This window comes from Ostrea edulis, chromosome 7 (assembly GCF_947568905.1).
Source record: "Ostrea edulis chromosome 7, xbOstEdul1.1, whole genome shotgun sequence".
In the NCBI taxonomy this organism is placed as follows: Eukaryota; Metazoa; Mollusca; class Bivalvia; order Ostreida; family Ostreidae; genus Ostrea; species Ostrea edulis.
The window spans coordinates 8,570,756-8,642,844 of NC_079170.1; the positions used below are offsets into that span (position 1 = coordinate 8,570,756).

The 72,089-nt window shown below is 35.7% G+C and overlaps 3 protein-coding genes across 4 annotated transcripts in view; 1 reads left to right on the forward strand and 2 right to left on the reverse strand.

Moving 5' to 3' along the window:
- The window catches only part of LOC125655043 (prestin-like), a 28,994-nt gene extending 12,519 nt beyond the window's left edge, over nucleotides 1–16,475 (reverse strand). The window contains exons 1-9 of the mRNA XM_048885190.2: nucleotides 15,945–16,475; nucleotides 11,404–11,514; nucleotides 10,813–11,102; nucleotides 10,104–10,268; nucleotides 8,997–9,158; nucleotides 7,872–7,954; nucleotides 7,586–7,733; nucleotides 6,910–7,023; nucleotides 4,338–4,415 (exon numbers count right to left, since the gene is read on the reverse strand). Coding sequence (XP_048741147.2) covers nucleotides 4,338–4,415; nucleotides 6,910–7,023; nucleotides 7,586–7,733; nucleotides 7,872–7,954; nucleotides 8,997–9,158; nucleotides 10,104–10,268; nucleotides 10,813–11,102; nucleotides 11,404–11,514; nucleotides 15,945–16,251 — 1,458 coding nt within the window. The 5' untranslated portion in view covers nucleotides 16,252–16,475. The remainder of the gene's footprint in view (nucleotides 1–4,337; nucleotides 4,416–6,909; nucleotides 7,024–7,585; nucleotides 7,734–7,871; nucleotides 7,955–8,996; nucleotides 9,159–10,103; nucleotides 10,269–10,812; nucleotides 11,103–11,403; nucleotides 11,515–15,944) is intronic.
- A 6,447-nt stretch (nucleotides 16,476–22,922) lies between these two features.
- LOC125655050 (short-chain collagen C4-like) lies at nucleotides 22,923–39,977 on the reverse strand. The gene is made up of 3 exons (XM_048885205.2): nucleotides 39,697–39,977; nucleotides 28,540–28,608; nucleotides 22,923–23,461 (listed from the first exon to the last, which is right to left on the reverse strand). Exons 1-3 carry the CDS (start codon nucleotides 39,938–39,940, stop codon nucleotides 22,968–22,970), a joined length of 807 nt encoding a protein of 268 aa, XP_048741162.1. The 5' UTR covers nucleotides 39,941–39,977; the 3' UTR covers nucleotides 22,923–22,967.
- Nucleotides 39,978–43,387: 3,410 nt separating this feature from the next.
- LOC125655051 (uncharacterized) lies at nucleotides 43,388–53,493 on the forward strand. 2 transcript variants are annotated; one of them, XR_008796597.1, is made up of 13 exons: nucleotides 43,388–43,814; nucleotides 43,921–43,956; nucleotides 44,514–44,593; nucleotides 44,710–44,781; nucleotides 44,901–45,006; nucleotides 48,241–48,335; nucleotides 48,801–48,869; nucleotides 48,962–49,049; nucleotides 49,476–49,502; nucleotides 50,798–50,898; nucleotides 51,652–51,742; nucleotides 51,960–52,092; nucleotides 53,214–53,342. XR_008796597.1 is itself a non-coding variant. In XM_056143208.1 (12 exons), the coding sequence occupies exons 1-12, from the start codon at nucleotides 43,595–43,597 to the stop codon at nucleotides 53,417–53,419; spliced, it is 1,191 nt and encodes a 396-aa protein (XP_055999183.1). In that variant the 5' UTR covers nucleotides 43,395–43,594; the 3' UTR covers nucleotides 53,420–53,493. The 2 variants fall into 2 exon arrangements, 1 of the variants encoding a protein (XP_055999183.1); XM_056143208.1 differs by lacking the exon at nucleotides 51,960–52,092 and having other exon boundaries at nucleotides 43,395–43,814; nucleotides 53,214–53,493.
- Nucleotides 53,494–72,089: the final 18,596 nt, after the last annotated feature.

The window sequence follows — 72,089 nt, forward strand, 5'->3', positions numbered from 1 at the left end:
CTATCAGGTTAAGTTAAAATTCAGCAGCCAATCCATTTGGATATATATGCTTTTGTTATCAACATGTTAAAAAGGTGAGCAGTTGACTGATAGCTGCCGTATATAACCATATATAACATGTACGTCACTATATACAAAAAGCCAACCGTAAACGCATATACGGTTACCGGTGCAACATAGATTGTCTGTTCAGATTAGATTAATATAAGAATTTACGTAGTTTGCCATGGAAAACTGGTTCGTAGAGAGATGATAGTATTAAAATTAGGCATAGGTCATATGGCGTTGACCAATGCTAGTAGAAAATCTGTTCCAAGTTTAGAATATAGTATACATTGTACATTAACATCTTCTCTGTTATCTGTAGAACACACAGTACACACTCTATCAGCTAATGATTCTGCCTCATATAATGTCTCGTTTCTATCTTAAGTGGTAGAATATCACACCTAATTTGTGTAACATTCCACACAATTTATTGGGTGATACTTTTCAGTACTAAAATTTGTTTTCATATTTTTTTTTCACAAACGTAACTTGTGAAGCTGTTATAAGTACACATCAATGTTTTCAAATTCACCACTGTCATACCGCAGAATTCACCACTGTCATACCGCAGAATTCACCACTGTCATACCGCAGAATTTACCACTGTCATACCGCAGAATTCACCACTGTCATACCGCAGAATTTACAGATTCAAATAATGACGTAGAGCCTCGTTCTCACTACAAGAATATATATATTCTGAGAGTTGTCTTATTAGTTTCCCACTGCTGTGGATACAACTGGCCCAATGAAAACAATTGTGTAATTATGTTTACAAGACACTGGTTTGTACATTAAACATTTAATAAGATATAACCAAAACTCGTGTCAGATGTCCTTTAAGAGTCATATTGCACTTTGTCATGTCCCTTTAAAAGAAAACAAGTTTATCTGCATAATGTGTCATATACGATAAAACAAGGTTTCTCTGAAGGCTAATTCATATGGAAGAAAGGATACGTTTTTCAGCATGATAAAGAATGTATAACAAATTTGAGTACTTTATGTGGACAGAATGGTGTCTTAGCAATATAACAAATCCATGGTTACATCACGAGCGCGCAACCCGAGTTTGATCCTAACCATTGGCAGTGGCTGTAAGAGGGTAATTTGGTAGTCCATTCGGACACGTGAGTTTCCTCCGATTCTCCGGCTTCCTCCCACATCAATTATCCCTTTGGCGCAAATATCCGAGCCGACGAGAAAAATAGAATTTGTTTTGTTTGTTAATCGTCGTAAAGATATAGATGAAGTTTGATTTCTCACAAGTTTATTTACTCAAATTTAACTGTAATGATCAAGACTACGGTATACAAAATACATATCTGGACATTATCTTATGTTTGTGGTAAAATCTGTTGCTTTTTAAACTGAATATAAACGTCACTGAACTGCTTCATGGTGTCAAAACGTCTTACACAATTATTCACAATTATTCTAAAGCATAACTTTGTGTTCCCTCTAGAATAAAGTATAGGAAATTAATAAATCGGTAGAAATATTCATATGACAAGTTTCGTTTGAATGCTACGGAGAAAATGGAAATACGTTACAAAGCGGGATGTCAGTTAAGCATCCTCTGGCTTAAATCAATAAGATATCCACATCGTAACGACCTAATCAATTTTTAAAAGCTTTGTTATGAAATTACACATCTGAAACAAGGCTTAATGTCGAGATTTAACGATGTTGTTGAGAAAATATTGATCCCAGTCAATAGTGTACACGATTTTCCAAAATCGTTTGGATGAAAGTTGTTAATTTGATACTGTTTTTACAAAAAGTGGTTGTACAGAAAAAAATATCCGGAGATGTGAATTAACAGATAAAAAACTTAACGCTTTATTTCTCTCTATATTCAACGTTTTGCATATTCTGCATTGATAGAACGTCGTGGAAACAAGCGTTTTATTGCCATGAATGAAATCCCATTGTCGTACATATAAAGGTATTTATTTTCTATCACATTGTCAGCCTTGCTTACTTATGATAAATTTCTAACGGTCTTCTACATATTCCATTGACGTTGGTAAAAGCCTCGTAACTTGTGCAATTTTTGTTCCCATCTATATGCTCACGTAAATCATGGATTATTTTAATTACTTGACATAAAGTAAGGGTCCCATTGGAAGTAACTTATTATCTTAGTTTTAATGGGTTATCGCTGCACAATGCTCTTACCATATATTAATACCATTCCAATACTTATTGTAAATGTAAGTTATACCACATGTCTGTAGCTTGCGATATATGAACATGTTTCACTATAATCGATTATATTGTTAGAGTAATAATTGTTTAGTTATAATGTGTTATCAAGTGTTGGTTTTATTCTGTTATAATGAATCAAATTAAATGAAATACACATCACAAAGCGTCTGTGAATCTCGTGCAATTTTGTTGCCGTGATTCTGTAGTTGAAATTGGTTGTGGACCAAGGTGGACCATATGTATTGTAATATTAGATTTAAGAAAAAATACTATATTAAAACCTTATGCGGATTGGTTTGGAATCGTATTGCTGTCATATGGTACGGAAGGAAGATGGTACGGTGGCTTTGACACGATGGTGCAATGCTACAACAGCGATGACACGGCGCTAGGTACATCTGTGTATTAACGCATGTGCGAACAACTAAATGGACATGTGTTTATGAGAGGAAAAGAGATTTGATGTAAACATTTAGTTTGTTTTCAAAGTTGTGCATTCACAAATTACTACGCCCATCTGGAAATGACATAGAATGTAGTCCAAGAATAATCAAAAGTAAGAAAGGTTGTAAACATACGATAAAACTTGTAAAATAAGAGTAAAAAAAGCTACAAGTTACGATACTTTTACCAACGTCAATGGAATATGTAGAAGACCGAACATATAGAAATTTATCATCAGTAAGCAATATAAGAAAATTCAGCAGGACAATGTAATAGAAAATAAATACCGTTATATGTACGACAATGAGGTCTCATTCATGGCTATAAAACTCTTGTCTCTTATTTTACAAGTGTTATCGTATGTTTACAACCTTTCTTACTTTTGATTCCATGGTTACATCAAATCTCTACCACGTGAATGGCATCCATACGCATACGACGAAGTAGTTCCAAATTGAGGACCAGAAAACAGCGATTTTAAACAATCTACAGTTAACTAATGCACCAAAAGCATCTCATAATATGATTAAATATTTACTTCAAATCATAAATGATACATATTAGAAACTTTTAAAAGATTTCTGTAAAATGCTGTTGACAGAGGTGTAGTGCTCGTAGCGCACGGAATTCTGGGTAGAAAATGACAGAAATACAGAAAAAATCCATTATTTAAAGTTATATACATATACATGTATGTGATTTTATATGTATTACCTATATATACATGTAGTAGTTTGTGTCTCGACAGTAAAATTAAGTATAGTCATTATTGTAGGTCGAATTTCAATTTTAGAGGTACCTATATAAGAATATCAACATTCTCAGATAAACTTTAAAATCACAACTGTACTTTATGTCAAAAACACCGTAAATATAATTACACGATAAGCATATCTGCTGAAATGGTTTGCCTTTCATCAGAATATATTCCCTTTAAAGAGTAAATTTAGTAGGCTATAAAATCTATGATAGCCATGCTTCTGTCTGTTCACTATTGCATATCTACACAGTAAATACACATACAATAGTGGACAATGGCGATGGTAGCATCGTGTCATCACCATCACACCTTGTGTCATCGTGTCATTGCGGCGATGGTATGATGGAGCATATGACAGCAATAGGATTCCATAGTTTTGATCGGTGGCGGATGCAGTTCCATCTTTTGATCGGTGGCAGGTGCGGCCCCAGTTTTGAAACTTTTATAGCTCATTTTCCACGTGTTTTTTGTGATTATTTAATCGGTATCGTATCTGAATTCCCTATCCATTGGGTTGCACACTCTAGGAGTAACATGTTTAGTATATTGCATGATATTGTTTTTAAAAAACTAATTCATTGATGTTTTCTCTGTAAATTAATGGTAAATATTATGTTATGTGTATTTGCGAAGGTTTTTGGAAAATTTACAGTGTCTGTATTAACCGTTTCTCTATTATTGCAATTTTGAGTCTGATTGTTTAGATATTGCTAAAAACACACAGTCCTGAAAAATTGATAATCTATGAAATTAAAAGACTAAGCGACTAATGGAGTAAAATGCCTTACTATAACTCTACAAAATCTGTAATACAATCGATAGTATTTAATGATTAGGTCTAAATGTTGATCATATTCATGCAAAGGATACTTACATTAGGCAGACTGGAAAACATGGGACCAAGATACGCGATGACAATGAACACAAGCACTGAGGAAACGAGACCAACTACCTGCAAATTAGAAAAAATCAGCATTTAACGATACCGACTACCTGCAAATTAGAACAAAAACTCCACATTTAACGAGACCAGCTACCTGCAAATTAGAAAAAATCCGCATTTAACGAGACCAACTACCTGCAAATTAGAAAAAAATCCGCATTTAACGAGACCAACTACCTGCAAATTAGAAAAAAATCCGCATTTAACGATACCAACTACCTGCAAATTAGAACAAAAACTCCACATTTAACGAGACTAACTACCTCCAAATTAGAACAAAACTCAACATTTAACGAGACCAACTACCTGCAAATTAGAACAAAAAACTTCACATTTTACTTCACAAGTTTCTCATGGTACTAGGAACGTCAGAATGATTGATCGTTGATCATAGGATTTCAATGACTGAACCAAAAGTCATATGCAAAAATGATGATCACAAACGGTTCAACAGCGAAATAAAAAAACACACCATATTATCTAACGATAACTTGGACATGTATATTCACTATTGATGCAGAGAACAATATAACGAAAAAGCCAAGACAAAAGTTCAACTTATGAAATCGAGATTAGACACGAGGCTACCGAAACTATGGAAATTCTAACAAAATATGCAAGAGGAAGTCTGAGTAAAAGGAATACCAATCTAACAGTCTAACCAAAATCAGATCTTTGATCGGCTCCGAAAATATATCGCGATATGTCATATAAATGGAATACCAACATGGAAATTGGTACAGATGATCGGAGACTTAACCAATAAAGACATTATTTGTCGAAATGCGCATCTGGTGCATCAAAATTGGTACCGTATAAGTTTTACATTATAAACATTTCATTTAGTTTTCTGGTGTTTTTTTTTTTTTTTTTACGCCCCATCGAAATTTGTTGACTCATTTTGAGACCTCACCAATCGTAGGTGAAGGGTCACAAATTTAAACCCATGCATGGTTACTGTATATGTCATGTACCGTAGCAGTGAGGGTTCTTTATCGTACCATGTCTTTTGTGACACAAGAACTCGGTTGTTCAAGTTTCTTTCGAAGGAAACTCTGGCTCTAAATTCTGAGCGTTTGACGAAGGAGCAATCACGGTCTAGTTTTGTGTCTCAGGTTTGACGGGGTCAAGAGTTAGATTCGAATCCACGACCTCACCGTTACGAAGTCAACGCTGTAATGAGCGAATCACCGTGATCGGTTTCTCAAAAGGTAAATTCAGTTCGAACACTCCCAAATGAAAAGAAGAGACCGTAGCTACAGTGGAAGCAAACCTATACTATTTGCAGTGTCGGGGAAAACAGGTAGGAGTTACCAAATCAGAGAGTCTATAAACTCCATCCATTTGATAATCCACAAAAAGGTACGCACTGCCATTACCATTAAAGAAAAAAATACCGTAAAGATATTCACTCCCATCCAACTCCATGAAATGCACTGCTACTTATAAAACAAATGAAGTTACAATCGTGATTTACAGTTACACTTAACAAAAGCTTGAAGATTAGAAGCTCCCATGACACTAAACGGCTTCAGTAGAACTGGTTCCACTGGGCACTTGAAACTTACAAATATTGCACTGTCCTTGACTACGAAGAACAGTGAATCAAAGGAAAAATAGCAATGAAGGATAAAACTTCAACAATCGTAAAGTGAAGGGCAGATGAACGAAAAAAACCCAACAACAACACTTGATCCAGATCCTGGAGATATATGTCCCTTTTAGAAACCTACCTGAATATATATGATCGAGAATCATCACCCAGGGCCACCACTTCATGCCCAATACGACAATTGAAATGAATCACCTCTATTTGACCGTGCATGCTATTGTAATATTAAGACATTTATCTTAGCTCAGAGGACACTAAGAATTGAAAAATTGCCCACAGTAACAAGTTTGCAGTATATGTACGTGAATATCATGGACATACATTTGGTAAATTTCCACATTTCAGAACTTTGGCGGAAGCAGTTCTACAATACGGGGACTTGGAAAGTTAACTTCCCGTGTCCATGCGTATATTGACAAAGACTACATGATAAAGCAGTCATGTGAAGTTTCCGCAAATGTTTGCCTTGTGTCGATTAAAAGCTATATTTTGTGAAGGTGGAAATAGTTAAATTAAGACCTAATACGTAAATGTATGTAAATAAAAATATAAATCAAACTTACATGGAATCGAGCAACAAGAAATGAACAAAGTGTTATCTATATTTTTTGGCACGCTGTTTTTTGGCTATTTCGGATTTCAAACATTTTGGTTGAGCATCACTGAAGAGACATTATTTGTCGAAATGCGCATCTGGTGCATCAAAATTGGTAACGTATAAGTTTTACACTATAGACTATTGGATGCTAATATTAATAACACTATCTGATAGTGCCTTCTTATTCAACATTTAAAAAATGCAACAAAGATCGAGGAACATTCTGATACATAATGCTAGATTGTTTTTCAAATGGATATGTTGTAGATTTATTAATTTTATGGCATTGCAACCTGTGTTTTCCCTCCGGAATTATCTTGTACCAGACTTCTGGAGAGGGAGGCAGAGCAACAGAAGGAGGAAAACAAGGCTCCGATCACGTTACACATTCCATTTGCCACCAGTTCCTGGAAAAGACATTATAAACTAACGCAGTCAACATTTGTAGGGATTAGAATACAGGTTAGTCTGTCGAAATACAATAAAGTCAACCGTCAGAACAAGGTTTTATCTGCTAAAAAATTCCTGTTTATAGTCTACTGAGAATTATCAGCATTTCCAAGTAACATACAAAGTGATTATGTATTAAAAACACACTGGTCTAAACAGCATTTAAAAATTGACGAAATACGCAGTTTGTGGGAATTGATTTTCTTCTTCAAAATAATGTTGGTCTTGCAATAAATACGGTTTTAAAGTCAAGATAAGTCGCACAGCAGCTTCTAGAATAATATCTCTCTTGTGAATAATTTACACTGTATTCCACTGAATTGATTTCTATCAAAACAAATGTCACAACAAAAATGGTCGAAGGGAAAGCCCTACTGTTTTTCAACTAGAATGTTAAAAAAGAAACACAAATGATACTGATTCATACATTTCAATGAAATTTATCAAAATTTGGCTACAAAACAGTCATTCGTTTATTATTCAAACTGATGAGGAAGAAGTTTAAGTAAGTGTTGTTACTTGATTTGCGTTGACTTCCTCTTTGTCCTTCTCTGCTAATATTTTCGCCATGGCGTATGACGTAGCAAAAGCGACGAAACTTACAGCAATGGCGTCACCAATTACGTCACCTATGAAACTCAAATGAGACACTGTTGGTGCTGGTACTCTATCAAAATGAAAAATAAGGCTGGGAATCAGAAGACCGGATACTGAATTTACCATGAGTAGATTGAAGTAGGAAATGGATTATGAAGTGAAAAACTCTTTTCATGGTTGGTGGCTGAATGTTTTGTCGTGAACTTACCCGACAGGAATATACCCCACGACCTCTACATCGAATTTCTCATTTATCCTCGTGTAATGGGAAATCACAGTACCAGCAATAACCTAGAAACAGGAGCATCAGAATAAAAAAAAAAAAAAGAACCAATAAGCACTGCAGAAAACACAGATATAAGGCTCATGGCGGGTGTGACCGGTCGACAGGGGATGCTTACTCCTCCTAGACACCTGATCCCACCTCTGGTGTGTCCAGGGGTCCGTGTTTGTCCAACTCTTAATTTTGTATTGCTTATAGGATTTATGGGATTGTTCACTGTTAGTTATCTTCGCCTTTCATATGCTGTGTAGATTTACTCCTAACAAAAGAATTATGTACAACTTAGCATTTTAACAAATACCATCAACTAAGTTTCCTCATGTTAAGACGAAAATGGTTAGGCACCATACTTGAAAAGTGTCTTGTAATGTTTTTCAACGCTGTTAATATAGGATATGTATATATAACGTTTATTATTATTATTTTTTTTTTATTATTTACTGTTGCAGCTTAGGAGTGCACAACCTAGATTCGGAAAGTTTTTCTTCAACGGACAGTTGTCAAGCTCATAACTCCTATAAAGAATACAACGGGCACTGGACATACAGAGGTGGGATCAGGTGTCTAGGAGGAGTAAGCATCGCCTGTCGACAGGTCACACCCGCTGTGAGCCCCGTATCTCGATCGTGTAAACGGAGAAATCTGTAGTCAAAATCAATGTGTAAAGAACGACTTAACAATCTGTGTGAAACACGTTAGACAGCATTTGGCCCAATGATAGGCTGTATTGGTAAATTAGATCGTTAATACGACCATAGCATTTGCGAAATTCTGACTTTAAACGAGACTGTTGAAATCTTTGTAACATTAATTTATTTGTCAGTGGCCGGTCTCAATTTAAGAAATATTCATACGCAGGACATGATCTAGAGTGTCGAATCAGTTGAAAGACAAAACACCATATGCAGGTGATGACTTTCCACAAATAACTATTAGAATTGCAACAGGTAAGTTTTAGTGAATACTTATCACAAAGTATTAGGACTGGGATAGTTAAGTTGTATTGAATACTTACTATGATTTACTATCAGAATTGCGATAGGCACTTACCACAAATAGTTCTACTGGAATTGGGACAGGTAATCTCTTCATGCACGTTGGGTTATTGTTAATCCCCTCCTTGATGAGAATGAGAACAAAAATAGTGGTCACCGATCCCACCGCTGCTACTGGATTTACTTGATTCAGGACGGTGAAAAAATCACGGTAAAACTGGAGAAAATGATAAAAAAAAACCACTCAATAAGTGTCAAGATATATTTATTTATCTCATTCTCATATATTAAAATTGATTTATTGATTGATTGATTGGGGTTTAAAGCCGTATTGGCAATATTTCAGACATTTTACGGCGGTTAACTATATGAAATTTGTTCGGTATTGATGAGTTTTCGAGTTTCCCTGACGGCTCCTAGTGATCCTACTCTTTTTCGAAAAGCAAAGAACAGTAAGTCGCCATTTGCAGCAAAATGTAAAAAGCATAGAATCGTTCTTGTTTAAGAGAAAGAATGTCTGTCGAACCACCTGCATATGCTTCTTGAATGCCTAAGGTCTGTTTTGTAATCCACGTTAGAAATGGTCTGGTGTTTTTCTACTATCATTCCACAGTAGAGATGATTATAACACAGTTTTAAGACTGGGAAATTAACATCTGTCACACACACAGGAGAGATTGACAGTTAATGCAATTTGGTGAACAGCTTAGGTGACTGATGTTCGGAATGTAGGTGAACAGCTTAGGTGACTGATGTTCGGAATGTAGGTGAACAGCTTAGGTGACTGATGTTCAGGATGTAGGTAAACAGCTTAGGTGACTGATGTTCAGGATTTAGGTGAACAGCTTAGGTGACTGATGTTCAGGATGTAAGTGAACAGCTTAGGTGACAGATGTTCAGGATGTAGGTGAACAGCTTAGGTGACTGATGTTTGGGATGGTAAACAGCTAATGCAATCATAGCTTTCGAAGGTGTAGAAGTTTTTATGTTGCCGATTTCTTTGAACAGTTAAAAAAAACTGCAATGTTTTCGAAGAGCTTGTAAAGACAGCTGATAACTTATGATTCTGGTAGGTCATTTTGACTTGGGTTCTCATGGTAAGTTATTCTGGGGATGGAATACCGAGTAACATTTTATGTAAAATGAAAACTATTTTACTAACATAGATCATCTTGAACGCTCCATGGTAGGAGTACACCTGCACTCCAAACAGATACTTCACTTGGCTCGTGAAGACATGTATGGCGGCTCCGGTGGTGAATCCGCTAATTAACGGATCGGACATGAAAGATGCCAGTCCGCCAAAACGAAAACTTCCCAAGAAGAGCTGTAAAATTATTGAAGTCATTTGGATTAATTATTCATACCTTCACACGTAAGGATTTGAAAAAAATTGGAAATGAGATATCGGAAATTAAATTGTCCCATATCTTGGCAGAGTGTTGTGAAACATGATTATTGCAATATTAGTCTGAGGAATAGGGTATGATAAAGGTGGCGATTGTTATGATAATGATCAATGGCAGAAAAAGTGTCAGTTTTATATCAAATATTTTTCACCATTCATAAAAATTTATTTTTATGTCCCTTGCTAGTATCTGTCTGCAATCTGATTTTATTTTCTATGATCAGAATTATTTGAAAATTACTGGAAGAACATATGCCCACGTACTATTTGTTAGTCAGTTATACTACACACTTTATAGCTGAGATATAATTTTTTTTATATATAAAAAGACATGAAAAGATGAAGATAACGAACAGAGATCAATCTCATAACTCCCACAAAGAATGCACTATTAAGGGTACAGCATTTACATAGATTTTCAAATGATTAAGATAACATCCACTTTCTTTAGAGTATTTGTTACCTGGATAAATCCCGCCATGAACGACACGGACATAGCAAGTCCGACACGGACCCTGAGTTCATCATCCGTTAGATCCGCAGCCGTGGGGTGATGACGCGTAGTAGTGTCCATAGGTGGCGTTGTAGTATTGAGCGTCAGAATGCTGTAGGGCGTGTCTAGAGTAGTGTTTAGGAAAGGTACGATTGTCGACGGTGCAGTAGTTGTTTGCGTCGGGTTCGGAGGTCGTAGATAAAGGTCTGACTTATCCTGTACCACAGCGCCCACCATTAAACTCGTCACGGCGTAAGTGCCTGTAGGAAAGGTAAGTGATCATGAAGAAAACAAATCATCGATCCACTGAAATATACTTGTTCATCCACTTCATTATTATATATGATATACGATACCCAACATATACAGAGTACACATGTAAGGACTCTAAAATATGGTGGAAGGTTAAAAAATCACCACTGAACAATGTATCTAACAAGAATTATAATGAATGGTAAATTGTATAAATATGTATTGATATTAACGGTCAGTCAGATAATAAAATGCTGTATTTCACCGCGACTGTAATGTTTCACATTACGACTTTTTCTTGTTGTTTACCCAGGGATATTTTCTTTGATGACCCAAAGAAGAAGTAGAGGATGACTGGGAAGAAGCTGGTGTAGAGTCCGTACACGGGGGGTAGGTTGGTCAGCAGTCCGTAGGCCATTCCTACACGGGAGATACATCATAGAAAGTTATACGGTAAACATGTAGAAACTTATACAGTGAACATATAGAGTCCGTACACGGGGGGTAGGTTGGTCAGCAGTCCGTAGGCCATTCCTACACGGAAGATACATCAAAGAAAGTTATACAGTAAAAATTAAAAAAGCTATGCAATAAAAATAATGAAATTTTATAGTGAAATTATATGAAATTTTATATCAAAATCATATGACGCTGTATTGTAAAATTAAGTTTTACAGTAAAATTACATGAAGTTTTGCTGTAAAATTTTGTGAATTTTGATAGTGAAATTACATGGAGTTATATTGTAAAATTATAAGAAGTTACATTTATATAGTAAAATCAAATGAAATTGTAAATTAGGATTACATGTATATGACGTTACATAGTTGAACTATATGACATTGACGTCGCGCACGGTACTGGTGTTACTTTCATACGGCATAAGAAAATGCTTCCGCTATGTTTACACAGATGTATATTTTGTGGATTGTTAAAGTTTTATACATCAATGGCAAGGAAAATGTATAAATAATGACAATAGCTTTTATAAAATATAATTTATACGCATTTCACGAGCAATTACGGAGTTATATACACGCAGATGTCGCCATGAATTACTCAGAGATATAGGAAAAATTGCAGTAAAATTATATGAAGTTACACTGTACATACAGTAAAATTATATGAAGTTTTATATTGAAGTCATATGAAATTATAGAGTGAAACTATGTGAAGTTACACAGTAAAATACAGGAAGTTATGCAGTAAATTCTTAATTCGATAAACAGTTAATTCCTATCAGAGTATAATTATAGGAAGCTATGTGATAAAATCGTACGTATAACTAACTCCTACACAGAAGAAAATTACACAAGGGGTATGAATTCATCCAGTTTAAAACAAGATTTTCTTAATTGGCGATATAAGAATCTTTTTTTTAATGTAATGGTGTATGATTATTATACGTGGTTTTGTGTGGATTCTATGCATGGCTGAGCATCGAAACAGATAAAAATACCACTCTGAAGATTTTAACCCTAGACATCGCAAGTCATTAAAAATATATATATTTAAAATGCACTATCTAATTAGCTTGTTATATAAATAATTAAAAATGTCAGTATGATATAAATGCCCCTCTGATATTTGAAAGTCAAGGATATGAAAATAAAATTAAACAAAAATAAAATACTGTAACGTGTAGCGGTCCCCAGCCAAGTGCTGATCATGCCTAGCCGTTGCTTAACTTGCGTGATCAAGAGAGAGAGAGAGAGAGAGAGAGAGAGAGAGAGAGAGAGAGAGAGACTATCGCATCATTAGAAAAGCTAGCTCTCTATATAGCAAGGCAGTATAAGTTCCCTCTTATACTGTCCACTGTATTGGTGACTGTTTTTGTTAATCATTTGTGAAGAGAATAGAATTATATTAGTTCTTAAGGATGTATACCACATCGTCATAATGGCTGATCTTTTCTTTGAAACATGAGCGTAAGGATGATAACTCTGGTGAAAGTATGCCAATATACAATGATTGATTGATAGTATCTTCTTTAACGCCCCTCTCGAGAATTTTTCACTCATATGGAGACGTTACCAAGACTGGTGAAGGGATTCAAATTTAGGCCTATGATCGGAGCTTACGGCCATTGAGCAGTGAGGGTTCTTTAGCGTGCCACACCTACTGTGACACGGGGCATCCGTTTTTAAGGTGATCTCCAAGGACCCGTGACATTCACACCTGATGTCGAGCGTTTGGCGATGGAACTGTCACTACCTGTTTTAATGCCTTAGGTCTCTCGCGGCCGGGATTCGAACTCCAACCTTCCGCATGCGGGGCGAACGCTCTACCTCTAGACCAAAGATCGTCAATATACAAGAAAGTGGAACTTGATCTCTAAGTTATTATGAAAGTACACACTAAATCACTTCTAAACATATATAATCAAAATCTGCATTAACCCCCTCCCCCCTAAAAAAGAAAACATTAGAAAAAAGTCAAGAAAACGGCGAATAACTAAATCTTTTTAAAGTATAAAAGTGGACATGGAACTTGAACTTAATAGAATGAGAAACAGCACCTGATCTGTACTGTAAGCCATTAATATGAAGAAGCATAAAATAATCTGCTCGTTATCTACAAGCACAGTACAAAAAAAGTCCGGAATATTAGAATTTAGTTAATAAGTACAAATCTAAAGTCCAAGAGCAATAACTTTGGTTAATCGACGTGAAACTCCAGTTTGATCTATAAGTCATCAATGTAAAGAGACAAAACATCCGACAGCTTGATCTATGGGTCATCAACGTCAGAGACAAAACACCCGGCAAACCAATTATGACGGGATGACAGAACGACGGACGGAGAGGGAAAACACTATATACCCTGACCATTTCATGGAGGGAACATAAAATTCAAAGTTCCATGCAAGCTGTGTGTATTGGTTTTAGAATTCTGTGATACGGTGAACACTAGGGATTTAGACGACAAAACAAAACGCCATCAAAATATCGACAGCGTTCTTCGTTATGCTATGTACTGATATAGGTTATTTTAATCCATTAAAGAATATCAAGTTGATTAAAGCTGACATAAAGTTGACAATTTACTAATGTTCATTCTCTATTAGTGTTAAATGGATTGCTACTAATATGGAAAAAAAAAATCACAAAGATTAAAAGGCCAGTTTATGTACAGAAAATAGCAAATTACACGTAGATTGTTTCTCTAAAGTTCACTTGTGTATGATAGAATCAAACTTGGAATGTGAAAAGTATGCATCTTACAATCAAATCTTCGGAGGAAAACATGTAAATTCAGAGCTCCGAGCCACCGTCCTCCATTGAAAGTGTGTGTGTGTGTGTGTGTGTGTGTGTGTGTGGGTGTGTGTGTGTGTGGGGGGGGGGGGGTAAAGAAACTGTATCTGGTGGATTCCATTGAATGCGACGAAAAATATTGTAATGGGATATTCTGCCTTTATGCTCTATTCTCATGTGAAATCACTGAAAAGTTGTATGTATTTTTTCTTAAGACACACAAAGTAACCTGTCCTTCATGAATCATATATGTTTTTTAGAATGCACATCGTTTCTTTCATTAAATTTATAAAGTTTTAACTACAATTGCTTCTTCGTATCTGTACATGCGCAATCTTATTTTATTAGTTTGTTTAGCTGTGTCTCGTTATATTCATGTGTAGAGTGAATAAACTAAATTAAATTGGTCCTTCAAATTTTATGATACTTACGATCAGTACAAGTAAGTCTTTCATATACTGAGTATACTTTTACATCAACAAAGTACACGTATGTACAGTACCTTATATCAAGGTGCCCGAAATACTTTTATTTAGTATTTGAAATAATTCATTGTACAGTTAGAGAAAGGGGAAAATATGGGGACGCCTAGTATTTTTCGTTTACTTTGTGTAGATTATTATTGATGTTGGTGGTGACACACCGCGATCACTAATGAGGTGAAACGACTCGACCACAAAATGACCGATTTTTCGCTTTTCAGGAGAATGACTGAGTAGGTCTATACTGTGGTTGCCGATTTTACTCTCAGATGAACTTAATGTCTAACGAAATTTATACAATGAGATTTGAAACAAAAATTGTTTAGTACATGTACACAATTTTAAGAAGAAAATCAAGGCTATCCAGAACAGACGGTGTTCATTAAAATTTTTGCATATTCATGATTTTCTTAACATTATTCATTATCTAAGGGCAGGTAATTCTATATGCAAGAGAAGTATCTCTTTTATGAATGAAACATAAGCATTTGCAGTGGCGGATTTAAGGGGGGGGGGGGGGGCGCAGCCGGCGCCCCCCTTAAATTTGAAAATTTAAGGTAAATCGTGGTATCTTGTGTAGAAAAATGTATTAAACGATAAATAAAGAAGCAATAATTTCTTCCACTCCCAGAGAAATAAATGACAAAATCGTTTGATTTCATGAATTTCTTTATTGGGAGAATTTATTTCCCCCCCCCCCCCCAAAACCCTTAAAATTAGCGTCATTTTACTAATTTCACCATATTAAAAATGATAGAAAATAGTGCAAATGACTTAAATAGGAGACATGTTTCAAGCCCTATAAAAACTGTAAAATCCACGAGCTTCCGGGGGCTTCGTCCCCTGGGCCCCCAGCCTCATAAAGTGGCGCCTCCCGTAACCGCAATTCCTGGATCCGTCCCTGATTTGTATGAATTAGTTTGTGTGTATATGTGGGTACGTTGTATATTCAGAAGTATTCTCATGGATTCGCCAAGAATTTGCAATTCGTGGGACCAGCATCTTATTAATTACAAATAATTACTCAACCTGAAAGCATGCCGACCATATGTCTAAACAATATCGGTATTGATTAGATTTTGAATAGATAATTCACGTTTCTTAAAGTTCTTACCTTGAGGAATATGGATAATTCCGACAGTTAGTCCTGCTACAAAATCTGCCAGTAGATATTTTCGTATGCTGTATTTTTTCATAATTCCCCAAAATGGAAAAAGTTCCGTAAAAAACGCGCGGGAAAGTTGGCTTGTACACGAGCATTTTGGGATGTTTTCCCGAATCTTTTTCAACACACCAGAAAATTTGAACGTAGTTTTAATGTTTTTTCTTACTTTCTCCTGAGATTTCTTAAGAACCTGAGTACGGAATTTTCCTCTTGGCCGGTTTAGCTCCATTAACGTTTTCCTTACTTCCGGATCCATTATTAAACGTTGTGATAGTTAAATAATTTACGTATAAATTTGACGCATCATGCTTTCTTCGACCGAGAAAAAAACCTTTATCGAAACTTTTGTTTTCTGACTTTTTGGTAGACTGAAAACTCTCGTTTTGCGCTTCATTAATTGTCAAAACCCCACAGGCGTCAGGAAAAATTAGCCATATCTGTCAAGATCGAATGACATGTTGTTTTGTGAAGATTAAGTGTTAAAAAGTACCACTAGAAGTCGTTGTAGGTACTGCTAAACATTTATCATGATAAAAATCTGAGGCTAATTGTCCATTCTCGCCGGTAGCCCAATTTTCACATGACTAACAGGACATTACCAACCTTAACATTTTCCATCTCTTAATCTGTTAATTTTGATTAATAAAGCTTGTCTTGCATGATGCGTTAAAATTTAGTAGATCTACATTCAAACAAAGATAAAAAATGGATACAAATAGATGACAAATAAACAAAAGAATATGAATGAAATACATATATTGATTGTAATAAATTAATTAATTAAAATTCTGTAGCTTTGAAAAAATCTTATTCACATATCTTGTTTTTCCGAGTGTTGCACCAATTTTGACAGTTTTTAAGAAATTCGTAATACATTACATGTTGCAGGTTTCTTGTATAATGATAATGTTACTTATTCCATTAAATAATTTGAAACGTTTGTAAGATGTATGGGTATAATGGTACAATAATGAAAGTCTCATCTTCCCTTTATTTAAGAACCGTGTACAATGCGTTGTATCTAATGATAACATGTCTACGTTAGACTGATTGTACAGAAATTCCTGGCTTCCATTTTTTTTTACAGACATTTTCCTTATATTCTGTCAATGTAGCTTGTTTTGCGTGAAGTTGATAGGTCGGTACTTTTTATCGAGAAATACGTGTCATTATCAACCTTCACGGCGATTGCAATAAGGTGTGGCGTAGTATTTATCAGTGGTTTCATTTTAGAATTATTTAAGAAATGAATTCCACTTTTGAAAATACACGAAGAATGAACTGCAGCGCTTCATGTAGACATATTTGATGAAGCATTTCGTGAAAATATGTCTGCGTGAATCGTCGGAGTTCACACCCTCATGTATTTCCAAAAATGAAATTTACATCTCATGTTTAACATCTATTTTTATTTCTATCGAAATCCCCAGCCGTTAACATAGTATGTGTAGGCGTACTACATTTATCGAGATTCATACGCATTGTTATTCATACGCATTGTTATTCATACGCATTGTTATTCATACACATTGTTTTCAGCAAAGTTTTATGAGGAAATGGCTATCAATACAATTTATACAGATATCAAATGCAAAAACATCGGAAATGTAAATATAGATTTACGCCTTCACAACAATGCCTTGCACACTATGATCATACTTCTATCCCTCAAAAAGTAGGTCATGATATCATTTTAGAATTTTATTACAATATATATGTTGTTAAATAATTTAAAAGAATAAAATGCAAAATGATCACATAATACTCAACGATCAGTTCCTGCCAGTACTTTCGCCTTACGACAGAGCTTTACTTTGGTCTTCGTCTCAGATGAACTGTGAAGCTATACTGCTACAGAATTTTATTTTTCTCTAATCATGACGATTTCTAAAAAAATCACCTAATTTGAATTTCAAGGATGATGTAATTGCACGTTATCACTCAATCTTGATTATAATTTTTGAGCATATGTCTGATATTCTGGAGTTATATCAGCTCTAAAACTGAAAATTTTATTTTGTTGTAAAAATATGCTACTATGATAGTTTTGTATGCAACATAGTAATTGATAAAATTAAAACCAAGTTTAAGATTTTATCAAAATAAAGATTTCGGTTCTATTGAATATATATCATTATGTAGAAATCAATTATTGTACGGGAAGACAATGATGTAATTTTGCTTCATTCTGAGACTCTGGATAGGTTTTCTAACACCAATATCAATATCAAAAGTTTATAAAACTTTTTTTCTATCATTCAAATAGTAAATCTCAATTTTACAACAAAACTTTTCGACACCAAAATGACAGCTAATATTGCTTAAAAACAAATCGCAGTAAGCAGCCGCACTGTTCAATAACGTTTCTTTGAATACCAATACATGTAGTAGAGTTGACCTCTTCATTCACTTTTGAGGTTACATCCCTTTCCGTTTCAGCGCCATCACTTACGACACAATCTTGAATGATCAAAGTACAGGGATATTGACTTCTTGACAGATAAGTACATTGTTGTAAAATAATGACATATTTCTCTTAGTATCCGTTTTTATGCGGACACGTTTTATCTGTTTAAGGTAAGGTTTGCAACAACAGGGAGATAACTCTTGATATACCCCAGGACGGGATGGATCTTGTCGACATAAAACAGATTCGTTAAGTGTCATTTTTACTAACTTTACGTTAACTACCACTGACAGGGGTTTATATTGTCGCGAAGGTTACAATTGTATGTTCAACTATGTAAGCAAACATCAAACAATTGAACAAGAAGGGGGAATTTATTTCAAAGATGTAGTATATAAGACACGTTCGGGCTAATGTAACATGGAATCTATGACGAAACGGGACCGTGCAAAACCCGCCGGGATATTGAAGATATTGTATTGTATTGAATTTACAACCAAAAAAAAAAAAAAAAAAAAAAAAAAAAAAAGAAAAAAGAAAAAAGAAAAGAACAAAAACAAAAACAAAAAACAAGCAAACAAAAAAACCCCCACATCTTTAATTTCTAATAAATGTGATACTACAATACTACAATAAATATAAATACCATTTATCATGTTTGGGCTGGAATTGTATTTTGTTCATGAACATGCTCAATGCATTCAAAACTTGTACAATTATAACAGGAAGTGACAAATCGCATAAATGAAATAATTCTTTTTAATCTGTTACCATGGAAACAAAGCCCGATGGGTAGTAATTCTGTATGCTTTTAAATTAAAAATTTTCTACCAATTAGTATAATCTTATTGATAACACTCTTTTAAAAAATTCTACCAGCTTTTTACTCCATAAGTTTGCCTCGTGTAGTTTTTATACCACTAGTATTCCCTTTTGTACAAAGATCCCGAAAATGTAAAACATCACAAAAATAAGCCCATCTGATCAAAAAACGACACGGGCAATTATTTTTAAAATGATGAATGTGTATACTTTTTTTCTATACCATGTTGGTGGAATGTCATCTTTTTGAGTATTGTGATTTTTTTTGCTAGTGTTTCGTTATTTTTGTATTTAATAATTGTGCTTTTGATTTTTAGGTTGATTCCACCTTGTTGTGTATTCCTTTATTGTCACTAATAATAATTATTACCCCCCCCCAAAAAAAAGAATTAACCAAACTGACCGTTTTTAATCCAAATTTCTAAATCTCCATAATACTGTAAGTTGGTTTAATTCCACGTTGTTAATATTTCACGATTTGTTACAAGGGTGCCAATCGCGATGGTTTTATTTTCACGCTATAGGATTATCTACTTTTTAAATTTCGCGCGCTCAGTCTCGGTGATAAGTCCACTGTGTCACTGAAATGACCCTCAGGCTGCGACTAGTAGTATCAACTGCTGAGTAAAATTCACAAGAAAGTACGTTTTGTGTGGTTATTTCATGAGTTCATTTTTAAGGTAGCCATAGGAAAGTTAACATGTCCATTTTAAACTGGGTGAAAAACGGAAAGCTTGGGATAAAACCCCCCAAATTCCCCACTTTTTTCAAATCCAATACAAATTGAAGACGAAGCAGAGGCGCAGATTACAACTTCATGTAACAAGGAAATTGAAAAAGATGATGATACTCCTACAAGAAAACGAAAACGCGGAGAATACGGCAGTTACTCGCCAGAAACGCAGAGCAAAATGGCAAAATACTGTGTTGAAAATGGACCCACAAAAACCGCCCGCCATTTCAGTAAAACTCTTGGGCGAAATGTAAACGAGAGTACAATTCGAAGTATTCGGAAACTCTACTTTAACAGCCCAACTATGTCGAAAGACTTAAAATTTCCACACTCTCCCCGTGGCCGTCCTTTAAAACTTGGAGCTTACGATGATCTGGTGAAGTTTTACGTTCGCAAATTACGGGTGGCTGGGGGTGTCGTTAATTCACAGATTGTGATGGCCGGCGGCAGGGGAGTAATTTTATTTAAAGATAAAACACTTCTGAAAGAAAATGGTGGTCCGATTGATATCACAAAAGACTGGGCTAAACGCATGGGGTTTTCTAAACGAAAGGGAACTAACGGTGTTAAACATTTTCCGGATGATTTTGAGGACATCAAATCCACTTTCAACAAACGAATCAGAGACAATGTTCAGCAATTTAACCGGATGAATTGATAATCAACTGAGACGAAACTGGCGTTAATCTTGTACCATGCGGGGAGTGGACAATGCACGGTACTGGTAAGCATGCATCAACACGTACAAAATACATTGCCGTGAAAACACATTTAAATTACCTATTTTGAACAATTTAATAAATGAAAAAGATTAATTATTTTCTCAATTATCCTTAGGTGCTAAGCAGGTCCCAATTAAAGGTGTCGACGACAAACGTCAAATAACTGCGGTATTAGCGGCAACGAAGTCTGGTGTATTGCTCCCTACCCAACTTTTGTACCAGGGCCTCACCGATAAATGTCACCCCTCATACAACTTTCCTAAAGACTGCGATATATTTCACAGTGAAAACCATTGGAGCAATGTAGAAACAATGCATAGATACATCGAGAAGATCATCGTCCCCTATGTTGAGCGTGTGCGAGACGAGTTGGATTTGCCTTTAAGGCAAAAAGCATTGTGTGTTTTTGATGTATTTTATTTCGTTGATTTCTAGTACTTTGCGCCATGCTCGACATTAAAAAAAACTTTAGCTGTTGATTATCTGATTTATAGTGTATTATTTTGATAATTTTACAGATATATAATCTCATGTCATAATGTCATTTAATTTCATTTAATTGAGCTTTAATCCTCTTCTTACCGTTGTAAAACACCTTTGAATAATTTGTTTTATACAAGGTGTTACATAAATTTTATTACTACAATTATCATGAAAAGATAGATAAATAGATAAAAAAAACAATGTAGCAGTAAATTCGCCATTTACTAAAACTAAAAGTACTTAATTCTGCCGAACGCTCACTGTATCTGCTTCCACTCTCCGTCTTCTCGTCACCAGTTCTGCCGTCTGCTCTCAGACACTATCGGTAGCTGCCCCCTATCTGAGAAATCTGTATTTAAATCAGATTGCCAGGTATGCATTTTGTAGAAACTGTAGCTAAAGAGATGAAGAAGGAAAATTATTCTAAAATTTATTCTAAAATTAAGGACAAGACCAAATCTTATGAGTGTTGAGCTCAGATATAGAACGCTTGGTAAGTTATAGACAAGCTCAGATATAGAACGCTTGGTAAGTTATAGACAAGCTCAGATATAGAACGCTTGGTAAGTTATAGACAAGCTCAGATATAGAACGCATTGTAAGTTATAGACAAGCTCAGATATAGAACGCTTGGTAAGTTATAGACAAGCTCAGATATAGAACTCATTGTAAGTTATAGACAAGCTCAGATATAGAACGCTTGGTAAGTTATTGACAAGCTCAGATATAGAACGCTTGTTAAGTTATAGACAAGCTCAGATATAGAACGCTTGGTAAGCTATAGACCAAACGATTTCTACAACGAGGTTCAGAAATGTAAACATCGTAGAGACTGAAAAAGACATGTCAACATGGATGTAATTCATTATTATCAGGATTTACTAATAATGCTTAATGATACATTTGATTGCATTTACTGACTGTCATCGTAACTACTCGACCATTACTGTAACATAAAAAGTTGTATTTTGGAAATGGCCGACAGGTTACTGTTTTGAAAAGTATTGATATATGTCGTCGTGGACAGTGATTTTCGATACTTCACACTTGTACTGATGAATTGAGTACATATGTAACTAAATCTTGTCAGCGATGCACACATCGGCGATGCAATGAATTTCGACACATGAATGTGTTTATGACTATGTAGTTGCATGTATCTTGCTTAATCTCGCTTTATCATGTTAAAATAAACAGTTTCGCGAGACTTTCTCCGACTGCAAAGGAAAACTTCTCTGGTAACCGAATTGTATTTTCTGAAGTTAAAGTTGTAAATTAATTAGATAAATGAAAAAACAACACCCCCTCCCTCCAAAAAAATACCCGCAAGAAGGACAAAATCTGCTTAACCACCGAATTTCGACGGGACCTAGAATGGGTGGGTAGCTTATATGGGTTCTTTAATGGGACAGTGAGTTTTTAATAAGAAATAAGATTAACGTTAAAGAGATATTAAGGATTATATTAGCTTTAGAACGTTGGACCCCATGCCAGTGTATATCTATATATATATATGTGTGTGTGTGTGTGTGTAAATGAAGTGTGATCTGCCTTAGCATACCCGCGTAGTTATGTATTCGAACTCTTTGTTAATAAAAGTTTTGTGTTATCTCGAGGGAGTTTCACGTAGTCATGCGAATATTTTGCGTTATAATGCATTTTTTTCTTCCTACGAAAAATGAGCCCGTTAGGCTTTGGTAGCTCGAATACCAAATATGGTGTTTCCTAATTTGAAATTTTGACCTACACAAACATCAACATTTTGTCAGATACTATGGATGGCATCAATATGCTTTTATTGAAATCTACTTGGAGCAAACTACACAAGAAATGAGTTGTGCCTGCTGATATGGCGGGCATGGAAGAGATCCACACTTTGCTTTAACAGGGTAGAATAGTCGTCCATTGTAGTCCTGTTGACGAGTTCCTTCCTGGAGGTATTCGGCATCTTCGTCAACGCACAGATACTCATGCTGTACATAACTACTATGTTCACAATTAGCTGTCAAGACTCCAAAATACTCGGTTGTCCATCCCACGGGACAGGTGGTTTTTGCAGGTATCATGATGATGGACGACGAATGCGTAGCGAAGCAAACTGCGCAGGGAACATCATCGTCTACTGCAATATTCCTGTATGTGTATTGATACTCGGCCCCATACAAGTTACCAGTGAGACTTGGGTTGTCTGATTCGTAATGAGTAGGAAAATCTGCCGGAGTGGGATCTGGATTGTGAGGAAGACAGAGCGTATTGCCACCGTTTCCTGGTGCGGTATATCTGCCTCCACCGACAATTCCTGTCAAAGAAATCAAAATCCGCAATGCAGATCGTAGTACATCTACGACAATAATTCAAAATTGTATGTTTCAATGGGACTGATACAATTATTCAAGCCAAGCAAACGGTTCGATCCTTCAAGTCCAAACGGATTTGCACCTAGATGGAGCCAATTGATAAAGACGTTCATGGAACCTTTACAGCCACCTTTCTATAACACACTAAAGCCTGACATTTCGCAAATTCTATGGTCGTTATAACGATCTAGTTCGTCAATACAACCTATCATTGGGTCAAATGCTGTCTGATGTGTTTCATACCGATTGTTAGGCCGTTCTTGGCACACTGATTTTGACTACGGATAACTGTTTACCTTATCAGGATATAGGGCTCACGACGGGTGTGACCGGTCGACAGGGGATGCTTACTCCTCCTAGACACCTGATCCCACCTCTGGTGTGCCCAGGGGTCCCTGTTCGCCCAACTGTCTATTTTATGAGATTGATCACTGTTCGTTATCTTCACCTTTCATGTGCATCAATGTTGAATGATGTAGACCATGGGCTAGTAAAGGTAATGGGGGACCCCCCTAGGGATTTTTGCAAACAAGTATTTTTTGAAAGTACATAGTCCCTAGATTATAAATCAGATTGTTTGACATTTCTACGTGGGGGCGTTTACGAGTTTTGGGGCAAAAAACATGAAATTTGTAAAAATGATAGCCAAAAACTGGAAAAACTCTTCAGATCCGATATAGATGTCATTGACATTTGCAAACGAGTATTTTTTGAAAATTCATAGTCCTTAGATTATAAATCAGGTTGTTTGATATTTCTACGTGGGGGCGTTTACGAGTTTTGGGGCAAAAAACATGAAATTTGTAAAAATGATAGCCAAAAACTGGAAAAACTCTTCAGATCCGATATAGATGTCATTGACATTTGCAAACAAGTATTTTTTGAACGAATATAACCCTTTGTTTATATATAAAGTTGGTTGACATAAATATGTGAGGCATTTACGAGTTTTAGGGCCAAAACATGACTTTTTATTTAAAAATCGACGAAAAATAGAAAACTCCTTCAGATCCTATAGAGATGACATGGACATTTGAAAACAATTATTTTCTGAAAGTCTGTAACCCTTTAACTATGAATCAGATTGTTACCATTGAGACCTTTTAGATTTTGGGGGCAAAAACCAAAAATTTGTAAAAATAATAGCCGAAAACTGGAAAAAACTCTTTACATCCGATATAGATGTCATTGACATTTACAAACAAGTATTATGTAAACTTATGTAACCCTTTCATTGACAAGATGTTTGGCATAAATAATTGGGGACGTTTACGACTTCTGGGGCTAAAACATGATTTTTTTCTTTAAAAATCGCCGAAAATGGAAAAGTTCTTCAGATCATTTATAAATAATATGAACCTTTGAAAACAATTATTTTTTGAAAGTATGTAACCTTGAATTGTGAAAAAGATTGTTTGACATTAATGCAAGGGGACCTTTTCAAGTTTTGGGGCAACTCATGAAATTTGTAATTAAAGTATTGTTAAAAAATGGAAAAACTTCGAGAATCTTACAAACACAATATGGACATTTGCAAAAATGTATTTTGCATTAAAGAACTTAACCCCTTGTTTATATATCAAGTTGTTTGACATTAAGGCGAGGTGTATGAATTACTGAGTTATTAGTGAGAGATATTCTTGCATGCAATATTAATCCAGAATTTGTAATCGCATTGCAAATATTAGTTTCAAACTCTTGAGTCTGTGAATTACTTCTACAACCGGCCGCGACAAACCTAAGTTGTTAAAACAGGTAGTGACAGTTCCATCGCCAAACGCTCGGCATCAGGTGTGAATGTCACGAGTCCTCGGAGATGACCTTAAAAACGGATGTCCCGTGTTGCAGTAAGTGTGGCACGCTAAAGAACCCTCACTGCTCAATGGCCGTAAGCGCCGAGTAAAGGCCTAAATTTGAAACCCTTCACCGGTCTTGGTGACGTCTCCATATGAGTGAAAAATTCTTGAGAGGGACGTTAAGCAAGATACAATCAATCAATCTGCAGTGACATAACATGTTTGATAGTGTAATTAACTTAGTACTTCTCGTCAGATGGTGCATAGTCATTTTAAACGTGAGGTGCTTAGGTAACATCCATTTGCCATCCATAGCTGAGACACATATGTTCTGAGAGTACGATTTGGGAAACCTTTTTGCCATTGAAAATAAGATGGGTTGTCTGATACGACTTGAGAGAGACATGCAATGAGATATTATATACACATGTATTCAGAGATGAAGGAGATGGCAATTTTGTGGCAGTCAGAAATCTGCCTTTTGATAATCATAGCAGATTCTTTGACTTGAAAGGGCTAACACAAATGCAGACTCAATTCAGTACCAACACATGCAGATTGTACAAGTTCGCCTTTGGAGTTTTCCCAAATTCAAATTTGCTACCAAATTTTCTTTGTGTTTTTTATTTAGGTTTCAAGTTTTGTATTCACTGTTATATGAATCGGGATAAATGACAAGTATCTCTCTCTGAGCTTTGTCATACTTTCAACCACATAATTCTACACGATATTTATCTCCATATATTCGGAGAAAGTCAAATGCCTTTCCATGTTGCTCAAGAATTATATCAATTTTAGGTTCTGACTTGTTTAGATCATCGGACTTAATGTACGTTTTTCTACAGGTTGGATAAAACATTCCCCCCTATAGCAACCAAATCAATATACTGAACTTTACTTAGAGTTGTCCCGTGGGTATCTGGGTTAGAAGGGATAGGTCCTCGGTACCTTTTGCTTTTCGTAAGAGGCGAATAATGGGGCAAGAAAACCATTGTCCCGTGGGAATCCAGGTTATAATAGGTCCTCAGTACCCCTTTGCTTATCGTGATAGGTAACTAAATGGGGCGGTCCTTTGGATGAGATCGCAAAAACCGAGGTCTCGTTTCACAGCAGGTGTGGCATGATAAGGATCCCTCCCTGCTCCATGACCGCTTCCATATGAGTGAAAAATTCTCGAGCAGTACGTTAAACAATATACAATCAACCAACTAATTTATTGTGTTATAGTCACTTTTATTGTATGCAGAGTTTTTTAAAATGGATTCTACTGTTTTTGTCACACACTTAAAACAAGTTTGTGATTTTTCCTTGCACTCGAGTTTCTTCATTCCAGAACAGACATTTATGGGCGGGGAAAAGTGTCGATAGTGAACACAGGTTGAGTGAACGTCTCTTAGTCTTACAGTTCACTTGACTCGGCGCAACTTCGTCAATGCTCAAGTTTTACTTCTAGTAACTAATTAATATTTGTAAATTATTATAACACCAGCGATAGAAACCATGCAAGGCATCATTTAAAGCTAGTAAACATTCTATGCCTTTATTATTCTTGGGACACTGTCTTATGTGACATCTTTATAAGTAAGCTGAAAATTGAAAAGGTGTTCAATATTACGCATGACAATATAGTTATCTATTTTACAATTGTAGATTAATACAATTCATTAATCTAAATTATTCATAAATTAGTTTATTGTTTGTAATATGTCATATTCTCAATAGTCGAGCCATTATTTATCAGGGTTTCCCCCATTTTTGCATTATATACTCAAAAGTAATCCATGTGCTTCCTTTTTATTGATTATATACATTTACGGGCTTCCATACATTAGATATATCGTGTGAGACTTGGAAATGTAGACAACGATTTTTATGTTGAAAGTTATGTTTACTAACTCAAGATTGCATATATATCATATAAAGATAAGGTCTGTGGATTATAATATCTAGGAATGAACCGTTTTTCATACTGTTTATTTAGTATTGAACATGTTAATTGGTACAAGTTATTTTGAGAATGTAGTATACACTGTATTAGTTCGTAAGACATGAATTTGTAGACATTTAAAAATATGTACCACTTTCCATAATACACTGTGTTCTATTTTTTATACGTATTTCTCACAAATGTCCTCTCTGGGAAGTCCCTATCCCGTTGTTTGTGTTTACAATGTGTCGTCTTTAATTCGGTATGGAACACCGTAACAGCAATGTTGAATTTGCCAAAAAATTTATAAATTCAAATGGCCATATCTTGAAAACGCCCCAACATAAATTTATCAAACAACCTTCATTTACCTTTATTTTATACACACTTTCAAAAAATCATAGTGTAGAAAAATCCCTAGAGGGGGGGAGGTAATGTGTTACTGGCCCATGGTCTAATGGTGGTGCAATGATCCCAATTTTCAAACTCTGAGCAATGAATAGGCTTTAACTTTGGTATTGAAACCACCGTTTAGTATTCAATAATTACAGTGCATTTGACTTGAATTGATTTTTTCTTCAATATTGTTCAGACGTGGTTTAACATATCCCTAAATTCCCTAAAACTACCCGCTATGGGAATATTTCGTGTGTAATATACGGATTATTTATTAACAAAAGAAAACGTAGAGAAATTTTGAATAAAAACTAAATTCAATCAGGAAACTGACAAACACAGAAATTGATTCGGATGACGGACCTGTACACTACATTTCACATCCCGAAGTTCTGAAATATGGATCCAGACCAACGCTTCTTCGTATATCCAGTGGTCCGAGTTTGCCCAACTCTCTATTTTGTATTGCTTATAGGAGATTGATAAAGACGTTCATGGAACCTTTACAGCCACCTTTCTATCACACACTAAAGCCTGATTGATCACTGTTCGTTATCTTCACCTTTCATGACAGGATTATCAGAGTAATGATTCGTTTGATAATTTCCAGTACGTACATGTATAGCTTTGGTAACATACACATCCTTACAAAAACCAACACTAATGTTCGCTTCATGAAATAACCTTCAAATAGGCATGAGGTTTACGATTAACACGTCAACATATAAAAGAATATGTAATAAATTTTAACATGCATTGATAATTTCCGTTTCCGCCCAACCTTCTAATGGATAAAGAAAAAACCCCACGTGATATGAAGTCTAATAACAATACCGTTATTAGGAGTGAAAATAGAGTATTATCACGACATTAAATCGAAAATAATTGATACAACACTTACCACTATAGATCATATCAGTGCCGTTCTTAGCTGGACAGCTTCTTTTACCCCAGACTGTATACGTTGCTCCTTAAAGATTATTCAAAACACATACATGTATATACCATTGGTTGAGAGCATAGTGGTCTCTTCAGAAGATTGTTTGTTTGTCCTCTCCCCACCCAGCATTTCAAATTTGGATAGGTAGGTAAATATTTTCTAATGATACTAAACTTTCAAGGAATCTTTGAAATGTAATCCTAAGCAAAGAAGTGACTTTGATAATGTTTAAAGTTTAGGGACCTTTTGACCGCCATTTTGGAATATCTCCTCGAATTGACTTTACACAGACAACACAACTAGAAATTTCTGAAGATGAACGGCTTTGTCAGCAGTGCCACATGACATGTTGTTGCTTAAGTCAGCTATGAAGACGCTCTACATGAGGTCGTCTCATATTTATTAATAGGACATTTTCGGAAATGCTATTTAGGTGGAATTGGGTCAAATCAATCAACAATTCAATGAATTGGAGGAAAATTGAAACAAATATATTGTTGTTTGATATTAAAAAATTGTGACATGAAAACTAACCTTCACAACAGAACCATTCTTTCGTCTCCGATTCCATCAATGTTTTCATATTTAGTATGTCCAACGAAATCAAGTCTTTGCGTTAACTTGGGTAACTTTTCATGAAATAATTGCACGTTATTATCAGATATAGTTAGTCTGAACACTTTATGTCGTTTTTCAAACGGAAAAAAAATAAAAATTGTCATCATATCTGTATAAAAATTCTTTGTTATCAAGAAAAGCAGTTCTGCTCAAACCCCAAAAATCGTAAATTCATTGGTTCAACCTTTCATTTTCACTACAATAAAAAGTGACCAGCTAATAGATCGATCTTTGCATGTAACCCCCCACAATCACTTTGTATGTGATAATTAAGAGATAAATACGTTGCATTTTCATAAATTTGGGTGGAAGGGGGGGGGGGGGGCAAAAGTGTAGGGGAGCTACATGTACGTGCCTGGAGATCGATGTATAAATTGTGATTATTTTTAATGTATAAAGAATTTGTATCATTTCATAGCGGTCGGTCGTTATAATGACTCGAGTAAACCTCGCTTAGCAAATATCCACATACGGTAGAGGAAATAAATGGTACTGTGAATTCTTTTTTTTCTTTTTGTCTCCGCTACCAAACATCAGAAATTTAATCTAACACTTGTGACATTCTGAAAAAATAATCTTCAAATCAGGCACATATTTTTGTATCAGAAATGAGTCGTTTTTAGCATCACTAATTTGTATACAAGAGTTGCCCAAGTGACGCTTTATTTTCATAACTTCTTTTTCTAGAGAGTTCCAAAATTTTATGGTTTCCTATATTAACTGAAAATAAAATTGGGATTGGTAGATCAGAATACTTCTGTGAAATAAATTCAATTTTAATCAGTATTGAAATATACATGGTTCAATAATGACGAATTCTATATTCATGTAAATGTTTTAAATGGAATAACTTCTATCCCATTGTACAATGTAGTAAACAATATCCTCATTTTTTATGTCTAAACTACAGAAGCCGATGGGTACGGAAGCCGATAGGTGCCAGGGTATAGAATTAATATTTATTTAACTGGCGGCCGCCACTTATTATCTGGCGGCCGCCATATAAATTAACTGGCGGCCGCCACTTAATTTATCTGGCGGCCGCCACTTAATTTATGTGGCGGCCGCCACTTAATTTAACTGGCGGCCGCCACTTATTATCTGGCGGCCGCCACTTATTATCTGGCGGCCGCCAGTTAATTTATGTGGCTGCCGCCAGTTAATTATATGGCGGCTGCCAGTTAATTTATATGGCGGCCGCCAGTTAAATTAACTGGCGGCCGCCATATAATTAACTGGCGGCCGCCAGTTAAATTAAGTGGCGGCTGCCACATAAATTAAGTGGCGGCCGCCAGATAAATTAAGTGGCGGCCGCCAGTTAATTTATATGGCGGCCGAGACTCAAATTAAATCATTTATATGGCTGTCGCCAGTTATTCAATTCATCTCTCTTTCTCTATCTCTCTCTCAAAATGAAAGGGGTGCAATCCCTCCCAATGCTTAGTAATATGTATGTGATATATATATATATATATATATATATATATATAAAAACAATTAAGAGCATTAAATTATTGTTTTTCGATTGTACTGTTAAATACGTAGAACCAAGAGGCTGACCATCCATTTTTTTTGACAACGTTCAATTTCTATTATTTTCACATGCAAACTATAATTATTTTCACATGTGAAATAAGATTAATTGGCGGATTGGCCCCCACCTCACTCTTTTGGTGGTAGTAATGAATGGTAAAGATGTAATAATGAATGAACTGATCAATTGAAGAATGAACGGAGCCCCCTCCCTCCAATTTAGGAGTACGAAGTTTGGATAAAAGAGACATTTTAGGTTCCTTTTTTGCTTGTCAACAATTGTAGAAGACAATTTCTCCTCCGACTGTCCCTATACACTTTGAAAAACGATGCTGCGTGTTTGCGTACTATTCTAAATCTTTCCAAAATAATCACTCAGCGATACGAATTACATTGTTTTTGCAATTGGCAGCCGCCATATATGAATTAAGTGGCGGCCGCCAGATAAAATAACTGGCGGCCGCCAGTTAATTTATATGGCGGCCGCCAGATAATAAGTGGCGGCCGCCAGTTAATTTATATGGCGGCCGCCAGTTAATAAGTGGCGACCGTCAGATAATAAGTGGCGGCCGCCAGTTAAATTAAGTGGCGGCCGCCACATAAATTAAGTGGCGGCCGCCAGTTAAATAAATATTAATTCTATACCCTGGCACCTATCGGCTTCCGTAATTTAGTCAGTGGAGATAGATAGTGGATCTATTATAACACATTACGATTGAAGGAAAGTGGAGGAAGTTCGGGAAAATTGGCAATGTGTTGTAAGTGTTTTTTTGAAAAGGAATTATGACTGCAGTACTACTAAATGGTTTAGATGGAGGTATTCATGAGCAATACGACCTTTTTCTAAGAGAGTAAACGTACATGCACGCAAAGGTACTGTTAAATTGCTACATTGGGAAGAATCGAAGCTCTATCCAATCTCGGCCTCTGAGAAGGTATTCATAATTTCTGTTGATTTAAGAATTTCGGTGCCTGATCAACTGCAAGGAGGTATGCTGCACCAGAGAAATTTGACGTAGATGAAAAGTGAAAGAAATATACAACAATATTTTGAAGTTGAAAATTTTCAAATTTACTTTATTTTGTCAAAAATTACAGTTTTAGTGGAAGGTAATCTGAAAAAAAATTATAACCCCTGTTGGACTCGAACCTGCGACCTACAGGTTAGCAGTCGGTATTCTAACCTACTGAGCTGCTCAGCTAGGTATTTAAATGGTAAAGGAAAATTCATATATTGCTGATATCGATTTTTTCATCCATGTTTTAAAGGAAGTCAGCCATTATGACCATGTAGAGTACTACCTTAAACTGTTCCTGAAATGTGGCGCGTTGCGCAAGTTTCACATACAACTCTTCATCACGTGACTATGGTGTCCGGATAGGGCCATTTGCAAAAGCGTGACTGCGCGTTAGTCACAACACGCCGTCACGCCAACAAGCAACGCGACTTCGCGCTCTCACGACAACAAGCAACGAGCCTTCGACCAGACAAACAACGCGTCATCGCGCCGTCACGCCAACAAGCAACACGGCGCGAAAGCGTATTGCTTGTTGGCGTGACGGCGCGAAGGTGTGTTGCTTGTTGGCGTGAGAGCGCGAAGGCGCATTGTTTGTTGTCGTGAGAGCGCGAAGGCGCGTTGCTTGTCTGCGCGAAGGTGCTTTGCTTGTTGGCGTGAGAGCGCGAAGGCGTGTTGCTTGTCTGCGCGAAGGCGCGTTGCTTGTTGGCGTGAGAGCGTGACGGCGTGTTGTGACTAACGCGCAATCCCGCTTTTGCAAATGGCCCTATTCGGACACCATACGTGACGGTTAATCGCAAGATGTAAAGAATTGAACGATGGGTTAAAAAGTTTATTATGGACGTATAACTGACTTCCTTTTAAACATAAAGGAAAACGTGAATATCAGTAATATTTGTATATGTCAACCATTTATAGTGTCTACTGCTGATCTGTAGATTGCGGGTTCGAGTACAGCAGGGGTTTAATATTTTTTTTCGGATTACCTTTTACTAATACTGCTTTTTTCGACTGACGAAAGTAAACAAAGGTGAAAATAATGTAAACAAAGGTGAAAATAAAGTAAACAAAGGTGAAAATAAAGTAAACAAAGGTGAAAATAAAGTAAACAAAGGTGAAAATAATGAACAGTGATTAATCTCATAAATCCTATAAAAGTACAAAATTGACAGCAGGGCAAACACGGATCCCTGGAAAACCCTGAGGTGGAATTACATGTCTAGGTGGCGTAAGCATTCAATGCTGACCGGTCCCACGTGCAACCACCATGAATCATCTACTAGAATCTTCATCGGGTAAATTCTTTCAATGTTTTAATGATCTTATTTGAACACACTACCTGTTATTTTATCATATACCCATCAATGTATCGTTCTTTGATACTGTGGATTTCACAGCGTGTGATCCGGTTTCCCGGATCACCACACCGTGGTTTTCTGATTCCGTATCAGTATCCTCTGAAACTGATTCCGTCACAATGCATCTTCAATCGTAACAACTCGGCCATTTCCGTAACCGACAAATAACCTCGTAAGCAAACGATGGAAGAATCGGCAAATCACTGCACTATTTACAGTCACATGATGGAAAAGATGGCGACGTCAACTTATCGTCTGTGTTTCTGCTGTGGAGCAGCGAAAAGTATAGTTTTACAAGCAAAAAATGAGCTTTATTTCAAACAGTCAATCATCAGATCTTTACTAAATCCTGATGTAGATTTAACTCCTGTTAAAAGTCAGCATATATGCGATAATTGTATCAAAACTCTCTCTCAAATACAAACGATTCGAGAAAATGTAACGAAGGCTTGTAATACATTTAATGTGACCGGAACCTTTACAACATCAACAACCCCTGTAGACTGTGGTAAACGATCTGCAAAAACGCCACCATCGAAGTTAAGGCCATAAGGTCGGATTAGAACAAGAAGAAGAATCTCGTTGTTGATCAGCTGGTGAAGTATGGGTACCAATATTAGAATTTAGACACTGTTGGATATAATCATTAATTTGTGTAATATACACGTAGCAATGCTGTCGATATAATTATGTCAATGGCGAAGTCCATCCATCTCGAAAAGTGGAGGGGGGGGGGGGGGCACTCAGCCAACATGAGATTATATATATATATATATATATATATATATATATATATATATATATGAATGATTGCAGCCGGTTGAGATGACTTGGGGTTGTTCAAAACAATTGACAAGTAATGAAATTTCATTTTAGCTGTAGGAGATGAGTTGGAATTGTTCAAAACAATTGACAAGCACAATTTACTATGTTTTTTTTTTAAATACTGCATGTTTACAAACTTCAGTAATATTTTCTTTCCAAGAGGGGGAGGGGGGTGTCCTTTACCACACACATGGGTTCAATGCATGGAAAATGGCCAGGCTTTGAGAATGTATGGTGTATGCTGCACAGTGAGAAAGTAATTAAAAATGCGGAGTACTTGAATGATAGTACTATGTTAGTCAATATATATATACTAATGTAAGTTAAAATATGTAATAGGTCTGTGGAGAAGCTGAAGCTTTCGTCAAAAGATGCAGAAGAGTCCAACTCGAGTTCCAACAAGGTATGATGTAAACTGAATTTTGTATCAACAGACTATTCATATACCCCAAAGGATTTACAGACTGTGTCAGAGAAATTATCTGACATTCCAGATGACAGCTAGCCTGCTAGAAAAAGTAAAAAAAATCCAGTGTTTGACAGTTATTATTTTTTTTTTTAAAACTTGTTTGATTTCATGGTTCGTTTCATGTGGGAGTATCTTAATGTTATCCACACGTGTACAATAATTATTGTATATGATAAATTTACTTAACTTAGTTTGATAAAAGGGTGGTAGAGTATTGTACATATTAAAAATATGATATAACTTACAAACTCGGATAGCATTAATTTTGGTATACAATTAATATCTTCAGTAAATTGTTGATAATACCAGGAAAATATTTTGTGCATTTATGTTTATTAGTTCTGATTAATTATCATGGGATACTCGAGATACTTAAATTCCATTTTTAAGTATTTATTGATATGATTTCCCTTGTTATTTTAAAGTTTAATGCTTATGGAGTTAAATGCTACGTGATCACTGGTATATACAGATGCATATGTATTAGAAAAATGTAATTCACTGAATTGTTTTTTAAATTCATCTAGATAATTCCTCTGTCAACATCAGCCAGTTGTGTCTATGTATACCACTGCATTTGTAGAGTTTAGTTTGCAAGTGTTGTTTTATCTTTTAGCTGTTAATATTCCCAAAAAATCTCTCAAGATTATTCCCAATAAAGCTAATTGGTATAGCTGCTGTAGCACAGGTGTACAGATGGCTAAGTACCGATACATTCAAATCTGTGAAGGAGATCCATTGCTGCAATAGTTTGTATGACAAAATCTGTATAGCATGTTGTTACTTTACATACATATGTATTACATTACAATGGGTATCAAGGCATGTTTTCCACTATACAGTTGAAAACATCCAGGTTCGAATCCTGGATACCCATGAATTTTAGCATTTTCAATAGAGGTATATATATGTAATTATGTTATAACAATATTTTAATTGATATTGAGTTACTTATTGTTTACATTTGACTTAAATTACGTTAAGATTCTCTTCAAAAATATAATAAATGTCATATATAACAGATTGAAACTGTTCATCAAGATGTGACAATTTTTTAATTAATTTACAATTTGTCACATTTTACAAAATCATGAAAATCATAAATTTTGATTATCATCATTTGAATATTTTCAGTGAATGGAGTCAAGGAATCAACAAAGAATTGAACAAATTAATCCGTGGAAGGAAGAGTGTCCTTCTCAAGAAAGGTGCAGACATTTTGCAAGGATGCAACATTTTCTCGGCATGTGTTATAGAAATGCAAACAAGCTGCCCTCTTCTTTTTGAAATTCTGCCCACTTCCTAAGGAACAATGGATTCATCAGAGAAAGATTGCAACACTGGCAACTATTTATGGCATGATACTCCATAGCAGAGATCCACTAGCCTCTGGTATTCAGAGAATATACTCGACACTAGCAATACGTTATCATGCAGATAACAAGGTACCCATACATACATATAACATTTGGATTAAAGATATAACAATGAATTATTTGTCAAACAATTAAAAAACAGACAAACAAAAAATAATATCAAATACCAACAACCATTTGGGGGAAGTACATGTACTTGAAACTTCAGGCATTTTACATTATAAAAACAAATTAGTGAGTTTTTGTTAAAGAGGAAATGTAGTCTGCATATCATGTACTTTTGTTTAAACACCCGTTGTCCGTCCATCTGTCTGTAAACTTTATACATTTTAGACTTCTCCAGAAGCAAAGGGCCAATTTCATCCAAATTTGTCAAAACGCATCCTTTAATGAAGGGCTTTCAAGTTTGTTCAAATGAAGGGTTAAAATTATGGCCCACCCACAGGGAGCGTGGGGGGTAGGTTTGGGGCCGCAATAAGGGATAAAATTTTGCAAATACATGTATATATAGGGAAAATCTTTAAATATGGGCCAAGTTGACATGACTCAGATGAGTGATATGTGGCCCATGGGCCTTTTGTTTACTTATTGGTTACGGGCCAATTTTTCACATTTGGAGATATATATATATATATATATATATATATATATATATATATATATATATATACGTGCTTTCGGTTTTTCGTGCTTTTATATATATATATATATATATATATATATATATATATATATATATAAATAAATTTATATATATATATATATATATATATATATATATATATATATATATAAAACGAAAACCCAACAACACCCTACTTTCTTAAAGTGTCGGATCTGAGAAGATACAAGGCTAGTAAAGAAATTTATAAAAGCACTGAAAAGGCCACGACACTGTTCATTATTTAAAACTCAAATTTTCGACGCAACCCGCGTCTTTATCAAGAGACATATATTACATAAACAAATAACACACACATATATATAGTAAAATTGCAGAAAAAGTTCATGGTGTTGGTAATAAATAAAAAAAAAAAAAATCCAACGATGACTAAGTACACATGATCCACATTTAATTAATTACACTTAGTGTTTTCGCTCTGTAGTTCGGGTCTTCATGTATAATGATAGATCTAAACCTAAACATTTGTGTGCATGCAGGTATAATTACATATCTTAATACATAATGCAGATAATGATATTAGTTAGCATTCAAAATATTGAAGAACATTTTTTTTCCCAGAACCTTGCCTGCAGAATTGGAAATTGTTGGAAATTTATAGAAAATTTTAAAATTGATTTATTAAACAAAAAAAATTCTGCATTGTGATGTATTTTTTTCTCCACAACATTGTTCTGTATAACAAATGAATTGACAGAAAAATTATGCTTGCCTAACATTTACACTTTGAATGGCAAAAATAAGATTTCATATGGTGAAATGTATACATGGGCATGTATATGTTCAGTGTCCATTTTCATTTATTTTCAAAAAAAGTTTGTGTTATTCAAGTGCATCAATATTAATGAATCAAATTCAATAAAGTATATGTACCTTTTGAGGCTGTTACCATGTAAGGTATCTATTTGTTTCTTTCTTTTTATCTTATTGTACATTGTTGTGGATGTTACATGTACCATCAATGAAATTGTCAACTATGTCACATATTGTAATGTGTGCTTGAATATGCCTTGTCATCTATTGTTATTAAATTACTCTTGTCTTCATTTTAGTTTTTTTCCCTTTTAGACTCTGAAAAAAAGTATTCTACATAGTTGAAGCAATTGGTCCACCATGACCAGAATTTAAATGCAATCTCATTATATATAAAAGATTGCAAATAAATGATCCTGGTGATGTTTGTATTATGTGGCATTGTGTACTATTACCTGATAATTCAGATAATACCCGGCAAACTGCAGCTCTCCAAAAGTATTTTCTGGTTATTAGATAGAAGGAGAAAATCTCTCTATAAAACATGTAGAAAGAGGATAATCTATATATAGAGTGCATTAGAAAGATATTAGGAACTTTGAAATCAATTGTAGGATATAGTGGCCCGTTCTAACTCCTCCCATACACAGATGCAGTCAGAAAATTTCAATGGAAAAAAATATATATGAATTTTAGCATTTTCTTTACCTTCGAAACAGATTAGTCGTCCTCCGCAAAACGACATCAGGGTTTTACCCAGCATTTAGATGTTACCACACATTTTAAATTTAAGGGGAATTTTTGAGAATGCAGTCATTGAGCTTCCAGGGGATGGTGGTAGGGGACATCCATGGAATATAATATCCACAGATCTTTACAGCCATATAAATTGATTGATTACTCATTTTATCTGTATTGTAAGTCTGACAATTATAGAAAATGACTTGGAATATATACAAAATGATTTCTGTTGAAAATTCTCATACAATTTTGTCAAGTTTCTACAAATGAAGTGGAAATATCCACTTGTTGCCAAAGGGGAAAGGTACCTTATACTGGTAGTAAAAAACAACCTAGATAAATCCCTTGACAACCAGTGCCTTCAAAGTTAAGGCATAAAGCCTTCAACCCCTTAGAAGTGAGAAAAGTCACCTGGTCCACAATAATTGACTTCAAGGGTGCAATTCAATATGACGAGTACAATTCCTGCCCTTTCCCTTTCTCCTTGTAAAAGCCATGGAAGAAGTTGATAAATTGCACTTTTCCCATACCCGGTTGGCAATAAACTAATGCAGTCTCGCTTCTCCCACAAATATCTAAGTGTTTCCAATTGTTTATCTTTCAAAGAAATTGCTGCGAGCAAATTCGAGTCTCTCCTCCATTATGAAAGAACTATTTGCGGAATAACTTCCGGCAAACAATTTAAGAAGAATTTCTTCTGTTTGCTTACGAGGTTATTTGTCGGTTACGGAAATGGCCGAGTTGTTACGATTGAATGCATCTTGACGCAACGTTATTTATGCCTTCTATGAGAAGAAACCGTCCAAGCAGTAACAAATAACCAAACACTGTAATGCAGTTTTGTCGAATATGTCATTTATTGAATGACATAAGGTAAATTGTTAAGTAAAATGTATAACAAACCATTAAGGGGGTGGGGAAAATATTGACCGTATCACAAACGAAATTGCGTACACAAAACATAATTTTATGATATGTCCGTGTTTTTGATAATTTGGATTACATTTATTATCTTATAAATGTAGATTTAAAATGCATAAGGGGGTATATAATAAATTTATCATTACTACAGTAAACTTGATCCGAAGAGTTGGATCACGTCTCGTTGACAGGCGCGGATCATCAAATCAAACTCAACGCTTCGCGTCTAGTGTGATCTATTGATCCTCGCCTGTCAATTCGATGCAAGGTGAAGATAACGAACAGTGATCAATCTCATAACTCCTGATGATCCTCGCCTGTCAACTCGATGTGATCCGACTCTTCGGAGGATCAAGTTACTGTAGTAGTAGTAGTAGTAATAATAATAATATATATATATATATTAAATGCTGTCTGTCGTATTTCATACCAATTCCTGGATGTTCTTTCATACTAATTATAAACGATTACTCTGTCGATGAAGATAGAGAAACTCGCCACAGGTTTGACAAATGAACAGGGTATGCTTACTCCCGTTCGTGTCTGTCCTGTTTCTCCATTTAGTATTCTTTATAGGATTTATGGAATTGATCACGCTTCGTTACTCTCGCATTTCCTCACCTCATATATGGTCAATATTGTGATTAATGACTTGATAGAAGAGGATTGCAACAGGTCATCTGAGTACACGCATGCGACCGATATAAGTGTTTCCGAGCGGTCATAGTGAAAAATTTACGTATTCCGCAGAGCTAGATGATAATGTTTAAACAAAATATAGGTTAGTATTTATAATCAAAATGAGAACGGTTAATTCTATCCATACCTTGGTTCGTATGCTGGTTTGTTGAGCGTTTGAGTGAGTTAATTTCTGCTTGCTGAGCACTGTTAGTGTTGACTTGTGCATTCAGTTGAGTTTTCACGTTCAGAAGATCCTGCTGTAGGGCTTGTATCTGAGAATGGAACAAATCAGGGTCATTTAACAGAATTCTTTTGTCAACATTTTCACTACATCTGCTGACAATAAATACTAAAGAAAATATTTTGAGAGACACAACACGTAACCCCATTGCTTTCGCAGATTTTATCTCTTATCTATCTTACGACATAAAACTTGGTATCAAGTATTGTTGCTCTGTGTAAGGGAGTGTTAAATGTCTCTCTACAGAGTTATGGCCCTTAAAACAACCCAAAGGTAGTGCGAGTCGAAAAAATCAATGGTCTGATTTAATAATTTTCACCACATGATCTCGATAACCAAGGGATAATTTTTCATTCACTCATATATGTCACCAGCTGTAGATGAAGTGAATGAATTATGACCTGCAGACTGTGGACAAAAGTATTCGCACGGGCAATGGCGGCCATTTTGTTTATCGAAAACGCTTGACGGTAAACAAACATGTTTTTGGAGTGTCTGAACAGGACAAATAACTTGTAAATGCAAAGATATTGTAAATAAACAATTTGTTTCTATCAATAATCAATAAAAATAAATAAAAGAATTTCAAGTACCTTAATATTTTCGTGATATACCCTCGGGCCCTTTGAACTTGGCGCACTCGTTGTGGAAGGGTGCATGGAGCTTTTGTATAATTTACTCTAAACGAAGTCCATATTTCCAGAATTTTGCGATACAGTTCATCACCAGAATTTAATGTACAAATGTGATATGAAGTTTTCTTTTAATTACCAGCCAAATGTTTTCTACGGGGCATAAATCAGGTGATTGTGTGGGCCACTTCAGTGCTGGAATTTGTTTGTCCGTTTTGTAATTGGTTGAAAGACAAGATCAATGAACAGGTGTATGGTCATCCATAAACAGATAATTGTCATCTTGAAAGAGTTTTACTGTACAGGTCACAATTTATCTACATATTTTTTTAGAGGTTATATATGTATTGACTCTGCAAAGAGTAATAACGCCATGACACGTAATGCATCCCCAAATATTTTACCAGTTTCGGGGGAAAATACAGTCCGACAGTCAAGATTTAAATCACTTCTTCTCCATATATATACTCGACTGTATTTTCCAAAGACTATATCTGGCACTTGTCAGAAGAAATTACCATTTTCCTTTCATTTTCCACGATCCAGTTTATTTTACCCGCACACCATTGCACACTTTTTACACGATTGACAACTCGGACCGTGTTTTCTTGATACAAACACATATTTAGTATCCATTTCTGTCTTAAACATCTCCAAATAGTTTTCTTTGAAATATTTGCATTGTTATTTTCATTACATCTTTGTAACGTCCTACAGTGGCCTTTTTCTGTCCAACTGTTGCTATCTAACAAGTCTCTGTTGTGCACGTGCACTCACTAATTTCTTTCGTCCAATTCTTTGTTAGTTTTCTGCTGTACCTCGCACTCGAAACTTATTCCAAGCACTATAAACAGTTGATATAGGAATTCTTAAAAATTTCCCAATTTCCCCGGAACTTTTACAGCCCTGAACTAATTCTACGATGTTTTCTTAGCAGCCTATACCGAGTCCCGATGTTTCCAACCCATGTTTTCTAATCACTCCCTTGCATGTATAAACAGAGTTGCAGACGAACACAAACATCATTACGTCACATAATTGACCTTCAACGTTTTAAATACATCATCGGTGAAAGGATAACTCATGTATGTGCAAAGAGAGATAACCCGCAATGTACGATACTCGATAAACACGTTTGAAAAATGACGCGATCGTGCGAATACTTTTGTCCACAGTCTGTACATGTATGCATAGTGTTTATCATTCCAACGCTTACCATGACAGGAAACTCAGGAAAGTTTTCAAGGTCATATACGACGGAAGTAAGTAAGTAATTTTTATTTAAAGTAAGTAATTTTTATTTAAAGTAAGTAATTTTTATTTAAAGTCGGAACTATATACAGGTAACAATAAACATGAGCTAAGAGCTCTTTAACCGACTATATAGCATAAAAAAACCCACAAAGCACTAATGATATATAATTGCATGCATAGACATAAAAACAGAAATTTGAAATAAAACAGGACGCATACATGTATACAGACATCACAAGTCATGCATAAATATACACAGGGATATACTTAGACTCTTACTTCTAATGCTAGGCTCTTGGCTAAGAAACAATCACTACCCATATCAAACGCCTTAGATTTAACATGTTGCTAACATCGAGAATCAAATCCGGGTCTCCGGGTTACTAAGCCAGTCCCTACCCACTAGGTTAACACGACCGACGTAGTAGTTTTCAAGATGAATGCTTTATTTACTATTTAATTCAAGTAATTTTACACAAGAGTTTTAATTTCACAGTTGTAGTGGAAGTCACAATGGTTGATATGCTCATGTACCCAGTTAAAATTGATATTTTACAAACAATCTCTAACTGAGATATATAGCACCGACAGCGCACCATCGCATAAGGCCCAGATACCAAGGGTTCACATTTACAGCGACCTATATGTTTGATACATTGTTAGGGAAATCACTCTGGAAAATGAATATCAATACCAATCAGACTGAACACAAAAACGAGCAACCAGGTATGTATTACATTTAAAAAAACATCTATATTGCAACACTTTAAATCAAACGATTTTAAAGGAAGAATGGGTAAAGTAATGGAATAAATCATTTTTGAATAATGAATGGTCTCGGCTGTCGGTGGTATCTGTCCAACTATCTGTTTTGTATTGCTTATGGGAGTTTTGAGATTGATCACTGTTCGTTATCTTCACCTGTCTCGGCTGCGGATGGCATCTACAAAGTAGTGGACATTGATGGAATAATATTTTTTATTTTCAGAGTATACATGTATGCACATCCTCTGTAACTATTCTTATGTTCATACTAGTGTAAGTAGCCACTGAAAAGGTTTTCTATGTGATGCCATATTTAGTAATTATTGTAAAGACATTTGTAATATCATATTTGACTTGAATGCTCCGATTGGGTTGATTTGTATTGTCAATGTTATGTGACGTTCTATTAAAACAAGAGTTTGATTACTCAATTTTGTTATACAGTGGAAATGAGATTTGTATTGTAAAATGTAGATGTACGACAAATTTGGTTTGTTAATGCCCCATTGTATTTGTTTGAATTTCTTCAGATAATGGTTGTCAAACTTTGAAGTTAGAATTGAGACGAAAAGTGAATGGTGTTAATTTTGTTTAGTATTAGTGGCTGCAGATTCGAAAAGTGTCAAAAACGATTTTAGGTTATATATACCTAAATGTACAACAATGTGACAATACCATGATTTTCATTATCAGCTGTTTCCGTTTACCTGATCAAGATATAGGGCTCATGGCGGATATAATAGTAAGGGTAATAATAATAATAATTGGCTTTTTATATAGCGCTTTTCCAGCGTATGCTGTTCAAAGCGCTTTATAAAACATTATTACCCCTACAGAGCTTATATCAATATAGAACTTACTCAGCCTGCTGGAAATCATACAGTGCAAGCTGCCGTTACAGGCGCTAGAGCACTAACATTCTAACAATAGCTTTCACTATTTATAGCCAGGTACCACTTTTACACTAGGGTGGAGAGAGGAAATTCGTGTAAAGTGCCTTTCCCAAAGACACCACGTCGGCCCTGCCGCGGCCAGGACTCAAACCCACAACCTTTCGGTCGAGAGTCTGACAGCCTAACTACTAGGCCACCTCTGGTGTTTCCGGGGGTCCATTTTAAGCCTCTTCTCGATTTTGTACTCCTGTTAGGATTATGAGATTTATGGATGGTCGTTTACTTAATTTTTTTGCATTCAAGGGGTGTCATCTTCATCGCTACATGTTTATAATCATTAGAACTAAATTTAGCAACATAAGATCATGTGTTGTACTGCACCGTCCTACAAACAGTAACCACTGCTTATCAGAGCAATATTCCGAAGGTGATAGTCAAAGTTTAGTTATGGTGAATTTCATGCAGACTACATTTATTTGTGAGTATTGGCGTGTATGATCTTCTATTGAAACATTATGATTCATTTAGATTTCGTAAACATGTGTGAGACCCAAATAAATATATATACTACTTTCCTCGTTTAGTTATCATGGTGATGTTAAAAGGATCTACATGTTCTGGTAAGTTATAGATTGATTTTCACTGAATTGAAATATACACGTTCGACCATTGAGTGAGCAGGTCAGCTTAGTTATCTAACGTGTTCATGTTCAAGTCAATATAAGTATTCAGGAAGTGAGTGATTAAGGGAAAACTTATACGGTACCAAATTTAATGCACCAGATGCGCATTTCGACAAATAATGTCTCTTCAGTGATGCTCAAGCCGAAATTTTGGAAATCCGAAATAACAATAAACTTGTAAGAACTAAAAGGAAAAACAGAGTGCCAAAGACTGGAGCCAAATTCGTCTAAGGATCAGAGCTATGCATGAGGGAGATAATCCTTAATTTAGAAATGAATTTCTAAATTGTATCACAGCAATTAAATATACATCCGTATTTTCAAGATGGTAACGAATTACTTAGCTACTGGGCTGTAGAGAACCCTCGGGGACTAACAGTCCACCAACAGAGGCGTCGATCCAGGGGTCGTAATGTAAAACTTATACAGTACCAAATTTTAATGCACCAGATCCGCATTTCGACAAATAATCTCTTCTTCAATATTACTTTCAGACGGCCTTTACTGCCTGACTTGCACTGATGCTATATCACCTAGGCATTGCCATGAAATAAGGAAATGTTCTCCAGGAGAGGTTAATTGAATATTAATATGTCATAATGCAAAAAGGAAAATGATTGTTTTATAAAGTGATGAAATACTTCTTACAGAAGAAACTGTCTTTGAAATGCGTTTTCAATCATATTACAGATTTGCTTTGTAGAAAAGCATAGTAATAAAAATGGCATGGACCTGTTCGATACGGGATGTGTGTTACCATCAGTAAGTACTATCTTAATATTTAAATTTCATATTCCATATTTTACATCAGCATTAGGACTTTTAATTGATATTTCCTTGCCAGGTACATTGTACTACACCTATGCAAATTTTTATGTCAGGCATGCCACTCAAAGCGAAGTATATCTGGCACCAATCAATATAACAGTAACTGCACGGAGTGCTGTCACTCGGACGTTTGTAACCAAAGAGGATGTGGAACTGAAGGTAATCTCTCGACATCTATTCATTCATTAGAAATGGAGACCTGTATTGACAAGATGCATTGGTGTTTAAGAAAAGAGTATTTCCTTTAAGTAATGAAACTTATTATATAGCTGATTAATAGTATATTATATAATCTGCGTAAAATCTAGAGAATGTTAGCCTTCAATATCTAGCTGAGAATTTATTGAACGCTAACTTTACATTGCGTAAATTGTAGGTGTCCGAAACATTCCGAGTATGAGCGTTCCATATTGACCTTACCATAACGACGTAAACAAGGGTTTACTATTGAACAGTTCAGAAATGCATGTTGATATTGCACACTTACAACTTAGATGTCAATATTGATGAATTCTTGTCTATTTTGGAGTATTGCGAATGCAAAGGGATATATTTTAACAATTAAATACTTGAGCTATATGATAAAAAGGTTATTGAACTTATATTGGTGAATATTAGCACGAGCTTGCTCGTGCATTTTGACAGCCAACTCATACCAATAACTCCTATATGCAATACAAAATAGAGAGTTGGACAAATACGGACCCCTGGATATACCAGAGGTGGGATTAGGTACCTATTAGTAAACTAGATCGTTATAACGACCATAGAAGTTGCGACATGTTGACTTTGCGAAATGTTGACTTTAAACGAGACAGTTGGAACCCATGCATTATCAACTTGTATGTCAGTAGTCTCCTTCGATTTTAAAAACTGACCAAAAGCAGAACAACCTCTTGCTAATGGAATCAGTTGAGTCATATAAACACCATTTGCAGGCGACAATGGAATATTGCTACATAAATATAGGAAGCTGACGATGGAGAAGCTGAAAGCATCCCATTTGTCATAAAGTTGAGTCGTTAGTTTGCTGCAAACACCCACTTTCAATAAAATATCTAAGTATGAAGCAGAAGTGGACGACTCTGTGGTGTATTTTACTCCGAATTCACTGGGATTTATTGAATTGACATATGAATGAAAATTATCATTGATAATAGAAAGGTGAAAATAACGCACTGTGATCAATATCATAACTCCTATAAGCAATAAAAAAAGAGTTGGACAAACATGGACCGCTGTACACACCAGAGATAGGATCGGGTGCCTAGAAGGAGAAAACATTCCTTGTCGACCGGTCACACCTGCCGCGAGCCCTATATCCTGATCAGGTAAACGGAGTTATCTGTAGTCAAAATCAGTGTGCCAAGAACGGCCTAACAATCGATATGAAACACGTCAGACAGCATTACACCCAATGATAGGTTGTATTGACGAACTAGATCGTTATTACAACCATAGAATTTGCGAAATGCTGACATCAACGAAAACTGTTGAAACCACTGTACCATCAACTTGTTTGTCTGTAGACTGCCTCGATTCAAAAACTGACCATACGTAGAACAAACTCTTGCGTATTGAATCAGTTGAGAGATATAAACACCATATGCAGGTGATAATGGAATATTGCTACATAAATATGGACGATGGAGAAGCTGAAATCATCCTGTTTGTGATGCAGTTGATTTGTCAGTTTGCCATTAATGTCTACTTCAATAAACTATCTAAATATGAAGCAGACGTTGACGACTCTGTGGTGGGTTTTTGATTTGGAGCTCACTGAGATATATCGAATTGACAGACAACTGTTCGTTATCTTCACCTTTCATGAATAAAATTACTATTATTAATTACCAATACGTCGTCGATATATCTAAATGTCGAATTGAAGCCGACAACAAGAGTTTGTTTCTTCTCATGTAGAGGTTTTTGAATAAATTCTGCTTCATAGGGATATAAAAACAGGTCAGCTAACAAAGGAGCACAATTTGTGCCCATGGGGATTCCAACAGACAGTTGGAAGACCTGATCAGGAAAGACCACGAATATGTTTTCAGTGAGGAACTCCATCATATTTTTTATTTCAACTTCTGAGTACTTTTGCGTGGAATCAGAGTGGCGTTAACAAAGTAATTCTTTGGATGACTGATCACTAGATAGAAACATTTGTGTTTTCCATTTTTGTTGATGAAGCAACTGTCTATGATGTAAAAAATTATGGTCTTTAATTTATCGTGAGGAATGGTCGTATAACGTGTTGAAAAGTCATAAGTTTTAATGTTATTGATTTGGGAAAAGTTTTGTTATTTCAAGTTTACTAAGATTTTTTTTAGAATCTATATTTAATTTAGAACACTTCTGGCATATGTAGTTGGAGAGTATGTTTGAAGTTTCTCCTTCACAACTCTTAATATTTTTGTGAGGAGCAAGGATAGGAGGTAGGTAGAATATTTACCGGGTCCAACAATGTATCGTTGTTTGTAATGGTTTTTAAGAAGTTTCGGAATCCAGTATATTGTAAATACATAGATGCATTCTAGAGGACAGTAGTCCCGCGTGCTTAGTGCAGATGGACGAATTTTCCTTACTAGGATATCAAACGAATTTTATTTATCTAATCAGCATCGTTGTTAAGTCATCACTTTAAAAGTTATTAAATGATTTACGAATCTTGTAGATATTTTATGGTATTAAAACCTCAAGGGGTTCATGTTTGCCATTTGTATTTTGGCATTCCCTATAGGAATTATGAAATTGATCATTGTTCGTTTTCGTCACCTTTTAATTACAAACAGTGGTGTTCCTTAAGATATGGTTTTGATATAAACTGGTTATCATATTTGGTAGGAAAATATATGCTATTTTGGGAATTCAATGATTTTAACTCTCGCTGTACTTGTTGTAAAGAGAATCAAATTGATTAGAAAGTGATATTCACTCATTTTTCATCGCAACGCCATGCTATTTACTTTTTCATCGTCAAATCATGTCAATCACTTGTACAGTGTCCAGCAACCATTTCTCACAGTCAAGCAGTTTTCATTGGAAAGCCATGTTACGATTACGTGTGATAGCTTAGTCATTAGAAAACCTCGTTTATTATGTTTTGACCCTACCTCTGGTGTCTGTGTTTACCCATCTTTCATTTTGTATCTTTTATTACTCCTCCTAGGCACCTTATCTCACCTCTGGTGTGTCCAGGGGTCCGTGTCTGCCCAAGTATCCTTTTTGTATTGCTTATAGGAGTTATGAGATTGATCAATATTCGTTATCTTCATCTTTCGTTATAAAACTACCTGAATTACTTTTTCATTGTAAAGCCACATTGACTTTTTTCATTATCAAGCCATATTAATTACTTTAGCATTGCCAATGCATTTTAATTACTTGTAGGCTTTCCAACCGAGAGAGGACCTCTCTGTTTCAATTGCCCTCAGTCATCTGATCCAGAATTGTGTGACAAAGTCAAAGTTTGTGAAAATTATCAGGTTGTTTTTAGTTTATTGTGTTACGTCCCATTCGAGAATTGTTTACATATATTGATAAGTCAACATCTCTAGGTTGCTTCCACAAATTTTGTATGGCTCGCAGATTTGTAGAAATGATGTTTCTTTATTATGATGACACCTACCGTGACATGTGACCTTTGTAAAGGTCATACCCGAAAAACCCGCGGTTTTTATTTTCAACACCGGATGTTTATTATCAACGTTAAGCGTCTTACATATAGAACAGGATCGGAATCGATTATATAAAAGAACAACTGGGTTGTGACGTGAGCGCCCTATCCACAAGGTTACCATGAGAAGTGAATATATCTTGCAAACGACTCTCTTAACTTTTACATAGTTCGCAACATAATAAATGGTGTATAATATTTCATATAAAAATGTCTAAACCTTTTCCACTTCTGTTTTATTAAAATTCGAATTTTACTTTCCATTAATTTCTAGAAATGCCATATTCAAAGGGAAGTTGAATTTGGGGATGAATACTTTACACAGTCTTGCATAAATAATCACGTATGTATACATATGTTGAAAAAAATCTTTAAAACATTTGGCTTTGAAAATCTATCATTTTCCCATTCTATTCCCATTCTATTCTAATACAGGAGTGTGTGAGCACTACAAATGTCTTTGGAAAACGGCTTTTGCAGAATTGTCCAACATGCTGTGCAACCGATCTATGCAACAGGCAATGTAATTCCTATTTTTTTTTTCAAATGGAAAGAATTGATGAAAGGCGAAGATAACGAACAGTGATCAATCTCATAACTCCTACAAGCAATACAAAATAGATAGTTGGACAAACACGAACCCCTGGACACACCAGAGGTGGGATCAGGTGCCTAGGAGGAGTAAGCATCCCCTGTCGACCGGTCACACCCGCCGTGAGCCCTATATCCTGATCAGGTAAACGGAGTTATCCGTAGTCAAAATCAGTGTGCCAAGAACGGTCTAACAATCGGTATGAAATATGTCAGACAGCATTAGACCCAATGATGGGTTGTATTGACGAACTAGATCGCTAAAACGACCATAGTATTTGCGAAATGCTGACTTCATTATATTGATATATTTTAATGATTTATAATGCGTGATTGTAAAAGTTTTATAATGTTTTAGGTGGAGATCATGAAACAACAACTCCAGGTATGTTGAAGATAACCACATTTCCTAAACATGGTTGTTTATATACTTAAAAACGTCGCCAGCTCGAGGCGAAGTGCCACACATTTAGTGAAGGGCATGTCCTATAGGATTTTTATTTCATGACGAAAGCTTGGTGAAGGAACAGCAAATACCTGTTTTAAACATTTTGGCTTGACGTGGTGCCGGTATTGAAGATGAACCTGTGTCACCCGGCTGCAAAGGGAGCGTTTGATGAAGATATTGATTAACTATAGAAATCTTTCCTAATGTGTTTAGATAACAATATTATACTTTCAGAGTGCCTTTGAATTTCAAACTACTCAGTGGCTTCTAACACTAGGGTGGTGTTTGGATGCGTATTTCAAAATTACATATGCGTTTGAATGTCTATATTTTGAAGTACATTTGCAGATACACTATATGCAAGATTTAGCGATATCCATTTTGATTGTCATTGAAGCACTGAAAATGAATTTTGTGAACTACACTGATTCACGATTTATGATTATATAGATCTCATCAAGACCCATAGCTTGAACCTATATTAAGGACGAAACAAGGGAGGTCTTTTTAATCTATATATGATTTTAAAAAGAAGTAATAAGTATTTACGGAGATACCAACCCATGTAAAGAATAAAGGCGAAACGTTGTTCATTCTATGAGAGGGATGCCGTTAGAACAGAGATAAATCCTTTCTTTCTAAGAATGAATGACTTAACGTCTTTATCTTAATTGAAACTTGTTCTTCCCATGTAAATCTTCATCAGTGATGATGTCCTCGTCAGAGGGAGAATATTTTCGACTCAAAATACAGAGAGCTTAAGGAAAGTGTCCATATAGATTGTATGGTGAGTGGTATACTAACATAGGAAATAGCAGACCACAACTGATATTTGATCTATAACTGGATTTGTTCTCTCATGTTTCTGGGGACAATTTCGTGGAAGGAAGATGAGGATGAAAAGTTGTGTTTTCTTCTTCTTACTCAATGCAATATACCATTGGGTCAAATGTTCTCTGAAAGTGTTTCTTAACACGTACTAATTGTTAAACCATTCTTTACACATTGCAGTTGACTACGGATTACTCCGTGTTCATAACGGACGATATTTACTTACTGGAGGGGTACATATGACGTATCATATTCATACGTGTTAGCCCATTTATCTTATAGGAGTTATGATATTGTTCACTGTTCGTTATCTTCAGATTTCATGCAACAGAAAATATAAAAACAACAAAAGATGACGTCATTTCAATATTTTAACGGTGTTTTATATATGATATCCACAGGGTCTCTTTACCCATCAATGTCATGTCCGCCGGACTGGGTTGAATTTCAATCAGCTTGTTACAAATATGTTCAGGAGCCAATTGATTGGAGTAAAGCAGAGGTACATGTAACTCTTCCTTTTCCCACCCCTTTTCTCTCTTTCCCAGTCTCTTAGAAAGAGACAGGAATGTTTTGATTTAGGTTCATTTTTGGTATTGTCTCCAAATTTTCTTTACTGAAAATATTCAAGCGGATGAATTCAGTAATTCATTATCGTATAGCAAGAGACTAGGTTTTGTTCCTCTTCCTCGCCGTAGGTCCAAATCTTGAAATCATATTTTTCCTATTCTAATGAAACTGGAACGCCTAATGCTAAAAACTTTGGAATGTTTCACATTCAGTTTAAGTATTAAGTTCAATTACGTCCTGTTTCATACAAAAAATCCACGAGTTTGTAGTTATTCTTAATTCAACAATTGATGGGCGAATGTTCAACTTGGAAAATTCATGTAATGGTTATTGAATTTTAGAAAACAATGAACACCATTTTTTGAAAATAAATAGAAATTTGAATATGAAATAATAATAATATTATCAATGTCCCTGGTGAGATATGCCCTTACTATTTTATAAAGAAGATTTTTCATTGCCTTCATCATTTTCATGAATATCTTTTTATCCGTAATCCTAGAATTTGTTTACAAGTATCCATAATAGTTTAAATAATCTAAAATATTCTTTTTTTATTTCGAGAAATTTCTTGGCTAATAGCACGATGGAAATGTAAATTGCATTAGATCTCTATGTACTTTTTAGATTATTGAAATGTTTCATTATATAGATATTTACATAATGGTATCAATTAATCGTATAGGATATGTGTAAAAATATGGGATCCCACCTGGCATATATTGAAAGCAGGGCAGAGAATGACTTTGTGAATGATCTAACTGGCAGCGACAGAGGTAAGCTAAATCCGGACTCTCTTCGGACATACACTCTACTTTTAAAGAATCACATCTGTGGCTTTCTTCTCATTCATCAACGTGCTCAAAAGGATTTAATACAAGAGGCTTATGGGTCATATCGCTTACCTGAGTCGCCTTGACACTGCTTTTCAGCTGTTGCGAGTTTTAAATGTGTTTTCAATTTTTATTCCCATGAATTTTACACCAATCTTAGCTCCAACCTTGCCCCAAAGGATCAAGACATAACTGAAGTTGAAACTACATCACATACGGATGTAACAACAATGATATAACTAACATGACTTGTTGTTCTGGAGAATGTCAAGGACACAAAACAAAATATCATGGTATGAAATGAAGGAAATCTATACACAAACTTTGAAACGTTCAGGAGGTACTGAACAGGTTATGCTGTCTTAAAAGAAAGTCATAATGCAAGGGCTAGGTCAAAAGGTCGAACAACATAATATCAAATAAAAAGTCAAACTACAAAAAGAAATCTAAATCCAAAATATGAAAGCCCTACCTTAATTCGGATACAAAATATTTGATAGGTTTTCTTAAAAGAATATCAAACTTCAAGGTCACGGTAATAAACTTTGGTACCGGAAAAAGGTTTAGTCACAAGAATTGCGTATATGAAATATGGGAGCCCTATCACTCACCAGTGGAAAAGTTTCGAGAAAGTCAAAGTATTGGTTAAAGTTTGAAATTTGGTTCAAACCCCAAGGTCAAGATCACAAGGTCAATGATAATGTATAAAAACTAAGGACTTACCACATGAAAATTCTTCCTTACATAGTTCAGAGAATATTGAGTATGTCATTTTTTCCCTAAAAGTAGGTCAATCTCCAAGGTCACCATTCACAAGGTTAAACATGTTACAACATCTAAACAGTGTCCAGTTTGTTCTAAATCGACAATCCTCGGATTATTCCGCTACGAGCACGCAATAACTTCGGAATGATTTTCATTCCACCAAACAAATAATTGAAGCTCACCGATTGGCTGACTAATGATCATAAATATTCATGAAGTCCAGAATTTTTTTCATCACATCCACGGCATTTGACGAAGTATAAACGGAGATAATAGGCGTGGTTTGCGAAGATGAGGAAAATAATCCTCACCACAGAACGGGAAAAAATGCTCATTGAATTTATATAACAATCTCACAGAGCAGGAAAATGATACTCTCTAAATGGATATCACAGACTAGGAAGATGATGCTCGCTAAATGTATATCATATATAAATAATGCTCACTAAATTTAAATCATTCTACAGCCACTAACTCTAGGATTATTGGTGATGTTATTTTCCTTTGGTGGGCAAAGTTGAAAACATTATACGTGCAGTAGTGATTTTATCAATAATGTTTAATACTTTTGTTTAAACTGCATCATAAGTAGGATTTCAGATCTGCACCTGAAACATTTAAGAATAAGAATTGGATATTTTGGTTTTAGTTTGGCTTGGCGGTACAGATATGCACGAGGAAGGAAAATGGGTTTGGTCTAGTGGATCATCTTTCAATTTTTCCAATTTCTTCTCGACGAAAGCAATCAACATTGCAGCTGAGGATTGTTTATATATGTATGGTGATTACGGTCAATGGAACGATTATTATTGCAACCATAGATATGATTTTGTGTGTGAAAGAAACCTTGGTTGATATTTCCTTAACATATGTACGAGATATATACATGTAAGAGATTGATTCATCTTTAAATATGATACAAATTCTAATTACTACTTTGTGTTTTCCTACGCCGCGTTTGACGTCACAAATATACATGGATTTTACATAGTTTGTGTACACATATGACAGAGAGCGAGATTTCTAACAACACTGTTGTAAAGATCGGTTAAAGTAAAGAATAATAGCTGCAGTGAGAAGTCTGGTGGGAAAAAAAGTAAGAAATCGCGCGCAGTGCTCCCAAACATTTTTAAAATAAAAAAAAATAAATATGAAAATAGCATACCTGCCAACCGAATTATGCAGATAACTGATCATAAAAATATCCAATCAATTGAAAACCACAGCAGTCTAAATCATCTAAATGAATCCAACACAGAAATATTTGACAAATTTTTCAAATCCAACAACTTCACAAAGATACCGATCCGCCACCCATTTTCAATTAGCTCAAAAGAATGTTGCCTTTCGAAGAACATTAAAAAATAGAATATTATAGGAAAGGTGAAGATAACGAACAGTTATCAATCTCATAAATCCTACAAGCAATACAAATAGATATTTGGGCAAACACGGACCCCTGGACACACCAGAGGTGGGATCAGGTGTCTAGGAGGAGTAAGCATCCCCTGTCGACCGGTCACACCCGCCGTGAGCCCTATATCCTGATCAGGTAATTAGAGTTATCCGTAGTCAAAATCTCATATGACATAAAAATATGATATCTCATGGTTTTTGGTTTGACATGATGTATATTCAACGAGTTGTGTTTTCGTAATCATATCAAACCACATACCACGGGGACTTCTTTTTATCACGTTACCTATTGTTATATTTGAGGATGTGTCCACTGGGCGGGTGAATTTTGTTGATTGAACACTTGATATACCCACCTAGGGACACTAAACCCCTAAGGCGAATTGGCTTAGTCAACTAATAGCCAAAAAAAAAAAACAACAACCGGGGGATATATACAAATTCCATCAAGCTATATTGGGTTTGAACCATTACCCCATCATACTAACTTAATTTACCCATTTATTGATATCATGGAATGTCATTACCAGCAAAACACAAGCTGTTCACATAACAGAAAATGGAGATAATTGGTCGCATTGCTTACTCATTTACACACGTCTGGAGGAAACAACCGAGATATCAACACACAAGGTGCATAACGGGCAAGACGGGTATTTTGTGTTTGGCACAAGTGTCACTGAAGTCCCAATGGTAGGAAACATGTGGACAGGGTTGAATGGTTGACATAGCTGTTTACCCTGTTTCCCAAAGGTTGCGACCTGGTTGATAGTACTGCCGACACCGACTACTTCAAGATGAGCATCCCCTTCATTTTAAAAGAGGTGGAAGGGGGCCCCAGTCTGACAGACACTGTGGACCTCAATGTTACACTTCATGATGGGTATTTTTTCCCTGATGGACAGAACCTGAAGGGTTACACTTCCCCCAATATAGAACACATGCCCTCCGTACTGAGTGAAAGATCGGGGAACACAGACCAGAAATGTCCCAAAATGGCCTTAAAATCCCACAGACTCGCTTTAAACATTGATATAATGTTCCGCCAACACCTCGTGCAAAACACCTTCTTATGGTGTCCTGAGAGGGCCATGTGCAAAAGCGTAATAGCGCGTTTCTTAAAACGCACCATCACGCTAACACACAACACACCATTGCGCTATCACGCTAACACGCCATCGTGCTATCAAACTAATACACAACACGCCGTCGCACTGCTACACAAATGCGCCGTCGCGCTATCTCGCTATCATAAAACACGCCATAGCGCTATCACGCTTAACACACAATACAACGTCGCTTTCTCAGAGAGAGAGAGAGAAAGAGAGAGAGAGAGAGAGAGAGAGAGAGAGAGAGAGAGAGAGAGAGAGAGAGAGAGATTGATTGATTCATAATTGTAATCTATGTTTATCAGCTTCTATTACCCAAACTCTGCTCACCGTAGTTCCTTTTTGCTGTCATTAAATAATCTGAACAAAAGAGTGATTGAGATTGAAAAATTGTCATTTATTACAATACCACATGACGAAAGAAATCTGCAACAAATTTTTTTGGGGGAAATCAGCTAATACATTCTACATCAAAGTTCCTGTAAATCTAAATTACTCAAAGTCTGATTTCCCCCAAAGAAGACAAAATAACTCAAATCATGCTACGCTATAAGATGACAAATAAAAATTCATCAAAACAAACCCAGAGCAAAAAGATGGCGAACAAAGATGGCCTATAAAAAAGTTGCATAGCACCGGAGTGAACTTCCACATTGAGGACGGGAAGTTGGGGTGGTGGAGGGTTGAACAAAATGAAAAAACTTTGATCCACTTTACAATTTGTATTCACTGAATCCCATTTATATGGAAAGGCTAACGTGTGCAAAACACAAGCTATCGCGTGCCTATCCAAGCCAGTGATTGGCTACCAAATTTTGAGGCCCAAAACGGGGTAAAGTTCTGCGAGGTCCCCAATTGGGTAAATGACACATATATACGCTTTAAACATAAATGTTATTGTGTTCCATAATATTGATTAAATGATATCTAATAATGTTTTAATATAATTTGGAAGTTTTAAAGGTCAAACAATAGTTGTAACTTTCGGAATCCTCATGACGACTAAATTAAGGAATTCAAGGTCAGAGTCTTGTAGCGAGGGAAACGAATTATACTTCTATCATTCATGCATACAACAGAAAATATATCATGGGGTGAATTTTGGCGATTGGACGGTGGCAACTGAGTAAACTAAGGATTTATCCTAGATTCATGCACGTGAAATCATTCAAATTATTCATTCCACCTGGATGGAATGATTTCAAATGATGCATCCAAGATTTATCTGTGCTCTTTCTCTCTGCATCGGTCCATGTTGGGTCAACAACAACCACTTGCATGTATTGCCAAATGTGACCTTCTTTGTTAAAGTGTTCTCTTACGGGTTCGGTCACGCGGTTGGTTTTGATGGTTGATCGGTGGTTGTTGGTTTGTAGTCCACATTGTTTACAATTGATGAGGTATATGCAGTTGTTGGTTTTACTTGAGAGTTGACCCAATATTGTAGTATTGCCTGTAGTGAAGCTTTGGAAATTTTCTGAATCATGGCTAAATTTTCAAAGCAAACAGCGCTTGTCAGAGCAAGTTGAAAAGCCTCCAATGGATAGAAGGTTGTCCAATCTGGTCCCTACCACCAAATCCTTGATATTTCTGGGTTGTCTAGAGGACGCCATGGGTGGTTCACTAAATTCCTTTGCCAATTTAGGATTATCAAAGAGTTATGGGAGGTTATCCTTTAGGATTCTATTTAGGTCCTTCAATGTAGGATGGTAAATAGTGAGCAGAGGTACTCTACAGCCTTTGCTTTTTTCCTATACTGCAAAACTGAAGATCTGTCAATTGTTTTAACGTCATTAATGGCATTTGTAACATTGTGCATTGTAACCTCGCTTGCATAAATTAGAATTTAATTGTTGACTTTGTTATCGAAACGATTCCTCACTGAAACAAATTCGTCTGACACGAATTGCTAGGCCTTTCGATGCACCCTTTCGAATGTGATGTGGGTGACAGCCGGATGGCATTTAGATGGCGTTAGATATAAATGGATGTCGATCGGATTGGCATGGAGATCAAATTCAATTTCACCATTTCTGAGAGTGGATGATGTATGAAGAAACGTATTAGTGGTATCTGAAATATCCACTGTGAACTTAATACTATGATGAAATGAATTGACAAAGGACACGAAATTGTCCAGACTTACCCTTCCTTCGACCTATTTGATTCTATGTCATTATTAAACTAAGCCAGCTTAGGGGTTTGATGGTTACTTGTAATAAAAGTTGTTTTTCTAATCTACCCTAATTAATTATGCATAAGAGAGTGCCATTTTAGTTCCCATGGCCGTGTTACTTATTTGGAGGTAGTGTTCCCCATTGAACATGAAGTTATTGAGTTTAAGTACATGTTCTAAGAGCTCAACCTAGGAGTCAGTGGGCGATATTTGGTGTTTTCTACTGTTTCAGGCTTCTTTACATGCTTCAATGCCTTCATCGTGAGGAATGTTCGTGTATAATGATGCAACAACCATATCACGAGAATGGTACTGTCTGGCAAGTTACAAATTGGGGTTTTGTTCATGTAGTTTGTCGTGTCTTTGAGGTAGAATGGTATGGTTTCTACATGAGGTCGTAGGTGAATGTCCAAAAACTGTGAAATTTTCTCAGTTGGATGACCAATAGCGCTGACAAATGGACGTCCTGGAAGTCCTTCTTTGTGTATTTTGGTAGAAAATAGAATTGTCCAGGTGTGCTGTCATTAGAGAGAACGAGACAAGTGAAAGTTTCTAGACTTATTTCTTCATCGCGCCTCATTTTTTCTAGAGTTTATAAATAAGAGGAAAATTGATGAACAATAAACAACATATACCCCTCTATTATACTAAGACCTTTATTTATTCAGGATAACATATTTAGCAACAATGCTAGTTTTCAATATTGTCCTGCATATAACATTCCTACAGACAAATATCATTTAAAAAGCACAGATTGAAAGAGAGTACATGTAAACTTACGACATAGTGAATGTAAGAAAATGAAATTAAAAACTATGACGGTATTCTCTATGATAATTTCTCTTATAACACACCACACGTGTTGAATTTCTTATATCTTCACTCAAAGCAATCCACATATCACTGTCCAAAACACGGAAAGATCTAGTATACTATTTACACTTTATCTAGGGAACATGTAGCACATTTAAATTAGAATGTCTTACTTCCCCCTGGCCAACTTCTGATACAAATTTAAAAACATTTAAATAACCTGATATTCAACCATGGAAAAATGTTTACATTGAAGTGACTTTTCTATAGAAAAAATAATGCGATAAAGGCAACAAGCTAAGTTATACAAACATGACATTAGATGATGTTTTAAACTTTCTGCTGTTAAGAATGACCCTTTCAACTTGTTTTTGTGATTTAATCTTACATTGCTTTATCATATAGTGTAAAATGAAGAAAAATCATAGTATGAAAGGTGAAGATAATGAACTGATTAAAGATCTTCAACAGTACATCGTTTCACACAAATTCCCTCATTCTTCTTAAAATGTAAATTCTTTGGGAAATATTGTTCATGAGTGTTTCTAGTGACTTTTCCATGACAAAGTTTCATCAATAATAACACCAAGTAATTTTGACTCCTCAACACGTTCTACATGTATGACATGGTTGTGTACCACAAGATTTATATTTTCGACATTTTGAAAATATGTTTGAAGATCCAACAAGCATACATTTTTAGACAGATTTATGATTAATTTATTTTTCTTCATCCAAAATATACAGCGATGTAGTACTCCAAACATCTTTGACGCAATGTTTTCCACTGAATCATGTGTTACATATTGTGAAGTATCATGTGCCTAAATATCTACATGCGAATGTTTCAGTGCTGGCAGATAATCATTGATATACGGGATAAAGAAAACAATGGGCCTAAAATAGATCCGTGTGGAACTCCATAATAATTACATTCTTTTCATCCAAAAAAGACAAAATGACAATATACGTAACCTATTGCCAAAATAATGTGAATTACCCGAACTAATTAAAATGTTTCATGTTATATGTAGAGGAATGATATACAACACAGACGGCCATTACAGTCTTTGTTACATAACTTTACAGTGTCTTCGTCTTGGCGACTTCATGATTGTGGAAGGACACTATACATCTACCAGTTTTCAAAATTGAATCTTCTTCCTCTCACAAAATACCGCCAGTAGATCGGAACAGGAAATGTCATTCCATCCCCATGAATAGTCCTTTCTCAGCTCCACACAGTGTTCATTACCGTACCGATTGTTTGGTTCTCTGTACATGTAGGATCCCCAGTCTGAAAATGAAATCTTAGTACCTGCTGTAATCCATGTCCATTGACCCTCTGTGTTTTCATTGGTTGCACCAATCCAACAGCCTTGAAAGAAAAAGAATTACCCAGGAGTCCTGAATTACGTAGTTGTGGTTGAGGGATTTACCGTATGAATGAATACAAACTCAGTTTCTCTGTTAGATTTCAAGGAGTAAAGAAAGTGCGATATTCTTTCATAATTCAATGTATTTGCAGTGTGACAAAGGTGAAGATGACGAACAGTGCTCTATCTTATAAATCCTGTACTAATACATAAATCAGAGTCTGGCAAACACGAATCCATGAAGACACCAAAAGTAGGATCGAGTGCTTAGGCGGAGTAAACACCCCCTTTTAACCAGTCGTACTCGACGTGAGCCCTCTATCTTGATCGGATAAACGGATTGATTAATCCATACTCAAAATTAGTATGTAAAACGATCTGACAATTACTTTGAGACAAGTCAAACAATTTCGACTTAATGACCGGTTGTTTTTGTAAATTATATCATTATACATACCATGGAATTTGGGAAATGCTGACTTTAAACGAGACAATTCAAACACCTGCACCGTCATTTGTTTTTTCAGTAGCTTGCCTCGATTTAAAAATCTATCATACAAAAATAATGCTCTCGCTTATCAATCGAGAGTCATAAGCACCAAAATGCACGTGATAATAGAATGAAAGGTGAATATAACGAACAGTGATCAATCTCATAACTCCTATAAGCAATACAAAATAGATAGTTGGGCAAACACGGACACCTGGACACATCAGAGGTGGGATCTGGTGCCTAGGAGGAGTAAGCATCTCCTATCGACCGGACACACCCGTCGTGAGCCCTGCATCCTGATGAGGTAAACGGAGTTATCCGTAGTCAAGATCAGTGTGTCAAGAACGGCCTAACAATCGATATGAAACACGTCAGACAGCATTTGACCCAATGATAGGTTGTATTGAGGAACTATACTGCTACATAAATACGGAAGATGACAATTGAGAAGTCATTCCGTTTGTCATCAAGTTTAGATGTTAGTTTGACGTTAGCAGATATGTTCTAGTTCAGTGGGAATATTCATTGATTGCATGTTGTTAACGTCCCTCCTGGGAAGTTTTCACTCATATGGAGACGTCACCTAAACCAGTGAAGGGCTGTGAAATTTAGGCGTATGCTCGGCGCTTACGGTCCTTAAGATGTACCACGTACCACACCTGCTTTGAAAAGGAGCCTCGGTTTTTGCGATCTCATCTGAAGGACCACCCGATTTAGTCGCTTCTTACGACAAGCAAGGGGTACTGAGAACGGTATCAGGACAACTCGCCCCCAAGACAACTCGCCGTCAAGACAACTCACCCCTTTTCGGGACAACTCGCAATCTCTTCGGGACAGCTCGCCCTCTCTCTTGAAACAACTAACCCCTTCATACCTTACATGTTTACAAGCATTATTTTTTATCTAAATTCAAGAGGTGTATTGGCAAATTCAATTAGTATATTATAGATAGTACAATGTATATACATCACAGACAAAAAGACATGTTGACATAAACACCGAACTTCGTGTCTTTTTATGCAAGACGAAAGGTTTCAGTGAAAATCCAGTGTTTGGGTTCAGTAAATTCATCACTTTTATGTAAAATATATCATTACAGCAGAAACAAGCTAGGGTTTGGTATGATGAGTATTAGCTTAGTCTTCAGCTGGCGTAGGATAATTATCAATAACCTGCGTCTGTTGTTGTTAAATCTAATTGTTTGATTTCCTCCTAGCTGTTATACATTTACTTCAAACGTTAAGGTACTCATCATCAGAGTACTTTTCACTTTGAAATCGACGCGTAAAAAGAAGCAGTAAAACATAGCCGTTATAAAATTTCTAAAATGGAAATTTTATGATTTTTCACGGAGAATTACTTGAAAAACGCAATAAAAGATAATTGCATGTATCAGAATATTGATGCTTCACATGTACACTTATGTAGGCACCTGATCCCACTGGTGTGTCCAGGGGTCCGTGTTTGCCCAACTCTCTATTTTGTATTGCTTATAGGAATTACAAGATTGATCGCTGTTCGTTATCTTCACCTTTCATGTAGTATACATACTGCATCGATAAAACACACACCCACACACCCACCCCACCCCCACCCCCACCACACACACATAGAATAATAAAATGTGATAATATATTAGACACTTAATCACTGGCTATGAGGACAATAGCAAGTTTATTGTTCCCCAAGACAGCAACTATTTCCCGAGGCGCAGCCGAGGGAAGTAGTTGCTGTCGAGGGGGACAATACCAAAGTAGACTCTTCTTGTGTCAGACATACCAAAGTAAAGTAAACTTACATTCGGCATTAGATGGAATCGACCGAGGTGATCCGAGTGGTAAACTAATTACAGTTATCAGACATTGACGTCACAGAAAATAAAACGCGGGAAAATATAGCATCCAGAAAATAGTTTCGAGACTATTTCCCTAGGGCAGATAGTTCAGAAACTATTTCACTGCTAGCGTTATCCAGAAGAAATAGTAAATTTATTAACCTAACATTTATATAGTAAAAACATTCTAAGGTATAATAATTATATATGATATTAGGGTGAGTTGTCTCAAGAGACGGGGCTACTTGTTCTGAGAGAGGGCGATTGTTCTGAGAGGGAGCAAGTTGTCTTGAGGGCGAGTTGTCTATGGGGCGAGTTGTCCAGCATTCATGATAATCTATTCTAACTCGTATCCCCACGGGATTCAGTGGGAATATATCGAATCGACATATGAATTAAAGTTAGTTAGAAAATAAAACTTCGTTGATGTCCGTTTACCTGATCAGGATATAGGGGTCACGGCGTTTGTGACCGGTCGACAGGGGATGCTTACTCCTTCTAGGCATCCGATCCCACCTCTGGTGTGTCCAGGGGATCCGTGTTTGCCCAACTCTTTATTTTGTATTGCTTATAGGAGTTATGAGATTGAAGACTATTTGTTATCTTCACCTTTCATCTAAATGTCGAATTGAAGGACATAAAAACAGGTTTTTTTTCCTTCCATGTAGAAACTATTAATGATTATGCTTCATAGGAATACAGCAAGGGGTCTATGGGTCAGCCCCAGAGGATCACAACATAACTGAAAATGAATTCAAATAACACAGAAATGCCTCAACAACAGTATGACTAACATGATCTTGCTTCTATGGATAAGACCAACGACAGACGGACGGACGACGGACGATCAGAAAAGGTCAATTGAGCTTGCAGCTCAGGTGAGCTAAAAATAAATCAGTTAATAAGGGAGCCCATATCGATCCACCTAAAGTTGATTTACACAACTTCTCGGATATGTTTTGGCCCAGTACATCTTGCGTTCCTCCTTTACAGCAGATACTCCTCCTAGGCACCTGATCTCACCTCTGTTGTGTCCAGGGGTCCATGTTTGCTCAATTAACTATTTTGTATTGTTTATAGGAGTTATGAGATTGATCACTGTTTGTTATCTTCACCTTTAATGTTGAAAGTTAGCCGCCTGCCATCTTGGTTACGAAGAAATGTGTCACGTGATATTTTGTCTATAGACATACCACCGTTTAGTAAACCAGTAACAGTGTCCGAATCTTTAGATATTTTTATAAACAAAATAGTGATCAAACTACTTTGAACTTATTGTGATGGCGTAATGCACAGTTTACGTATTGTTGTTCGGTATTCCTATGTAAAGGATTGTTGTTGTCAGTTTTATTATAAAGAATTATTTTGACTTATGTTTGTATGCAATCTTATCAACTTCAATTATAATTCATTGTATGGGAATATGGCAGCTTGACATTTTGTATTTAAAATAGTGTGGAGATGCTCTAGAAAGGACAATTATTCACTGGTTGTTTCGGTCACATGACCATTTTTAGAAAGTATATAGGAAGTTTGCAACTTTCATCATCCTGATCGGTATCGATTACATCGTTCATTTCAAAGAATCAAATTCAATTTGATTGACAATTCACTAGGCGTGAAAATGTAGAAATTATACGAAATATAGAGCTTTAGAGCTATCCACCACACGGACACCACAAACCACAATGTTTGTTAAGAGTTTATTTTTATTCCGGCAAGGCATTATTCATATATGATATTACTGACTGGAGGAAGTCCAGAAAATGAATTCATACAATGATATACCTACATGCAGTTATCATTCAAGTTTTTAATAATGAAGGAGCGAGGTGAAGTAAAATAAAGATATAGTCGAGAGAGGATGCAGAGTATATTTTCTCAGCTGATTGGCATTATGACAGGCTGCCAAAAGGCTTATAGCTTGATTAAGGTTTCCGTAGTTAAAATCAGTACGCAGAGAATGCTTTTCTTCAATGTTCAAGTTATCCTAACTATTGCATTGTCGTCTGCTTTAATATCAATGACATGCATGTTTTTCTTACCTTTTAGCTTTATTCGTAAACGATTTTTCTAAAGCTGGTTTTTTATGAAGTCATTTTCCCTTTTTGTTTCTATCTCCAACAAGTGTCCACGTTCGCCTGAACAAAAATTCTGCAAAGTAAATCCAATTTTAAGTATAATTTTCAAACTTACCTATTAGATATTAAAATTTGAAATGTGTAATACTAGTAGTCATCTTTACGAAATTGAGTGTTTGACAAACTTTTCCATCTTTCATCGTCATTCCTTCTTCAAATAATTTGTAGCAAGAGTTGTCGTACATCTTATATCCTTTAGGGCACACTAGAGATAAAAGAAACAGAACAAGCACGATCAAGGACTAGACATACATTTCTTTCCTCCCTTTTATTCTACACTTTGAGATCTGTACGCCCGATCAAGGAAAGTATGGCATGCCGTACTTATTGCATAACGCATTGTTGTTTTGAAACTGACTAAAATAGCAATATAGGGTTCAGAAACGTGGAGTTTCTATTCAATGTTCGAAATTGGACAAACTAAAGATGATTGTTTACTTTTCCAAATACCGTATTTATCCACTTATACGCAATGTAAAATGGTATAGCTGACTAACATTGAAAATCTACTATAGTATGTTTTGATTATCAACAACGTTTATTTTCCTCCACGTTTGGTTCCGTCATCAAATGGAAGGAAAGCCCTATTGAGCGTCACAAAGCTAATTCTTCAATCTGTCACTGTGTTGATCAGTCAAAATCAAGAACATGGGATTCACTAAACACCAGAGGAGGGTTCAGGTATCCAGGATAGAGGGATGTTCTTGACCAGTCACACCGGCCGTGAGCCCTATATTTTGTTCAGGTAAACGGATTAATTCGTAGTCTTAGAAGGACCTAACATATGGTATGAAACATGCTAGACAGCATTTGATGAAATGACAGCAGGTTGTATTGGCAAATGAGATCGTTATAACGACCATAGAGTTTTTCAAATGCTGACTTAAAATGAGGCCTTTGAAACACCCGTAGCATCAGCTTATTTGTCAGAAGCATGTGTCCATTTCAAAATTGATCATGTGCAAAACATACTCTCGTAAATGGAATCAGTTCAGAGACATAGGCAAGTGAGAATCGAATATTGCCACATAGATATGGGAAGTTCACGATGGAAAAGCTGATGCTATTCCATTTGCCGTAACATTGTTTGTTTGACGTTAATATATATAGTCTACTCCGAATATTAAGGGGACCGTTCTGAATTATTCATTATATCCAAAGTTCATATATAACCAATGTTGAACTACACAGATATTGCTACTGGGGGTTTATTTTTATCTTCAATATAACATATAGTTCAATATAATCGACTTCAATATAACTGGAGTGGACTGTATGTTCAATAAGATATAAGATGAGATGTTGAGGTGTTTTGAATGGCACATGACTGAATGTGAATATTGTAGATAGATAAATCGTCGTTGTTGTATATAAATGTCAAGTTACGTGCTTCAGCAAGATATTTTTTCTTCTCATTTAGAAGTTTTTGAATAGATTCTGCTTCATAACAATACAAAAAGAGGTCATCTAATAAAGAATAACTATTCGTGCCCATGGGAATTCCAACAAATGGTTAACTATGTTTCACTCATTTATGTGAAATGCCTGCATGTCAGTTGGTCTAGATTCTGAATATTGTGTTCACGATATCTTTACTGATTTATGTTATTAAAAACATCTTAGTAATATTGAACAAACCTTTACACCCCTTCATATATTTCTAAATGAAGTATTTATGATCATTACATACACTATTTTAAAAAATAACTGTCTTGTCAACCTTCCTTAACTTTTCTATATTTCATCAAACATTATAATCCCGTGTGGACCCTGTTTAGAATAGGTCCTCAGTATCCCTTGCTTGTTGTAAGAGGCGACTAAATGGGGCGGTCCTTTGGATGAGACCGTAAAAAGCGCGGTCCTGTGTCACAGCAGGTTTGGCACTCTAAAGAACCCTCACTGCTCAATGACCGTAAGTGCCGAGCAAACACCTAAATTTTAAGCCCTTCATTTGTCTTGGTGACGTCTCCATATGGGTGAAATATTCTCAAAAGAGACGTTAAGCAATATATATTCATTCAAACATCATATCTACACGTATTCTAATAGTTACAAAATGAAATTCTAAATAACACTTTGATGTATTACTCTCTGTATCACACAGAATATCTATGTAGCTATTAAAACAACGTTCATCAAACGTCAACGATAACGAAATGTAATAATTCATTGAAAGGGAACATATTTCAGAATATAAGATTATTTGATAACTCTCTATAATGATATAATATTTACCTTTCTTTGTCCTGTGGATGTCTACCAAATCACTTTCGACCGTGTGAAGCCTTTGCATGGATCGACTGATGTCTACAAAATATCAACCATACAAAGAACTTCAATCTTATTTAATCTGGAAATTGAGCAATCCGAACTTGTTAACTATGAATGTATACACAGTGTGACATTGCTTACATTTACTCAGCCTAAAGAATTAGTTGTACACCACTATGAATATGTATAACTCAGTCTATATAACTAGTTGTACACCACTATGGATATGTAGAACTACCTTTGATATTTTCTTCTAGTTGTTGAATTTCCTCTCCTCCATAATTACACTTTTCTTCAAACAACGGCTGTGTTTCTACTACAACTGTGGTGGCCACAAATATGGCGGTCTTCAGGAGTAAAATGAAGTTCATGATTCTCTACCAATCAGACGAGTAAGTAAATAAGGAAGTATAATAAATCTGAAATGACTTGTTATGCTTTATAACCTATGTATAAGTATAAGTAACAACTGCCGATGAATCATTGAACTATAATAGTCAGGTTGTCAGATACGATTGTGATTTTTTTAAATTAAAAAGTTGAATCTTCCCGATTTTACAGTTTCTGTTTTATCCAATATATTGTCAATATTCACACCCCTAGTCGTGTATTTCAATTTCGTAATTTATTATACAAGTAGGAGATGCTTGGAACTAACTCAAATGTTGAAAATTCATTAATTTGGTATATGAAAGTCGAAGATAACGAACAGCGATCAATCTCATAAGTCCTATAAGCAATACAAAATAGAGAGTTGGGCAAATACGGACCCCTGGACACACCAGATGTGGGATCAGGTGCCTTGGAGGAGTAAACATCCCCTGTCGACCGGTCACACCGGCCGTGAGCCCTATATCCTGATGTACTTGTATATAATTTTCCAAAAAGAACACCGATTCTTAAAAAATCTTAATTAATTTACCTGAAATTTTGTATTTCAAATACTCTGACTCCAGTTTTTCTTTTTAATTTCATAATTCCCCGCCAAAAATGGCAATGCTCTAAAACTCAGGAGTAAATCTCTTTAAAGAAGATCAGCATTTTGGCATGATATAAAAATGTGTTAATTGCAACTTATCTATATCATGACTGAACCTTTAATCTTGCAAGCATACTTTAAAAAATAATAATAGAATAAAAACAACTCTTTCATGACATTTTTGTCATATCTTTCATAGTATTAAATCTACATTTCTAGAAAAAATTACAAATATACATTAATTTAAAACTTGAATAGTTAAAATGATGACAAAGACGAATGTAAAATGGTATGCATACGTTACAGACCTTCTCACTATCTCCTTTGCGTATCATGAAGTGAGATCTAATAATGATATTAACGGATACCTTTTAGTCAGGACTCTTTAAATGCTCGAGAGAAATTGATATCAACTTGGATGGAATATAATTTTAAACGTAAGCGCACAGAAAGATATTTCCCGCATACTTGGCATGGTCATCATGCTCACACTTGAACTACTTCGTGATGTACTTAAGAGAAATACATACTTGTTAAAGATAACTTTGATGCCAAAATTAGACCACCTCATCCGATGTTACAACGCGGTTGAGTTAAGGCTATTTCCCCATAAAATTTTTAATACCAGCGCTCTACATAAATATACTTTATCGCACTGGCACATTGCACGACGTCACAATGAAAAATACGTTATGACGAAGGTCATGACGTACATATCTACAGTCCTTTTGTGGTTGGAAATGTCAAAATATTGTTTCGTTATTTACCACCGCTTTCAAACGGTAAACTGCAATCGCGTAAAAGTTTCTGCCAAATGGGTTATATTAATTGTCTTTGATATTGAAAAAGTTTCAATTTCTTCTTTATATAGCATACATACTAAAGTAATATCCATATTATATTGTGATCTTGATATCGCCCCTAATCTACACGTATAGTTACTTTCACAATGGACTCATTTGCATAAACAGGGTTTCCGTACATAAAAATTTCATCATTGGCACGACACCCCGAGGTTTTCAAGTGAAAGATGTTTGATTTATGTGACATGTGAACTTCAGTGCCAAAGGAAAGTTAGGGGAGCAAGTTCTGGCTTCAACAGAAAATATGTTTTTCAGGCTAGATTCAACTTCGTATGTGCAAAAATCGCTGCATCTTGCATATTCAATGCAAAAATTAGACATGTTACAAGTCAGAATAAACTTGCTCTCAGCACTTTTCAAATTAAGAAATTAATATGCTTTGAAGTTATATTAACTTCAACTTGCATTGATATCTGGATATCGTGCCAATTCAACGATTGATACATACACGATACGTTTCTATCTTGATATTTGATCACGTGATACAGAGTTGATGTAGAGACTGTCGGTCTGGTGAAAAATGTTTAAGAGGTCAATCTGCACTTAAGGATATATACATATTGTTTTTGTATAAAAGGGTTGTTTTTAAAGAATTTGTCACAAATTGATCTGTTTATTAATACTTTTTTCCTGACATATTTCTATGGCCCTACTTAACACAACTGCGAAGATGATATCAACCTCAAGAATAATTCACAACAATAATGATAGTATATGAAAAATTGCCATTTTTATTGTTTCAAGAGCCATATAATACGTTAGAAACCAGCACTCATTGAAAAAATGTAAGAGTTAAAGTTTGTTTGAGGTGCCTGATGTCTCCTTCCAGATTTTCATCAACTGAGAAACAGTTACATTATATCAGATGCCGGGACCAGAATTTTTCAATGGGGTGAAACTTTTGGGGAACAAATTGTGGGAAACAGCGAGGATGGAAGGCCTTCTTTGGTGCATTCAATTTATCTGTTCAATATTACGTTTCCGGCTACCTCTTACTAAACAGCAATTTAAAAGAGGGAGATTCGTCAATGAAGCATTGCAAGTTGTTTTGAGGCATGTAAAGATAATGAAAAAGTATATTTCTCAAATAAAAAAAGGGACTGGCAAGCGCCCTCATCGATCTAGCCAAAGAGACTGTCAAGTTTGACATCATCGTCAGTTTCTATACCGCCACTCCAAGGTTTATATTGTCCAGAAGTTTGTTAGTGACGTAATAGTGTAAATACCAATACGCGGAATCCTCACCTATAGTTGAATGGATTATAATTTATTGTCAAAAGAACCAAAAGGATTGGAAACAAGTTCGTAAATCCTTAGATGTTGTTCTCTTTTGGTATAAAATGAAATAGCAATACAAATAAGGAATATTTACATTAGAGATACAAATATATAGAAGTTTGAATCACTAGTAGATATAAACATACATTGTTTGCCCAACTATCTATTTTGTATTGCTTATAGGAGTTATGAGATTGGTCACTGTTCGTTATCTTCGTTTTTTTATTCATTGATCATACACACCTGTAGGTTACATGATACTAAATGTGTTGTATTTGTTTGAACCTTCTACACCTTTGTAAGAAGGTTCAGGCTGTACTGAATAGTCTGTTGCAATCTATGGTTAAACATCGAGTATTAACACCCGTGGGGATCCGGGTTAGAATAGGTCCTCAGTACCCCCTTACTTCTTGTAAGAGGCGACTAAATGGTGCGATCCTTCGGGTGAGACCGAAAAAAGCGAGGTCCCATGTCACAGCAGGTGTGGCACCATAAAGATCCCTCCCTGCTCAATGGCCCTAAGCGCCGATCATAGGTCTAAATTTTGCAGCCCTTCACCGGCATTGGTGACGTCTACATATGAGTGAAATATTCTCAAGAGGGACGTAAAACGATATTCAATCAATCGAATATGAACAAAATTGTTACATCAATCACCGGTAATTATGAAAGAAAGATATCAAATACCGGTATATATTATGTGAGGACACTTTGTACATAGTCATTTCATGATGTTTGTGATTTACATCTGTCCTCCTTACTCACCGCGCAAATGTAACTCATTTTTTCTTAAATCATTACGGTATACATAATTCTCAAATCTTGATCGGGAAAAGGGGGGTGGGTGCTGTTCCGCCCCTCTATATATTTGCACATGTATCAAGAGGGCAGACAGCATCATAGAAATTTAGAGGTATTTCAGAAAATCAATATTTAAAACATTGACCACTTGATTTAACATTGAAATGAAAACAAGAGACTAATTCTTCGGAAAACTCTAAGGAAAAGCACAAAATGTATAAATTTATCTACAAGAAAACATGAATAAATAAATAAAATAAAAATGGAGCTAAGTAAATCCCCATCACACGATTTTTAAAATTGTACCTTGCCTACTGGGAATCAGCATTGCTTTATTTTACAATCCATACACCACTATGTTGCTAAGTACTGACTGACCTGACCCCGAAGGTTATTGTATGAATAAGCATAAAATATACATACATTAAATAAATGATGGCGCAAATCTGAACAGTTCAATGGGCTAAGTGGTCATGATTAGACCCGATTATTGATTGATTGTATCTTGTTTAACGTTCCTCTCGAAAATCTTTCACTCATATGGAAACGTCACCAATACCGGTGAAAGGTTTCAAATTTAGGCCTATGCTCGGCGCTTACAACCATTGAGTAGTGAGGGTTCTTTAGCGTGCCACACCTACTGTGACACGGAACATCCATTTGAAGGTCAACTCCGAGGACCCGTGACATTCACACCTGATGCCGAGCGTTTGGCGATGGAACTGTCACTACCTGTTTTAACAACTTAGGTCTGCCGCGGCGGGATTGGAACCCCGACCTTCGTTATACGGGGAGAACGCTCTACCTCTAAACCACCGCGGTAGTTTGATTACAAAGTAATAACGTATACTTTTACTCTATATAGCTTATCATGTATTCTATCATCTTATCATAAAAGGTCCAAGCTTAAAATAACTGCAACAGGAAGGAAAAGGACAAACCAAGAACTCTGTGTGTATAATGTTTTCCCACAGAATTGACCAAGAATCTGTAATTTTTCAAACAGGAAATTGTTGAGAATCAAAATCCTTGCAAACAGACATCTTCAAGTTTTTTACAAAGGTCTTGGCTTGCAAAGTGTGAAGGAGTGAGACGGGAAAACCTCATACGCACTTTATAATACATTGTATTTCCTCAAAATGATAAATTTCAAAAACCTATAATTTTATCAGATACTGTGGAAGGTAATAGGACAACTCGCCCTTCCTCGGGACAAGTCGCCCCTAAGACATCTCGCCCTCAAGACAACTCGCCCCTCTCTTGAGATAATTCGCCCCTTCATATCATACATGTTTACAATTATTATTTTTGGTCTAAATCCAAGAGGTGTATTAGCAAAAATTAATGAATTTTCAATAGATGGCATATACATCACAGACAAAAAGACATGTTCACATAAACACCGAACTTCGTGTCTGTTTATGCAAAACGAAATATTTTAGTGAAAATCCAGTGTTTGGGTTCAGTAAATTCATCATCACTTGTGGGTAGATGTAAAATTTATAATTTCAGCGGAAACAAGTTAGCATTTGGTAGAAAGAGTATTAGATTGGTCTACAGCTGACGTATTTGATAATTATCAATAATCCGCGTCTGTTGTTAAATGAAAGGCGAAGATAACGAACAGTGATTAATCTCATAACTCTGATTGTTTGATTTCACCCAAGCTGTTATAGATTTACTTCTAGCGTAAAATTTGTGCACACACACACACACACACACACACACACACACACACACACACACACACACAATAAAAATAAAATATTTATATATAATATTTGGGGCGAGTTGTCTCAGGAGAAGGGGCGACTTGTTTTAAGATGGTGAGTTGTCCTGAGAGAGGGCGAGTTGTCTTGAGGACGAGTTGTCTTGAGGGCGTAGTATCCAGCATTCCTGTGGAATGATTAGAATTCGTGGTGGCTCAATTTTCGTGTAATTCGTGGGTACCCCCCACCCACGAATTTACAATTTC

Bases quoted from the DNA above. Each gene is read 5' to 3' on its own strand.
- LOC125655050 (XM_048885205.2), bottom strand. From the start codon at position 39,940: ATGGGGTTACGTGTTGTGTCTCTCAAAATATTTTCTTTAGTATTTATT. The intron at 28,609-39,696 runs GTATGGATAGAA...ATAATCTTTAAG, and splicing joins AAACCAGCATACGAACCAAG to GAGCAACGTATACAGTCTGG. The intron at 23,462-28,539 runs GTAAGTGTTGTA...TTTCTTTGACAG, and splicing joins CACTGATATGATCTATAGTG to GAATTGTCGGTGGAGGCAGA.
- LOC125655051 (XM_056143208.1), top strand. From the start codon at position 43,595: ATGAGATTTATGGATGGTCGTTTACTTAATTTTTTTGCATTCAAGGGG. The intron at 45,007-48,240 runs GTAATCTCTCGA...AATTACTTGTAG, and splicing joins AAGAGGATGTGGAACTGAAG to GCTTTCCAACCGAGAGAGGA. The intron at 48,336-48,800 runs GTTGTTTTTAGT...ATTAATTTCTAG, and splicing joins AAGTTTGTGAAAATTATCAG to AAATGCCATATTCAAAGGGA.